The sequence below is a fragment of the Spermophilus citellus genome, assembly GCF_964194105.1.
Source record: "Spermophilus citellus genome assembly, chromosome: 9".
In the NCBI taxonomy this organism is placed as follows: domain Eukaryota; kingdom Metazoa; phylum Chordata; class Mammalia; order Rodentia; family Sciuridae; genus Spermophilus; species Spermophilus citellus.
The window spans coordinates 69604289-69676377 of record NC_138191.1 but is presented as its reverse complement, the minus strand read 5'-3'; positions in this window follow the sequence as shown (position 1 = coordinate 69676377).

The following is a 72089-nucleotide window of genomic DNA, read 5'->3' as shown; positions in this document are numbered from 1 at the left end:
GTCCAACATTAAAAAAATCAACCAACCAAAATCAAAACAACAGACTTAAGAAAATCCTTATGATTATTGCAATACAAGTAGGAAAAGCACTGACAGAATTTTGCACCCATTTTCAAGGAAACTTCTCACAAACAAACAAGAAATAGAAATAAATATTTTTAACTTGATGAAAAATCTACAAATAAAACTGAAGATAATATCTTAATGGGAAAGAAAAAGAAATACTTATTAGGGAAATGCTTTATCCCATGATCAGGAAGAAGCTAAGCAGGTCAGTTCTTACCACTTCTATTCAACACTGTATTAGAAGTCTCAGGCAATGCATTAAGGCAGGGAAATAAAATTAAAAGAGAAAGAAGCTGTGAATTTTTAAGAGAACATGACTGTGCCCACAGAAAATCTTGATAAATGTTCATGAAAAAAACTAATATTTAAAACTTTGTAGGACACAAAGTTATTAAACTATCATCTGTGTTTCTACATACTATCAGTAAACATTTGTAAAGTGAAATTTAAAAATATGATTTGCAATATCAAAAGTGTGAAATAATCTAGGAATAAATTTAATAAAAAGTGTACAGCACATATACTAAAATCTACAAAAGAAAAAGTAAAGAAGACTGTAATGTTCATGAAACAGAGCACAATGACAGTAAAATGTCCATTTCCCCCAAATTAATTTGGTCATTCAATGTTACTCAATCACACTCAAAACATAATCCCAACATTATAGATTTTTATAATCTAATTATGTAATTTATATAGAAGTTTAAAAGAGTTAAAAAAAACAAAACTTTTCAAAAGACAACAAAATTTTTGGCTTACACTATCTATATAAGGATAATAATTGTGATAACTTAGAATTGGCATAATGGCAGATATTTAGATAAATAGAGTAGAAGAGATAATCTACTAATAGGCCCACATATATACAATTTACAGTAAGCAAAAATTTTAAAGTAATTCAGTGGGGAAAAAATAAAATTATTATAATGATGGGTTGTAGAAACTTGAAATCAATATGGAAAATAAATTAATGTTAACATTGATCTTACAAAATATGCAAAATTGATTCAAATGGATTATAGCTATCAACTTAAATGCCAAAGCTAGAAACTTTCACACAAAAAATAAGAAAATTTACAAAATGAGGCTTGATATATATTTCTTAGGATACGAAAGGCATACAATGAAAAGAGCAAATTGGATTTCATCAAAATTAAAAATTTACTCTTCAAAATACACCAACAAGGAAATTAAAAATGAAGATACAAACTGAAAGAAAATTTTCTATGTACATAGTTTATACAAATTAGTAATAAGAAAAATTCAATTAAATTAAAAATAGGCAAATATGCAAGGTACTCCATGTCATCAACCATGAAGTCAATGCATGCTAGTCAATGTGTGCCCACCAGTACAGCTAAAATTTAAAAATGATTCAGCAATTCTGTCCCCACTTATGTACCCAAGAACCATGATAACATATGATCATATTTATTTTTGCTCTATACCTCATAGCCCCAACCTAGAAACAATCCAATTATTTAGTAATAAGTGAATTTAAAAAAGTAATTCACTTTTTGAAATAACATTCACTGTTAAAGATACACTATTTTCATAGGTGTGATGGTTAATTTTGAACATCAACTTGGCTGAATTGAGGATTGTCTAGATGACTGGTGAAAGCATGTTTTCTAGGTGTGTCAGTGAGGGTGTTTACAAGTAGGATTGGCATGTGGGTCAGGGAACTGAGTGAGGAAGAGCACCTCACTGTTGGTAGGCACCTTTCAATCAGCTGAATGAGGTCCTACAGGGAAAATAAAGAGGTAGAAGTAAGGGGACTTGCATTATTTCCCTTTCTCCACCTCTTTCTCCACCTACTTCTCTATTCCACAGTGGGTTGTATTTTTCCTCCTACTTTTGGATACCACAACTCCAGTTTCTTCAACCTTTTGACTCTGGATGTGTACCTTTGGACCTTTGGATATGCACTGGTGATCCCATGGGCTATCTATAGCCTTTAGCTTTGGACTTGGGGCTGTACTGTTGGCTTCTTTGTTTTGAGGTTTCTATATTTGGACTGAGACATGGTAAAGCTTCTCTGGTTCTTCAGCTTTTGGACCAATAGTAGTGGAAACTCTCAGTCTTCACAATCAAGTGAGCCAATTCCTCTAAAAATTGTTCTTTCATATATTCTATTGATTCTCTCTACAGGGAATTCAACTAATATAACAGGTGAATCAGCAAACTATTACACAGACATACAATGGTATATTAGGGATATTGCTCAGTAATTTAAAAAAGAGATGTTATGAAAAGGTACATATATTTATTCTCTGAAAAACACACACATACACACACACACACACACATATATTCTATGTATTCTGTCTCTGAAGAACCTTGATTAGCTTATTTAGCTTATTTCACTTAGCAATATGCACCTAAGATTCCTTTATGTCTTTTTATGGCATGATATCTATATAAATACTCCTTAATATAATATATGAGAGAGAGAGAAAGAGAGAGAGAGAGAGCCTGTCATGTGCCACATAACAACATTTCAGTTTATGACAGACCACATACATGATGATGGTCCCTTGAGATTATAATGCAGCTGAAGAGTTCCTGTCACATAGTGATGTTCATTGTCATAGCATCGTGAAGCAAAACATTACTTAAGTGTTTGTGGTAATGTTGGTGTAAAACAATCTACTGTTCTTCCAGTCATATGAATGTATAGAATATATAGCTATGTGTAGTAAATAATATGTGACGATAATAAACTTCCATGTTACTAATGTATATACTGTATAACACTTTTTGTAATATTCATTTTTAGTTGTAGTCAGACACAATACCTTTATTTTATTTATTTATTTTTATGTTGCGCTGAGGATTGAACCCAGGACCTCGCATGTGTTAGGCAAGAATTCTACCTCTGAGCCACAATTCTAGCCTTATGTGATATGTTTTATTGTTATTTTAGAGTATAGTTCACCTTATAAAAACTGTTTACTGTAAAAGAGTAAATGTTAGACTGTTAGCAGTCGCAGATAGCTTATGTTTACTGTATTTTCTTAATTGCATCAAGAGAGAATATTCAATGATTGACCTATACTAGTTTGTGTAAATATACACTACTGTGTTCAATGATGAAGTTGTTTAATGATGAATTTCTCAGAAGGTATCCTTGTCATTAAGCAATGCACAATTCTATAGATATATGAAAAGCAAGTTATTATGAGGGGTAAACTTACTCAATTATGGAAGCTAAGTTCTAAAATCTGTCATCTGCAAGGAGTTAACCAGAGCAGTCTCTGGTGCAAAGTCCAAAGCCAAGTCCAAAGACTAAAGGGCCAGGAGTGCCACTGTTCTAGGGCAAGAGAAGATGTTTGCCCCAACTCAAGAAGAAAGAACCAGTTCTCCATTTCTCCATCATTTTACTCTATAGACTCTCAACAGATAGGCTAATGCCCTGTCACACTGGGGATGGTGATACTTATTCAAGTTACTGATTCAAGGGCTTATTTCTTCTGTAAATACCCTCACAGATACACCCAGATATAGTGATCTACCAGCTGCCTGGGTATCCCTGAGTCCAATAAAGAGAATGCCCTATGATTTTAAGTATGTGACATTCTGGGAAAGGTGAAACTATGAAGATAGTAAAAGGTTCTGTGGTTGCTAGGGATATGAGAAGAGGTAGGGAGATATGATTTGATGGAACACAGGAGATTTTTAATCATTGGAATTTTTGTGTATAATACAACAATGGTGGATAACTGCCATACATTTTTCAACATATATAGAATGTACAACATTATGAGTAAACCTTAATATAGAATATGGAAATTGTAAAATAAAATATATCAAAATTTGTTAAGTATTCATAATGAACATATCACAATAACACAGATGATGCTAATAGAGAAAACTATCTACACATGGTAGGTGGATGTGGGGGAGGTATGTGAAATCCCTCTCTACTTTCCCTCAATTTTTAGTAAACTTAAAATTGCTCTAAAAATCTCTAATGCATAAACTCTTTATGTACACAGCAACATGTATAATTCTTAAAAAAAACAAAACACATTAGGTTGAACCAAATAAACCAGAGACAAGTGTTAATTCTATGATTCCATTTATAGAAAGTTTAGAACAAGCCAAAGTAAACCATAATAACAGAAATAAAATTACTAGCTTTCTAGACCTAATATACCTGGTATGTTGTGTGTGTGTGTGTGTGTGTGTGTGTGTGTGTGTGTGCGCGCGCGCGCGCACGCACACGTGTGCATGATTGCTTACAAGAGGGAGCTTTTCTTGAACAATTAAAATTGTTCTATATCTTCAGGGAGCGATGTTGACAGGAATGTCAGAATTCATCAAATTGGAAGTTGAAATGGGTGCATTTTTAATGTAAATTATGCCACTCAATTTTATTTACTAAGTAAACAAATGAATAAACAATCAAATCAACAAATAACAAATAAACAAAACATCATTTAAGTTCCTGAAAATCGGACTAGGCAACTAATTCATGATCTGTCATTTTAGGCTCATTTCATTGGAATGTTATGTAGAATTCTAAATCCACAGATGTTAAGTGAATATCATAAAAAATGCAGACACTTCAAAGAAAGGTTTCCCATTGGTCACAAGTCATACTTGATGAGATTTGACATACTATTGTAAATTTAACCCTGGGTAGAAACAAATTAAAGAGCCAATTATATTGATATTATGTCAGAACTATCAGTGCAATCATTCAAGTTACTTATTCAATATTTGTTAAGCATTTATCATTTGCCAGGCACAGATATGCATGTTTTTTGTCCTTAAGAACTCATAGTATAGTGGGCTAGGGTTGTGGCTCAGTGGTAGAGCACTTGCCTAGCATGTGTGAGGCACTGGTTTCAATTCTCAGCACTGCATATAAATAAATGAATAAAATAAAGTTCCATCAACATCTAGAAAATTTTTATTTTAAAACAAGAACTTCCAGTATAGAAAGGGAAAACCTATAATGCAAATTGATAAACAAGTCTTAAAATAAGAACATTTTAGTACATGACTTTCTTTTTACTATATCTATACTACTACTCAAAAAATATCTTCCAAGATAGAAGCATTGACTTCAGGAAAAAAAAAATTGTAAATTAACAAGGTATTGTGAATTGGGCATAGTGGTGCACAGCAACATAGGAAGCTGAGGTAGGAGGATTGCAAGTTCAAAGCCAGTCTCAGCAAAAGCAAGGCATTAAGCAATTCAGTGAGAATCTGTCTCTAAATAAAATAGAAAATAGCTCTTGGGATGTGGCACAATGGTCAAGTTCTCCTGAGTTCAATACCAAAAAAATAAAAAATAAAAATAAAATAAGGAATTGTTTTATGTGTGTTATGTGCAATATCATTTTTAATCATTTGAAAACCTCAAAGACTTAAATTGTCTCGATAAATTGTTTATGTGTTTTCTACATATCTATGTAACTTGCAATATTCATGATTTCATTTTAAGATTTTTTATCTCTATTGAACGTTGAATAAAACAAACATTTCTGTGAAGTTTGTTGAAAGATAAGTAGAAAAATTCTTGTTTGAACTTCTGATAAATTTATACATAACTATATAATTATAATGATAGACACAGATTATGTGGATATCTTAAATAGTTGGTAGATGTGTTTTTTTTCTCATTTCTTGTTAGTTATTAGTGTCTTGAAAAATGTTGAAGTTTCCACTTTCAATATTGTTATTCTTCTTACTGAAGAATCTCTATGCTAGATACTTCTCTCCACTCAGTCATTCTTACTGACTTGCATGCCAGTAAAATGCTTCCCACTGCATTTGGTGTATTTGAATAATACTAAAGATATGTGTATGTGTGTGTGTGTGTGTGTGTGTGTGTGTGTGTGCTTATGCATTATTACACCCATGCGTGTGGCCCGGTTTGATCCTCAGCACCACATACAAACAAAGATGTTGTGTCCACCAAAAACTAAAATAAATAAATAAATAAATACTAAAATTTTCTCTCTCCCCCTCTCACTCTCTCTTTTTTAAAAAAATAAAATAAAATAAAAATTATTTTGTGCTATCATGATTGAACTAAAAGATTCATCATGAGGGGAAACAGCTCACTGAATTAACCAAGATGTGAATCAACATTTTAAAAACTGATTCAAATTTACAATTGACCTCAATTTCCTCAGATTTCTTCTACACATTGAACTCAGAGAAGAGTATATACCACCCAAATGTACTATACATTATAAAAGCACCATCTTGCAAAAATTGTTCAAGCCTAGTGTCTAACACAAATCTTCTTTAGTGGTAGATGAAATATTTCAGGTTTCGAAGCTGAGTTACCAGGTGTGTGCACTTCAAAAGACTCGTGACAGTATTTAGAAGATATCCCCTTAGGTATGAACAACAACAACAAAAAAACATTTCTCAGGCATTAGCTAAAATCTAAAAATAAAAAAGAACAACTGTCATTTTAAGTGATGGGATCATTTATGGTAACATTCCCCCTGAGGTCACTCAGAAGCCACAAATCATGTATGGTGTACATCGTTCTAGTAAACTCCTCATGTTATAACTGAAATTCAGGGGCTGAAAAATTATTGTACTTGCCAGGTAGGTGTGTGGAAAATACATTATTCATAACTTGCCTTTCCTACAAGGCAATGGAATTTGGTTTCATGTTTTTGCTAAGGTTTCCTTTAGTTTTACAACACTAACATGCTTTGTGTTCTCAGTTCTATTTGTGTCTTTGTGTTCTAATAGGTATGACTCTTTTAAATGCTTAGTTGGTAGAGGAAATAACTCTAGTGTTGACCTGAGTATTAGTCTTCATAAGGGAATTAGCTATTTCTAAACTATCTGAATGTATGTTACATTTACACTACTGCCTTATTTATAATCCCTCATGGTTATTTCCTAAAAGACAAGGTCATCATGCTACAATATGATTAAAGTATCAAAATAAGGAAATTAAGATTAATGCAGTTCTAGTATTTAATCTAAAGCTTTTAGTCAAATTTTGTGAGTAGTAACAATGATGACCTTCATAGCAAAACAATTTTAATTCATCATCACATCCAGGGTCACATGATGCACTTGATTTTCATGTCTCTTCAATCTAAACCACATCCTCAACCTGTCTTTGTGATTCACGGTCTCAATGTTGATGAAGCCTACAGCCTATTATTCAATGCTTCTCAATTTGGCCTTGTCTGGTATTGCCTCATGATTGGATGCAGGATATGCATTTTTTTTTTTTTTTGGCAGAAGTACAATGGAAATGATCCCTTTGTATTTCCCAGAGTATAGTCTCAGACAGCATATGGCATCTAGTTGCCCTGTTGTTAGCGATGTTAACTTTAGTCACTTTGTTAAAATGGTGTTTGTTATGTGCCAAATAAAAAGAATACAGTAAATAGAATAGTCCTGTAGATGGCCTTAATGTTGAAATTATTAAACTGAGTTTTTAAAGTAACTGTACTAAGTAAGATAACTAAGCTAAATAAACTGCATGATGTGGAAATCATGTGTAAGAGGATGAAGAATCAGAATGAAACTCTGGAAGTATGTGGTAACAAAAATAAAGAAATCACTGGATGTTTTCAATAGCTGACTACATATGCTGCATAAGAACAGTGAACTTGAAGATAGATCAAGAGAAAATATCTACACTGAAACACAGACATGATAACAATGTCAATAAGAGAGTTATGAATGACGTAGGTGGGAAAATATAAAATAGTCAAACACACTTGAATTTGGAATTCTGGAAGGGGAAGATGGAGGATGGGGGATGAGGTAGAAGAAATATTTGAAAATGTAATGGCTTAGCACTTACTAAACGTGACAAAAACTTCAGCTTACAAACCCAAGAAAATCATCATCAAGCACCAAGAAGGGTGAATACAAAAAAAAACAAAAAACAGCATTAAGTAGAAAGCAATGGAGTGACCTTTCTAAAGTGCTGATGGAAAATTAAAAAAAAATTTAAGCCAGAGTTCTATATTCAGAGAAAATATTCTTCACATGTTCAAGGAAAGTAAAACTAACTGCAAACAGGAAAAACGAAAACTTGGAAAAATTGTTTCTACTTAGCAGGCACTTTAAGAAATATTAACTGCAATTCTTCTGGTGGAAGGAAAATATTACCATATGAAAACCTGAATCTGCAGGCATTAATGAAGAACATCAGCCAGAGTGAATATATGGAGAATATTAAAGATGCTTCATGGTACATCTGTTATATACATATTGATAGGCCCCTGACTTAGTTTCTCTTGTGTTTTATATATGAAAGACCCCAATTCACATCTCTCACTATGGTAATCCCCATATGCAATTGCCACCCACATTCAGTCCTGACAGGGTCATGTGTGAACAAGTGTGATAAGTGAAGCTTGAGAAGTGTTACACATAAGGGATGATGCACTTGGAGTTATGGAGTCTATCTCTGTGATGTAGAGAAGTTAGCATAAACTACTGAATAACAAGAGGTTATGTTGAGACAACCCTGAAGGAGGAGAAAGGTCTTCTGGAGCACACCAGCTCAACTCAGCTGAAGCCAGCCACTTGACCCAAAGAGACATCACAGGGAGTAAAACAGTTGTCCAGCTGAGCAGTGTCCAAATTTCTGACCAAGAGGATGTGGAAAATCAATATATCATGATTGTTTATAGCTGCTAGCCTTTATTTCTGAAGCAGAAACAAAATTATATGGTGAAAAATTTTACCTCCCTTATGACGTAGGACACATAATTTAAGGCAGACTGTTCTAATGTAAAAATAAACATTTTTATTTTCAGGTTGCTATTAAAACTACAAAGAATTTTAATCCATAAATACGGATAGAGGAGAAAAAAATGGAATCCTAAAAAAAAAATCACAATTTATTTTAAAAGCAGGAAAGAATATGTAAAGAATAATAGGAAAGGAGGAACAAGAAAATAAAAATGGAATACAATAAAAATAACCTAAACACTCATTTGAAGGATGAGAATGTCAAATCAGGCATCAGAGAAGAACCAACTAGATTCTGTTTGTAAGAAATAGATGGGAATGATATGAAGGAACACATCATTCTGACATGTCAGATCAAGGGTAATTCTTGATTCCTTGAAAATTTCTATTTTAGAGTGATAATTAGAAGAAAAATTGGCTAACAATGAGCTGAGCATCAAACTTTAAAAAGTTAGAGCAAGCGGAAAGAAGGAGAAGCAAGAAGTCCAGAGCATGCAGCAGAAAGGAAATAATAAAATAGAAAAAAAAATGTATATTAGAGTACAAAATGTGACTCTTGGAAGAGTTAAAAAAAAAACAACAAAGCTACAAATCTCTACAAGATTAAATAAAAAGAAAGAGATCAGGAAAATTTCAAGCAACAGTAGAAATGTCAAAAAGAAGAAATACTGTGAACAACCTTTGGGGATACTTTTGACATATCAGAATGAATAAAACTTTTCTAAAACACTATAAATTACTAAACTGACCCAAGAAGATATAGAAAGCCATAATGGACTTTATCCATTACATAAATAGAATCCTTGTTTAAATGCTAACTTCCAAGATAAAACAAAAATTTCTAAGTTATAGAAACCTATAATCAATTATAGCAGTTTGAATTTAGAATAAGGATAGAGAAGGAAATGACTGGAACATTTTTAATAGCAACATTGCCGATGATTGGAATAATCTATCAAGGTCCCAAGGCAGATTGGCTAGCATACGCAGTGGGAGACCAAGTTTCCAATCAGACAAGATGGTTTGGATTCCTGGATCAAGTAATTCCTGCACAAGCCCCAGTTTCATTTCCTTTAGTTTCTTCAGTTATCACAAGCAATACTAAGGGGTTGAGGATGTAACTGAGAGGGAGAGTGCTTGCATGGGTGAGGCCTTGAGTTCAACTCCAAGCATAGGAAAATAAATAAATAAATAAATAAATAAATAAATAAATAAATAAATAAATGTAAAGGAGAGATGTATAATAAAGCCAATGTGCAGCCTTCTTATACATGTTAAATGAAGGGATTTGAAAAAGAATAACAACTTAACATATTCTTAAATAAGAATTATTTATGAGACACCCATACATTACAGAGAACCATGCTAGATCCAAGAGAAGGTAGGTTAAAAAAAATACAATTTACATTTATTATTCTGTTCTTCTTGTATATGTCCATTTTCTTTCTTTTCTTTTAAAATATGTTATTGATAATCTCATTTATTTAAAAATAAGAGAAAATTGGCAAGCAAAATCTAGATCTGGTCAATAAGAATATAGTTAGTTTTCTCCCTGGGTCATTTTAAATTTTTTTATCCCATACTTTCATCACTTCTAGGACTTCCTTTCTTCCTTCAGAGAGATAGCTATAATTTTCATGAAAAACATGCATTGGCAAGTAGTGTTATGAAAGTATACACTCAGGCAGGGGATGGGGGACTTCGAGAAGTCTCATAGTCATAGTACAATCCACGAAGCTGTCTTATTGCCCACGCCTTTGTGTGTTAAAATATCCCCAGTGGAGGGTTGGGATAATAACTTGCAGTGACAATTTTAATTAATTAATTTTTGTTTGGATTTTTAAAACTTACATCTTTTTGTTTTAAAGCCCTACGGCACAAGCAGATTGTTAAAAAAAAGACATTAATTAAATATTCTAAACAACCAACAGTAACATTAGTAAAATAAAGAGGGGCAATTAAGCTTTCAGGAAAACACTGTACTCTGTAGACATACTATCTTGTGCATGGAGACCAAGATCAGAAACTGTCAGCTTGTTTAAAATTCTGTATTGGACACCTGCAAGTGTGCCAGAGAAGCCTATGCAATGCTGTTAGATTTCTGAGCTATTCAGCAATTCTTGAAGTCCTAAGAATGCCAAAAGCTCATGTGCCACACTTTTGACAGAGTTATAGAGACCCTGAATTAACCTTATAAAGATATTCCTGTTTCTTCATGACAGGGATAGATTTGACATCTTGTGGCTTACCATTATCTGCTTTGTGAGCTTTTCAGCTCTGTGAACTTTTTCTAACAAGCTGAAGCAGGGAGTTTTCAGAATACATCCAAATTATATGCAGTAATGTTTGCCTCTGTGAAGAGGAGGTATGACATTTCTGCCTGGCAATTTACTATGCCGTGATGAGTTTAATGAGCAAACATCTAATAGGTTTGTTATTTTTATGTTCCTCTTTGGGTTAACAAAATGGAACAATGGTTTAGCAATGAACTGACATATATATATATATTTTTCACATTAACTTACCTCAGTGTCATTCCTACTCAGTGTTCCCTTGTCCCTCCACTCCTACCCCATACACAGAGAACAAAGGGAAAATAAGAAAAAAGATATTTAGCATGTGCCAGGTACTTTGTTCCTCTCCCCTGTTACCTCATTCAATCCTTTAAACAGTCTTAGAAGACAGTTCACATGTTCTTTTTTATCAATGAAGAAAAGTATGGCTCAGAGAAGCTGTGCCACACAGCTAAAATATGCACAGTGGGAATTTGAGAACCAGATTGTGAGACCGAAAATCATAAGCAAGATATTTGTTTAAATCACACATTTTGCATTGTTTGATGTTTTATAGGATCTCAAACAATTAAATCATACAGATCCTGATTCTGACTTTAAACATGAAAAGACTTTAAGTGAAGAATAACAGTTCACACAGTCAATGTTATCCTCTAATACTAAACCTTTTAGATTGACAGCATGAATAGCATCTTCATGTTAAAGATAAGGAGAAAACTCAGAGAAAAATCTTACCCAGGGTTACACAGGTAGTAAATGTCAGAACCAGACTTGATCTTTTAATTATCATGTTATATACTGCCTCAACTGTGTAATATAGCACAGAAAGAGAGGGAGCTTAAAAAAAGTGGCCAACAATATAATTTTCATTTCTGTTCATATTATTTTAATTATAATTTTTGATAAGATATATAACATTTGGGCAGCTAAGCAGGGTATCTCAGAGTTTCTGCAGCTTAATCTTTCTACAGAGCATCAGAACGCATGGTATTTTCTTCTATAATTAAGATCATGTTTGAAGCTAGAAGGAAATTGAAAATTCAGGTAGGTCAGCTAAAGACAAAGAGATACATGAAAAATAATTCCAATTAAATGACCTGATGCCAGAAATAGAGTTTCATATTTTAGATTTTGAAATTGTTAACCAAATATTATTATCCAGCATATCACCAAGCAAATAAAAGCAGGTTCAATCTCTACAATAATGGAATAAATATTAAAAATTGTTTTAAATATTATTTTTATAAAATACTTCATAGATTATAAAAATGAAAAGGATTGTGGTCTAGCCAATATTTCTCTAATAGTTAATGATAAACATCAATAATAATTCGGTGGGAGATTTTTTTCCCTCTTTTTCTCTGTGTGTAATTTATAATAGTAAAACTATACTGAATATTGTCTTTTGTTCCATGCTTTTTTTCAATTAGTGTTTTAACATGGGGATCTGCTGTTTGTTTAGTTGTCTCTTGCAGTATAACAAAAGTATCTCAAAACTCAGCTACATGAATCAATAAAAATTGCTTTCTCAAAATCAGTGTGGGTCAGAAATCCTTAAATTTTCTGGGTGGTTCTGGTTCGGTGTCTCTCGTGAGGTTGTAATCAAGGTGTTAGGACAGCAGTCATTTGGCAACTTTACTAGGACCACAGGATCTGTTTCCAAGATGGCCCACTGACAGAGCTGTTGGCAGGAAGCCTTGCTCCTCACTGACTATTGGTGGGAGGCCTCAGTTCCCCCCTGTGTGGCTCTGCAGGGCAGTTCAAGTGTCCTCATGGCATGGCAGCTGGCTTTCCTTAGAGACAGTAATTGAAGAGTACAGAGATGCAAGCCACAGTGTCTTCTATGACCTACTCTCAGAAGTCAGACACCACCGTTTCATTCCTATCCATTCAGTTGTGTAAATTCATCCTTTTCAACATGGCAGTGTTGACATAAAAGTGCAAATGTTAGTCAGAGATCACGATGGCTGGCCCAATTGGACACTGGCTACTAGATTATTTTTAATAAATTTCTACGTAATGTGATTGAACTATGTTCTGTTTTTCTTTTCCAGGATGTGTCTGTGATTGAAAAAGGAAGTACACAAATGACATTCTTAGGCCAAGGAACACTCAGATCTTTCCAATAGATTCCTATATTCCAGTGCCCTCTGAGAATTATTTCACAGTACTGGCACCACTGCCTGTTACCCTTATTTTATTTTATTTTATTTTATTTTCTGGGACAACTGCACTATTCTCCAGAGTATGGCTTCCAAGGGCACTCCTTATCCTCAGGACCTTTTTGGTCTCAGCTCCTTCTTAGTGAGTGCTTAATAACAGCAAACAGAAAAAGAAACACCACCTCGTATCTCCTTCCTCCTAATCCTAACCCCTCGAAACAAGAGAAATAAATTTAAAAAGAGGAAAGATGTATGCGTAAAAGTAAACCTACATCTGTATCTGAGCATCCTTTGGATATGTCAGTGAAATTACAAACAATATCCAACCATCATGTGTTGACATGCATTGACGCTTATTCTGGGAAAGAAAAACATATTATCATCCTGTTGCTTAAAATCCTGGATTAGAACATCTTAGTGAAGATGTGGAAGGAAGACAAGAGAGAATTTATAAATATGGAAACATGGAAATATTTCCCTTCTTAAAATTCATTCCTCATCACTTTCTTTTCAGCACATTAAAGAAATGAACATTATGATGTCTGTTGCAGACATATTGTTAGCTTAGATGCATTTCATAAACTTGCATTGGTCAAAGACTCATAGACATTTGGGTTTACTTTTGCAGAGTGTTAAAGGAACATTGGATTCAAGATCAATTAGGAAATAACATGCATTACTAAGTATTTGCAGTCAAAACTGGGCTGGTTGAAGTTACTTACTTTGAGGAAAGTTGATAATAAGAGGTAGTATCAGCATGGAGACCAGAATCTTAGGGTCAGAGCCTCAAAAAGTAAATCTTTGAGTTTCTAAATCATAATGTCCATTGATAATTGATTTCCTCCTGTTTCAACACTGGATTTTTCAGGCTGTGGCTGAGGCTCAGTGGTAGAGCGCTTGCCTAGCACATGTGAGACATTGGGTTCAATCCTCAGCACAATTAAAAAAAAAAAAAAAAACCTCCAGAAATCAAAAGTTCAGTGGACACAAGGCATTTGAGAAACAAGAGATAATTTAATAGAACATGGATATCAGCATTTTTTATTTTATTAAATTTCTATCTCTGATTTTTTACTTTTTGTAGTTTTTCTACTTCAAACTGGTAAAATGACATTTTTCTGAAACAGACAATGAACAGATATTAATTGTAGTCACCAATGTAATCCTAACTATATGATAGGTACAGCTCTAGTTGTTTTGCATATATTATCTCATTTGATTTGCCAAAGCCCAATGATTTTTTTCACCTCCATATAGTGGATGAAGAAACTGAAGCTTAAAGGCATTAAATTGCCCTAGGCTTACACAGCCTGAAAGGAGTGCATCTGAGATTCAAAAGACTGGAGAATGAGTCCAGGGTCCAGGGTCTTGGGCATACTTGAATGCCGCCTCCCAATTATAGAAAAAGTGAAACCTATTAAACATGTAGTGTTTGTGGGACTTAATTCATGTGGCAACTGACAAACTGCTCATAGTGGCCAGATGTTAAATGCCTTACCTTTGTTTATTTAGAGCATTTAGGAACAACTTAGGAAAAGTTATGCATTTGGGGCAAATAATGATGCAGAGATACATAAAGCCTTTCTATTAGTCTGACATCTATAATGTGGGTGCCCTTTGCTGTGTTCCCCACTATCCTTTCTGCCTACAAGTTTAATAGCAACAGAGGTTTTACTCTAGAGTGAAAGAATTATTGAACCAAAAATAGTTCATTTTCTGTGCTGTATCCTTTTGCATGAAGTCACTAATTTAAGTATGAATGCTGTTTTGTTTTTGACACAGTAGTCTAAGAAAATTTCAGTACTAGACAGTACTTGGATTTGTCTTCCCCCAGACTCTGAACTTGCAAATGAGGGCAAATATACAAATCATTACATTTAAGAGAAGACAGATCTCTTATCAGTGTCAGAAAAAAAAATGGAAACTAAAGCTCATAAAAATGCTAATGATCATATCTTTCCCAAATGCTCCAGTTTAGCACAAAGTCTCTTTTTGATAACTCCATATGAAGCTCTCCTCCCTCTTGCCTGTTAATCTCCATTTCTCAATGTGAACTTGGAGCAAATATCATAAATCTATAAAAAGATATTCTGAATTCTCTTCCAAATATAATACTTAGATAGTAATGTGATTGTTGGGCAATGTCACATACTTTGCTCATTAGAGCAAACTGAGATGTGAGTGCTTCTCTGTACAAGCTCTTTGTGGGTCCCATTGCTGCTTTCCAGCAACATGCCTGAGAGCCTGCTGGCCATGTGCTACAGAGTGGAGATCACTCTCTGCATACTCTATGGGTTTCCATCCTTTGCTTTCAGTAGAGTTCTTTGCAGACATTCCTTAAACCAGTCAGGGAGAATTGTGCTAATTGTGAGGCTGTCCTCACTCCTGTAGCTAAAAACCTGGATTTGCTTAAGTGAATAAACAGGGCCTTGTGTACGGAGGCTACTTATCCATTGAGAAGAAATCTATGGCCTCATCGCTTACATACAGGCTAGTTCTATCTCTTGTTCAAGCTAAGTCCAATCACTAAAATTTAAAAAAAAGACATAATGCAAAGTAATCAAAGGTAGATAATTAACTCTGAAGCAATGAAAAGTCATGAGATAATTTTTATTGATTTTTGGTAACAAGCCTTTCCCCTGATAACAGGTATTGTCTTGTTTCATGAGATAGAGAAATTTACTAATCCACAATTAGCCTATATTTTAGCATAACCTCCCATAGGTGACATCTAAAGACAGGAATGTCTTGATCCATTCCTAAGCCATGTGATAAAATGAAGTACCTGCTCATAAATAATAAAAAGTTTCATTTAGAGATGTCTGACCTGCTTTTATCCAGGAATTATGATTTCTAAAATAATCACTTAGAATTTTAAGATCAAAATATAATGGCCTAAACATAAATGCACATAGCATATTATGTGATATTTCACTGCAAAATTGAATGTAGAGTTCTATTATATTTGAACTTCACAGTTTTTGCTTTTGTTAAACTTCTGGTTTAAAAAGGACTTAATGCAAAATAGCATAGCAATTAAAAATACTCTAGGTGGTTCTGTTATGGTTCTGAATGATCATTTTTGACCTTAATAAAAAAAGCAATTTTACACAAATGTGTAATTGTTATTTTATAGACTTTTCCCCTTACCCTGTTTCTAAAATCAGAAACAGCATGGATCAGAGAAGACTTGTCCTTGCTAGACTGTCCTAATTGAAATTTAGTTAGTGATTTTAAATTTGCAAATATTAGGACAAATTCCACAAATCTCTAAAATTAAATCTGGCAGGAATATGATATCTGTAACTAGAATTTGTTACTTGAAATGTTTCTTATTATTATATATAGTCAACTATTAGCATTCTTTTTTTTTTTTTGTACCAGTGATTGAACTCAGAGATACTCAACCACTGAGCCATATCCCCAGCCCTATTTTGTATTTTATTTAGAGACAGGTTCTCACTGAGTTGCTTAGTGCCTCGCCATTGCTGAGGCTGGCTTTGAACTTGCAATCCTGTCTCAGCCTCCAGAGCTGCTGGAATTACAGGCCTATTCTACTGCTCCCAGAAATTCTTAGCATTCTTTATGCTGTCATATTCCTCCAATTTGTTGACTATGTCTGTAACCTGTTTGTTTGGGGGCTGCTGGATCATATTTCTCCATTTCTCAGTTCTTTCCTAGTTTTCTGGACTTTCTTTGCTTCCATCCTGGAGCGACACAAAGCAGAGCTTGCTTACTTGCTCCGTCATTGACCCAATGTTATACATTGGACAGCCAACTGTAGACATTAAAAATACAGGTAGCACAGATTTCTTTCTATCTGAACATGATTATTCTGACCTACAGATGAGTCTGCAATAAATTTAGGTGGTCTCACTTGAGAAACTTACCTGCATATAGGGCTGACCAGCAGAAAAAAAAAAAAAACATAATGACAAGCTATAATTGCATTTAGCAGGAATCTTATGCTTGAAGAAGATAGAAGATTATCATGTGATGAGCAAGAAATAGTACACAGAGTAATGTTGGGCATGAGCTGGCATTCACCTGCTGGTTTTTAGTCTACTGGCTGGAGGATGGTGGTAATGAGGTTTCCTAAGAATGCCCAGTGATCTCTGACTCCTGGGACTCACACATTCCTTCCCACATTGTACCAGGGTTGGAATGCAGAATTGATGGTAAGCCACTGCTGGAATTAGGTTATAAAATTCTTTCAGCTTCCATTTTGATCACTCTATCTCTCTCTCATTTAAATCACTTTCTTTGGGGAAAACAAACTTCCATGAGATGAGCAGACTTCTGCAGAGCCCACGTGGAGAGGACCAGAGGCTGCGGGCTAAGAGCCACATGAAGGAGCATGGAGCAGAGTCTCCAGTCCAAGCAAATCTTCAGATGACTACAGCTCCTGCTGAGACCTTGAGCACAACTGCATGGGAGACCCTGTTTCATAACCACTCTACATGTATACTCCTGTGTTCTTAACCCTAAAAAACTGTGACATAATACATGTTTAATATTTGAAGTTGCTAACATTAGCAGCAATTTATTAAGGAATAATAAAGAATATATTGAATTAGCTATCTAATTCAGGGACTATTATTAAGAATATGGAAAAAGAGTTTAGTGCTTTGGATATAGGAGTTGGCAAGACAGTGTTTTAGGCCACCAACTTAGTGGGGTGTGTCCAGGGCAATGAGAGGTGCCAAGAGAGTCCTAGGTCTGACTTCATGCCCCACATGCAAGAACACCAAACAATTGCCAAATTATTTTCTGTAAACACACAAACTCATTTAGTGTAGCTCAAAAGATTTAATGAGGGAATTTGTTTTCTTTTTTAATACAAAAATGGAATCCTGTCTCTGGTCCTCAGTAACTTTCAGTTCATACAGATAATAAGTTGAAGATCTAAAAATTTAAACTTAGTTCTGTGTAAAGGCTACATTTTTAAGCTAGTATAGGTAACAACCTCTGAAAGTTGTTAGTATTTACTGCACCAATGTGTGACCACCTTTTGTCACCTTTCTTTCTCACAAACAACAACAAAAAACCCCTAAAACCTCCTGAAAGGTAGGTACTTCTTCTCTAAATAAATAAATGGAAAGGGATTTTTTTTTGAGTGAAATTATTAATGTGGAAAAGAGAATGATTTTTAGAATTCACCTCATTTTTCAAACTGTCCCCTAAGAATATCTCCCAGCTACATAGTTACTTTTATTTCTTCAAACAAAACACTCTTGTGCTGCTGTTAGTAGGTTTACCAGGAGGATTATTATCTTTTCTAAATCATCCACTCTGCTCCTCTTCTCCATTAGCTTGGATAATGAAACATTGCCTGTGTGTCCTCTTTGTAAAGATAATTTTGAAAAAAAAAGAAGAAAGCGAACTTTAGATGTATCTGAGAATATTTAGATGGGACATTATAAACAACAACAACAAAAACAACAAATAAACCATGCCCTAGTATCAAAATACTGGGGAGAGAGGTTCCTAACACTGGGAAATTGACTCTCAGCATTGAGAGACACAATGAGAACATGAGAAAGTCTTACACATGGCTGCGATTCATGATTGCCACTGACACTTTATTTTATAACATACTTGCTGTTCAGACCTGAATGTTCAGTGCTGGGACCTAGGAAAACACTTTGGCCATTTTATAAAGAAGGATGTCTTTAGGGACAAAAACTAGGCATTGCTTCTCAGACATCAACTTTTTTTTGAAAACTCCACCTCTATTGAAAACAGACATTTGGCAGGGACCTACAAATATCCAAGTTAAAAGAGATGTGAGATGGAAAAGATCTCCCTGTATTAATTTTATGAAAGACTGCTTCAGATTCCTCTCAAGTGGAGATATTACTTTGTGATGAAACACACACATGCACACGTGAACACACACGCCCTCTCACACACGATTATTCTCTTTTTCACTCTTAACTTTAGAAATGGTTGGCTCTATTCTCTCAAAGTTTACAAAGAAAAAAGACCCTCCTACATCATCAACACCTGGAAAAAGTATATTGTTTGAGAAAATATAACTAATATTTCCACATCCAAGCTTTAACATGGTCTGTGTTAACTCTGGTCTATGTTTCAACTTAATTTCCCAAGTTATTAAACATTCTTGGTTGTTATCAAATGAGTCTTGCAATCGAATTTTGATTCTGGTCCCAAACTCATGTGAAGATGTAGTTTTAAGGAGTTAACAGTTACTTATAGTTTGCTTAATGATTAGTGCCACTGAAGTCATCAAGATATAAAGTTGGTTGAGAACTTAAGCTTCCTGATATCTCAGGGTAGCATAAGTAAGCCATTTCAGGGAAGAAAACTTGCCCCACTTGAAGAAATACAAAAATAATTCAAGAATGATTAGAACTGTCAAAGAGCACATCAAATATAACCTCTTCTGATGATAGTTGGTGAGATAGAAACAGAAATGAAGATTAGAGCAGCCATGGATGTTGATGATAACAATGTCATAAAGTTACGCTTACTACTAGTAACTTAGCTACACGTTGATATCTGATCACCAAGCTGTCTTGCAAATTTTTCATGATATTGAATATACTTCTCTATGACTAGAATGTGAATTGCTCACATTCAGATGTAGCCCTGCCAATATACACTGATAAAACTGTAGAACCCAGAGGTTCCAATTTCCAATAAGTTCCAAGATTTGGCAGTGATCCTATAACTGACCTGCTCTCCCATTATGCAAACAGGATAAGTAACCTTGCGAATCATCCAAACCGCTATTGTAGAATTTAAGATTAGTATTAGTCATACGATTTTGAAATCTAAAATTTGTCTTATTCTGTTATCCACTGATATTTCATCACACTTTTAATTATTTTCATCATGCTGAAATATTATTTGTGCACAAGTTGAATCCACTTCAAAGTACATTTTAAGCTCCTTGATATGTTAACCATCTTTCTATCCTGTATTGTAAACATTAGAGACTTTAATGCTGAAAATATGATAAAGCACCAAGTATGGTAACAGATGTAGACATCTTTATCATTTTAAGGCAAAGTCATATTTCTATTTTCATTGATCAGTATAAATATCACAGGTTTTAAATCAGCGTAGAAAGCTTAAATTAAAAAATAAATAAATAAATCTAGGCGTACAAGAGAACTTTCCTGGAGGTACACTACCATTTTCTCTACCATTTTAGTTACATTAAACCTATTATTTAAAGGTACACTTATACATTGTTTGTGGAACTGCCAATTAGTACAACCTCAATGGAAAATGGTATGGAGATTTCTCAAAAGACCAGGCATGGAACCATCATATGACCCAGCTATCCCTCTCCTTGGTGTTTATCTAAGAGAATTAAAATAAACATATTACAGTGATACATACATACCAATGTTTATAGCAACATAATTCACAAGCTATGGAACCAGCCTTGGTGTCCCTCAGTAGATGATTGAATGAATAAAATGTAATATAAATGCACAATGGAGTTTTACTTAGTCATAAATAAGAATAAACTTATGTCATTTGCTGATGAATAGATGAAACTGGAGAACATTATGCTAAGTGAAGTAAGCCAGAATCAGAAACTCAAAAGGTGTGTTCTCTTATATGCAAAAGTTAGAGAGAAATATAATTTTTTTAAAAAATGAGGGATAGAGTCCTTGCAAATAGAAGCGTTATTAGTGAAGTGAAGAAAGAATGAGGAAGGGGGGGGGGGAAGAGGGTAATGAAAGAGGAGAAGCCACAAAATGAAATTAACGAAACCGTATCATGTGAATGAATAAACATAGTACAATGATTTCTACTTTTATGTAAAACTATAATGTACCAATTTAAATCAATTAAAAACCTATTATCTATAAATAATGATGATGATAGAGAAATACTAGGAAGATAGATAGGTTGTAATAATATAATAATCAATAAATTCCAAGTGCTGTTGCAAGTGCTTTGCAGATATCAATTCTCATGACAACTCTAAGTTAGGTTTTATGATTAGATCAACTTAAAAAGTGAATAATGGAGGCACAGAACAGTTGAATAACTTGTCAAGGTCACATAGGAGTAAAAGGAGAACACTGGATTTCATTCCAGAGTCTATAAATGGAATTACTATGCCTTAGTGATTGAAAACAAAATACATGGAATATTGATAATCATCTTATTACTTATTGGTTGTTAAGTGGCAGGTAATCATTGTCCTTCATCTGTAGGAACAACACCGGTAAGACAGACCAGAGACAGGAAAGAAAAAAATATCACTTACCACTTACCACTGGCGTTTTTCTTCTACATAAACATAAACAACAAATATCAAAATTTCCTTAATTCAGTTTTGTTATAGGGAAAAATTTGGAGTTGGGTCAGAAGTAAGGGCAGCTGGAAAAATATTTTCTCTTGGTTGAAGTTTAAAATACTTTGCCTTCCTGTGTTAAAAATATATATATATATATCTATATATAATCATATATAGATATATATATATGATTACTTCTCTACTTGCACTTTAAAATATACCTTTAACTATTCTTTTGAAACTATAAAATGTTGTGTTTAGAGTAGACAGATAAGGTTAAGGTAAGTAACAACTTTTTAAGAAATAGAGCCTGAACAGAGCAACAGTCCATTTGAATGAGTTAATGCTTCTCTAGATTCTCATATTTTTTTCTTGTGAGAAAAAAACAAGACAATTGTAAGCAAGCCAGTAAACAAATAAACAAACAAACTTTAAGGTATTTAACTTGGTCTAATCAAAACTGACCCTGGATAGATGCAGAGAATCTGGCTTTAGATTTGGGTAAACAGATTTGATTGTACTTTCAGTGTCCCCATTGTTTGGAAGGTGAGCAAAAGTTAATTAAGCATTTAGATCCATTTGTTTGGCTATAGGTGTGTTTATTATGCTCCAGCTGGATAGCACCTTGTTTAGTGAGTACTTTCTTTGCATCCCTAAATCAATGTGTCTGTTAGACAGAACCAATGATTTACCTGCTGTCGTTAATGCACTGAAAGGTCACATAAGCATTGCATGAAGTGTGCTCCCAGAGAAAGCTATCCTTTCTACAGGATGTCATATTAGGAGAGGTGCTTGTAAGAGCATACCTCCATTTCATACAGCATCTGGCATTCACCCCAAGTGGCCACAGGACGCCATAGTTACAGGAAGGATGCTGCCGTACTATCAAGTGATATATAAACTCCATCTAGAATTCAGGCAGGAAATATCATCTATTGCAGCAAAAACAAATGAGGACTATAAAAACCGATGATTTTAAAACCATAAAACCTGACCAACACCCATCATTTTACAAATAAAATTAATAATGTTTTCACGTATTTAATATTATTTTAGGCACTGGGGATACAATAGTGACCCATGGTTAATTAAATATAAATTTGTCTTTCAAAGACACTTTTAAAATCAATCTACAGGGTAGATTTTAAAAGCATGTCATATTATTTTCTGTTTTTCTAAAAATTTAATAGATGGAATGTACTTTAGTAGGCTAGATATTTTATAGGCATTATGTTAGGTCTACTATATACATTATTTTACTATTTCACATAGCCATTTGTTATAGGTATTGTTATCTTTATTTTACATGCAAAAGAAGTGGTACTCCATAATTTGTTAGGTGACGTTTTCATAAAATTTTGAGACTGGTACTTGAATTCTATGCACCTTGAATACTACATTTATGTTCATTTTATTTACACACAGCAGTTACATTTCTGCTTAAATGTTCCTTTGAATAAATGCCAAGGTAAAACTTGTTTATTTTGTTGTATTTTTTCAGAACCTTTTTCCTCAATAAACTTTCTCGTGAATTACCAAACAGTTATGCCTTAAAAATTTGCACTTGAATTTCTTGACCTTCTTTAGCAGCAAAAGTTTGGTTATCACATTTCATTTTCAAAAGGAGATTTCCATTCCTATGCAGAACCCCAAAGCACCAGAGAATAAATTCTGGGTTATAGTGAATAGGATTTTTGTTCATCAATATGTTGGCATTTAGAAGTCAGAGCCTTGTATCTTTCCTTTAATACTGTAAATGCAAATTGCACTATTTCCTGCCATGAGGCAGAGAGAATTGAAATGATTTCTTTGAATGTAACCCATTTTTCTTGGGTTTTCCAGTGCCACAGCTTAGCCTAATAAAACAGTAATTAAATTTAGATAAACCTCCTTTTTGTAGTCCAAAAGGAAGTCATCAAATTCTATTGATTTTTTTCCCATATCATTTTTCCAGGGCTTTATTTTCAATAAAACTTTTTGGATTCACAAAGGTGCCAGAACTCTCTTTCTTTTCTATCAGACCTTATTTTTTCCCCCAAATGATGTTCAGGAGAATGATAATAATAACTGGCCTCAGTTTCTGAGGAGTTGCCAACATTTTTTAGAAGGAATGTGATAGTCTAGGCCTACAATCATTTCCACATGTCGTTTCTCTGAAACGGAGGGGAATAAGTGCCAATCCCAGTTGCCTTATCTTAATATTCAGTGAGCCCGGGAGGCTGCAGACAAATTTGCTTTAGATGCAGGCACTATCATACATCACGGCAATTCCTCAGCCCCTTCATCACACTCACTCAGAGGTACTGTACTGATAGCCAGAACAGCTGTTTCATGTTGTATACTCAGCTGACCCAATGAAAACTCTGTCTTTGACATTAGAACAGCCAAAGTCCAATTTGGTATTTTTTGGCCCTCAGTGTGTTGCAAGTAATATATTTTTTTTTTTTTTTTGCTGTTATGACCATATCATTAATTCTTACAAAGTTTAATTTGCAAGATTCTGATCTAATCTTTAGAGAAATAAAATGAACAATGTTATCTATTTATTTCATCTACAGACGCACCTTCATACAGCCCCCCAGGGCCTAGCTGCTATAATAACAGTATGCTTGTTTACCTTGCATGTTCTGACAGCACAGAATATAGTCATCATTCAACTTTGTCTTTTGAGGATGCACATAAGAAAGAGTAAACAACACTGAATAAAATGACATACTTTACTAGGCAGATTTTGTATAGTGCATAATAAATTTTGTTGAGGTCACACACTGTACTTCTATTAATAATAAGATTTGTGATTCTAACTGAGCATTCATAATCTTTCATCTCAGTTCTTTAAAAATCTCAGTGTGTCAAAGTTGGCAAACTCTAGCTTTACTTAAAGTGTACCTTCATGTACTCCTTTGCTGTTCCCTGTCAGTAATGTTACATGAACTGCCAGAGCTTATTGCATTGCAAAATTTCTCCTCTTTCTATGCAGAAAGCAATAAAAAAGAATTTATTTTTTTTTCAGAATGAGTTTCAGAATAAACTCATTTTGTAGTTTCCATCTGATTTAAATTAGTACCTCTACATAATTATTAGAACCTAAGATGCATCATTTCTACTCTGCCATATGGAACAAATATATGTCTTTAATGTTATGTTAGACTTGATCAAGGCAGTGCTGCTTGAAATAAATACCCTTGAAAGTTGTTGTGAAGAAACTGAACATCCTTGAAAACAAAGCAATCACTTCTACTTCATCCCACCCTGAGCTACGTGTCTTTCAGTCTCAAAGGAGAAAAGGGATTCATTTATCCCGAACTGGAATTATTCCCAAAGGGATATTCTCTTCCTTGGGGAAAAGAATAAATTACAGTGGGAGGTGGGCAGGGAGTGTGATTGGGGATAATTTAGGAGGAGATTGCAGTTTTGATCCCATTATTGATTACTGTCATGAAGACCTTCTGTTCTAGGTGAAAGCTCTTTGAAAAGTTCTTGACCTGGAGAAATACAAGTGACAATATCATCTTTGTTTTGAATGCTGTTTGTGGCAAAGCAGAAGACAAACTAAACACAGTGAGAGATAGTGGATTACTTAAGCAGTATAGGGTGAAAACCATTGGGAGTATAGCAGTAGAAGTGGAAAAAGTGTAAAGGTGTGAAGGGAGAGGTAGAATTTGTGGAAACTGGGAAAATACAGAAAGTTGGAGCACCTTAGCAATCAAAGGGATATGTGTTTGCCAATTTCTGAGGAAGTTTTATAGGCTAATTTTTTGTTGTTGTTGTTGTTGTTGTGGTTGCTTGGCATTAATTCTGGTCTAGCCTTATGATTTGAAAATTCAGGAACATCACATTATCCAGTTCAAAAGACCAAAGACAAAACCATATTAAGAATGGCTTTCTGGGCTGGGGTTGTGGCTCAGCAGTAGAGCGCTCCACTAGCACATGCGAGGCCCTAGGTTCAATCCTCAGCACCACCACATAAAAATAAATAAATAAAATAAAGTATTGTGTCCAACTACAACTAAAAAATAAATATTAAAAAAGAATGAATTCCTTCCTTTTCTTCCATCTTCTCTCTCTCTCTCTCTCTCTCTCTCTCTCTCTCTCTCTCTCTCTCATAACAAATAATGATCATGACTTTTGTACTGGAAATCTATCTCTTCCATGAATTTTCTTCCAGGAAAGGCAAGTCTTCAGTGAAACTCAAATATTAAGCATAAGATTACCCATTGATATGGACTCAAAGAGATTTTTATCAAATTATTGAACCACCCATTAAATAAACTAACACATTTGTCTTACCCTAAAATAAGGAGCCAGGCTCTAAATATCTCTGGGGAAGCCCGTACGGGGTATATCCTGGGCACCAAAATTTGCCTTGGTGATTCATTTCTTTAGAGGCTTGGTTAGATGCCATCTAAATGGCACTAAGATGGTACTAGGTTACCAGGAAGTCTTCCCAAGATGTTTTCTCTCTTTAGGGTAACTGTATCTACTTCTGATATGATCCAACACATGTCTCAGAAATCACTTATTTACCCATTTTCTAAATTCTTAATCAAAGCCTCTTTGGAAGAGCCATGTACTTGCTTCACAGGAAGGCAACTATGTAAGCAAAGGAAAAGTAAAGGAACAGTAGGATTTAAAGTTGACTCCAAAGTTTACATTCTGGGAAAATTACCTGATTGAGACAAGGCATATTAGAAGGGAAAATATTTGTCAAGGAAAAATAATGCACTCAAGATTTTAATATGTTGAGTTTGAGATGCTTTTAGAATATCAATGGTGTAGATTTGCAGCAGAAAGTCAGAAAATATCTGTAAGGACAGTGTCTTTAGGGTGAAAGAATATTTTTCAAATTTTCTCCTGTTTTGTAGTTCATTGGTTCTTGTGTAATGTTAGAAAGATCAAAGTCAGTGATATTTATCTTCAAATTATCTGAACAAAGGTTATTGTTTAATTCAGCATAGAGGAGTGATAGCTAAGGGAAAATTTTGACACTGTGATCTTTCTCATGCACTTGTGATCTATGGATAAAGTCTGTCTTATTTACATGATGTTTTTGCATTGGCATTCCTTTAGAGAAAGCATATGCCTGACAGGTTGACACAGTTCCCCCAACTTTCAAAAATTTTTTATGTAAATTTTTTTTTTTTAATGTTTGGGATCAAACTCAGGACCTCGTGCTCCTCAGCAAACACTCTACCACTGGAGCTGCATCCCCATACCATATTTTACTAAATGTTGTCTCCTTCCAGGCTTACACAGGCATTAAAGTTCATGACTATGGAGATAGAAGGAAAAACACAATTCCTCAAGCACTTAGCATTTTAAGATCAACAACAACCACCAAACAAAGCGATCTGAAGAAAGTGATTGGGAGTCCTAAGAGGAAAACCAGATGGATATTTTCTATCAGATCCAAAGGAACAGAGAAAAATGATGAAAAGCATGTAATTCAGCAGTGAAGTAAATAAACCGAAAACCAAAAGTAAGACATTGAGAAACTGTTTGGGGGATATTGCTGAAACTCAAGGGAGAAATTTCAAAAGATGTTGAGGCAGAGTTTTGGAGCAAAGAATGCTGAATACAAACAAGGTAAATAGAAATCGTCTAGAAAATATGCCTATGAAATATTTCACAGTCAACTAAAACTTCATCTTTCTATTTGCACAAACCCAAATCCTTAGGTTTATGCTTGGCTCCTTCTCAAAGATTCACTATTTCTAAAGCATTCTGTTATCAGGATAATCTGTGGTTTATTCTTGCTTTGCATCTCCTGAACCTAACCACTTCTTAAAACTTATACCACTTCTAGCATGGTTGGAACAATCATCATCTTTCTTAATACTAAAAATGCTTCCTGAATTGTGTTCCTCCTTCTCCCTTTCCTTTGTACTCTTATTCAACAATAAATCCACCAGAGATTCTTTATAAAGTTTGATCATTTACTGTTCATAATTCTTCAATGATTCAAACTTCTCTCAAAGCAAAATGTAAAGTCTTCACAATAGATTATAAAGCCATGATCTACCCTCTTACCTGGTAATCACATCTCCCACTACTCTCCTGAAACTCATAATTCTTTTTTCTTAATCTACTTTTATCTTACTCTTAGTAGGGAGGAGAAACTGATCACGTGTGGTGGATTTTATCTTAGCATGGGTTCGTGGAAAACAGACTTCGACATGGATGTTTTTGTGCAAAGAGTTTAATGAAGTGTGTGTCAAAGAAAAGGAAGTCAGAAGAAATAAAATAACAATGTGCAGAAGTCACAACCAAAGTCTCCTATAGACCTACAAACCCAATTCATCAAGAAACTAATGCTGGGATAGTTCCTCAGAGTTCTTTCACCTTGAAAATACTGGACTGGGCTTTTAGGTCAACCTATTGACCAGTCACCACTGGCTGTGGAATGGGAGAAGACATAACTTTGGTCTTTCTTTGGATGCAGGCAATTTTCAGAGAGAACTTTAGTATCACATATCCAAGAAATGTCACACCTCTCTTAGCACCTGGGGAGATGATTCCTCTCTGAGATGTAAGTAGTGCATCCAACATCCATTACAATTTGTTTTAAAAGCTGAATATATATATATATATATATATATATATATATATATATATATATATATAAGAAAACAGAAAGAACAGAGAGTAGGAGTAGAAGAAGTCATGGAAAGGAGAAAGGACCTTTATTTCACTTATGAGGCCTGCATTAATGCTTTATGAGATTTAAACAACCACCACAACAAAACTCTCAAGTGCCCTGCATGGAAAGCAGTGTCCTCCAGATACAGCAAGGTATGGACCAAAAAAAAAAAAAAAAAAAAAAAGAAGAAGAAGAAGAAGAGGTGAACAGAACATTTGAAAAGAATTGGAGAATAAGTTTCACTTAAAAAAGTTAAACATTGATTTGTAGAAGGTAGAAAAGTAGATTCAAATTAAGATATTTTGAGTGAAGTATGTAGGTACATGTCTATACAATCATCTTATTATATTAGCTATGATCTGAGGCAATACAGTGAATCTATTTGAGCCTCTACAACCTAATTGTAAAATTGGGATAAAGAGAGAGCTAACTGATAGCTTTTTGTTTGGTTGCCCTAGGTGAGGCTCTAAGAGCAACAGCAGTAACATGAATATTAGTGGATTCTCAATAATGATAACTATGAGTTTCTTTGATACCTAAATAGTTATCATCACTTACATACTCATAAGATCTCACCTTTCCTCTCACTTTATCCATTGCTGATAATGTAGTACCTGCTTATTTTGCATTATGGCATTTCTTGGATATGTCACACTAGGCTCAAAATGTTGCAAGTTCTTAGGAAACAGGGACTTTACTTCTTCTTGCCTCTTTATTATCTAATTCTGGCTAATGCTTTCAATCAATTATTTTACTAATAGCAATTCTTTTACTACCCTTGGGGAAAACTTAAGAAAATTACCTTATAAATCCTCAATTTCCTCCATTAAATGATATCTACTTTTTAGTTTTCCATAAAATAATTTTCAATGCTTAGCACAGTTCCAGCTACATATTAAGTATTATATAGTGTTTGTTACAATATCTTCTATAGTACATCTAATAAATAACTGTTGAGAATGGTAATGACTATTACTTAAGGACTAACTGGCATGTGAGAGAGCAGAGACTATGGGAAAAGAGAAGATGGATATAATCAAAGGAGCCTGAAGGGAGTAGCTTCTATAACGTGTCCCCGTTTTAGTAAATTGAAAGAAGTAAATGGTTGTTTTAGGTGTGATGTGACATCTTTTGTTACTCAAAAAACATGATATTTACTATTTCCAAATGATGTTTTCCTGTGTCAAAAAGCTTTAAATTTCTCTTTTCCCTCTGTAAGTTTCAGCAATTCTACACTATAAAATAAACTTAAAATAGATTAACAGGGAGAAAACATACTCAAATCTGTTAATATGCAAAAACATGAAGCCATATGTAAAATAGGAGACACAAAGGTAGGTCACATAGTTGAAGCTTACATACTTCACAGAAAAAAAAAAAATCTGAGCCTCCTGGGGGGAGGTGGTGACATGGGATAGGAAGAGAAGGAAGGCAAATGTACAGAACAAAATCTTTTTATTCAGACAAAATCTGTCAAGTAACAGTCATGAGAAGGCCACCTGTGGTAATCTGTCTGGACCGGGTGTCAGACTCCCATCTCTTCTTCCTATAGAATGAACTTTGTAGGTAGATAGGAGGATGCTAAATAGAAGAGTTTCTGCCCATGTCTGCTATTTTCTAGGCATAAATTTCATTTTTTTTTTTTTTTACAAAAGGACAGCTTTTCAGAGGAATTCTTACATCTGCAGCACCTCTGAAGAACCATGTGGAAATAAGCTAAAGAGGTATATTTTGGGGTGGTCTATTTTGGTCTCCGTCATCCTGATAGAACAATAGTTTTATTTTACCTGTCCCCAAATCATGAAGTCCATGATTGGTCACTTTAGTTCAGAAGTTTTGTGTCTTTTCTTTCAAACCAAGAGGCAAGAGCAGTGCTGTCCTTAGTGGGAGCAGGGAACAGTGCCTGGTAGGGAGGTGGTTAGCAGCTCTAGTGCTCTGAAACACACCAAGTTCTCTCCAGGCAGCAGCTCAGGCCGACTAACGTGAGAAATCCATTATAATAACATGCTTTCTGAGGAAAGGGGATTACAGGTAATTTTCTTTTATTCCCTAGTAACAGGGTTTTAATACAGTGCTGAGACAGTCGTTGAAAATCAAATACCTCATTGAATTAAGGTGAAAAACAGATGAATTGTCTCTTTCCTTTCTCAAGGCTTTGGAAACATGGAAGTGAGAGGTTTTCTTTCTTTCTTTCTTTCTTTCTTTCTTTCTTTCTTTCTTTCTTTCTTAGTGAGTAGTTTTTGAACATTAGATATACTTGTATATCTAGAAAGAAAATTTCTCCTCCAGGCCTGATTCAACATGAACAATTGCTCATATTAACATGAAGTCATAAGATTCATGTTAATAGGGTTTTGATAACAGAACACTTGAAAATGTCCACATGCTCTTGGAAATACCCATGCCAATCAGCCTATGCTCTATGCTCTTTTTTTTTTTTTTTTTTTTTTGCAATCACAAACATACCATGTCCATCACTAATTTTCTTATCCTGACATGAGGCTAAAAACATTTAGGAAAATTGTAACAAGGACGTGATTTTTATGCCCCTTTGCCATGTCCATGTCCTCTTTGCTGGTTTGCTTATTGATTGGTGACTATGGCTGCTGTCAACAAACTCTTGTCTCAGTTAATACTGTGCTTGTTGGCCTGTGGTCATTATGGAGAAAGTTGGTTTCTAGAATGACAACTGGCACCCTGTCTATTGATTCCCACCGGTGAACAAATTGCATTTCTTAAAATCCCTTCTATATGCATATATGTAGAACTTTGGATACTCAAGTGCAGACTGTGTGATACACTGGAAGAAATGTTGGATGAGGAGCCATATTCAGCTTGTCCACTTTGAAAGAAAATCACATAATTTTTGTGAGCCTTAACATATTCATTTAAAAAATTGAAAAATCTGGTTCAGATAAACTTGATGGTCCAGACCAGTTATAAAATTCTATCACACACACATTTGTACTCCCACTCATCTTCATTATTAGACAGACATTCCTTTATAGTATGGTTTGCTAGTTCCCAGCACATAGAAGATGATCAATAATTACCTGTTGGATGACCGAAAGGAAGCTGGGCATGTGTATTTTGTTAAATAGCAGAGTTTGCTGGGTTAATAAAAACAATTCATTTTTCCAAGTCTTATTTGTAGGTTTCAATGCTGTATGAATAATTTCAGACCTAGTACAAGGTGGAATGTTGATCTATTAAACCCTGAAAATGGACTTCTAATGGAAAAACCAATTGGCCATTAAGTAGAGTGGTGTTAGCAGTATCTGTTCTAATGGTACTTTTATAATGAATAGCTGATTAGCATCATGCTGTGATTAAAGAGAGGTGAATAACCTTTTATTTTATCCCTTCTGAGGACTTGTACTTGATACTGAATTGTTTTGAAGCCCAGTTTTATATTATACCTGATTTTGCTGAGTGAGGAGAAAACTGAAATGGTACAGTTTTCATAGGGAATTTACTCAGCACATCTTTCACAATAATGTCAACACACAGGGGTTAACTTTAGGGATCCCAAAAGTAAATACACAATGTTATCAATTTTTAAAAACAAAACATCATAAACTCAAAGTTCAAAACAAAGGGCTTCTTGTTAACTGAAATTAATCAAGGCAAACAATATCATCTACCTACAGAGGACAGATAATAGTTGACAAAGTGTACAAGAAAATCCTGAAGGCACCACCGAATGAAAGAGGAGGAAATATTGATATGGTAGTTTGGTAAAAGAATAGGTGGAATTTCGCAGAAATGGTGATATATTTTTGCCATTGGTGAAATTTTTTTCTTTTTCCTTTATTTCTAATTATACACGACAACATAATGCATTTTGATTCATTGTACACAAATGGAGCACAACTTTTAATACTGGTGAAAACTTTACAAGTTTCCAAGGAACAGAAATGATGAGAAAAGGTTATCACAAATGCATGGGCAAACTTCCTCTATTTCTTCTTGTGAATTCCAGCATAAATCAAAAACCCAATAGAAGCTGATTGAAGTGGAACTAAAGCCAGATGGTGACACAGAGGAGGGAAGGGTCCTCAGCTGGCACTCACTGCTATCCAACCATGCCATGATGACAACACGGGGAGTAGTTGGAAAGAGAAATACTGTTTTTCTCCCTGTCAAATGCAATTTCAATCATGGCTGACTTAAGGCATATTACAGTTTAGTAGAAGTCCCAATGTGTTATTTATGTGGATTTGTAAATTACATTCATTTCCTTTTAATACATAAAAGCATGTATTAAAATTTCACTAACCTTGTCTCTCACATGAAATAATATGTATGATTACTAATATTTACCCTCCTTATTTCCTTTAGTCACCAGGGACAAAGCAACAGCTGGGGATTGTCTTTAATCTACCAGATATTATACCAAATACAAAGGCACAATCTTCAGAATCATCTCATCAGTTTCCAAAATAAGAACATGAACACAAGTTATCATCTGTCACAACATCTTTAAGTGATCAAGGCATTGCAGTTGATCAAAATTAAGCCATTAAGCAAAATTGTTATAAAGGAGAATATGTTTCATAAAAGGATCCCAAGGTGTCCTGAATATTCTGCAGCTATAATGAAATTTCCCCGAGAGAAGGAGAGTATATTTCCTGATGTCCCCCGGGCTTGCTATTATTAGATACCTCCACGCCTAGGGCTAGAAATTAGGCCTGATACCTGTAGAATTGTTGAGGTTTGAGTGACAGAAATTCATAAGCAACATATATGTGAAATCTATTGATACATTTATTTTCTTTGAAGCAGTTAATAGCATCCCATGTAAGTGCTCTTTAATATGCAAAGAGAAGTTTATGCACAAACTTAGTTTAATGCAAAAGAGAAGAAATATATGTGTACAGAGAAGCACAGAGTTAAGAGAAAGTCAAAGATCAAGAGGGTGGAACATTTTTCCTTTTACCAGTCGAATGTCTGTTCTTTATATTACTGAATTGTCAAACATAGTATGTAAACCAATTCTAAAGTTAAGGTCATGCTAGGAAAGAAAATACAGGCCACTGTGAAAGCAAGTAACAGGTGAGTTTTACTTTGTGTTTTCTATTTATTATGCTTCACTGGGGAGAGTGCAGTAAATAGTCTGAACACATCAATACCCCAAACACTAGCAACTCAAAGACTTCAAATCAGAATACAAATCTGAGCATTTCATAGGCCTTTGTAGATTGCAAGGAACAAAGCCAAGGGCTAAATTTCTTCCCTCAAATTGCAAAATGCTTAGGGAATAAGATTGTCATGAATCACCCACACTATCACACCTTATAGGAAATGAGCTAGGTACCATGGCGACTGAAATGCATATCAGGAGCTAGAACAAGAGTCAGTACACCAGGCAGAACTCAACAACACTACCTTGTTGGTAACCTCATACCAAATCTCAGCTGTTATTTTCTATACTTGTCCCATTGTGTATTTGAAGAATATTCTTGTTTTATGATTCTTGATTCAACTGCACTTCATTAACATTCAATCCTTCATCTGTTCAGCAAGTATATGTTGAATATCCATTCCTATGACAGACACAGGAGATTGATGAAAGCAAGACAGATAGTCATTACCCTTGTGAAGCTAAGAGTCCAGTGCAAAAGAAAGGTATGTAAACAAATTCTAAAGTTAAGGTCATGCTAGGAAAGAAAATGCAGGCCACCGTGAAAGCAAGTAACAGGTGAGTTTTACTTTGTGTTTTCTATTTATTATGCTTCATATTACCTCATGGTTCCTGCCTATACCATCTACTAGTGGGTCTTATTAGAAATTCCACCTATTAACTATGATTCATTATTCTGCCACAGAGAAACTGATTGATTGATTTATTTGGTCACAATTAACATAGAGCATCTGCTTTGGGAAGAGCAATCATTGCCAGGTTGTCTCAAAAGTCATTGAAAGTCTAAAAGATTGCTGGCTCTGCAAAAGCACTCATTCATTTGTGTTCAGGGTGAAGGGGACACATATTTAAAACATAGGGATTTATTTATCTTAAAAAAAAACTCTTCGGACAAAATATAGGTGCATCAGGAATTCTGAATGTTCCATTTGAAACACAGAGGGGTTGTGTATGGCTAATTAAACATTGTACTAAAAATATTTTTTTTCTCTGACAATGAAAAAATCACTCCTGTAATTTGAACAGAGAAAATGGAATATTAAGAAGTATTGAAGCTGGACATGGTGGCATACACCTATAATCCCAGTGACAACAGGTGGAGGCAGGAGCATCATGAATTCAAAGCCAACCTTAGCAAATTAGAAAAGCCTTAAGCAACTTAGTGAGACCTTTCCCCCCCCTCTCTATATATTTATATATATATTTTTTATAATGTTATGCATATTCACAAATGGTTTTATTAGATTTAAACACCTTAGGAAAAAATAGTTTAATTAAATAGTTTAATTAAAAAAATATATATATATATATATATATATATATATATATATATATATATATATATATATATATATCTCAAGATGTGGTTCAGTGGTTAAGCACCCCTGGGTTCAATGCCCCATACCAAAAGCGTTAAAAAAATAAAGAAGTATGAAATTGGTGGAAGAGACTTCCCTACAAGAAAGGACTACACTGCTGTAACAGATATCACCTAAGTAGAGTTAGGGAGCATGAGTAAATCTAGAGCTGAGGGAGAGAAATAGAGAAAAAAATTAACCTGGAAGCAGGTTCCCCTCTCTGTCCAGCACAAAGATGAGATTCAGACTATGTTGACAAATTTGGCTGAGATGCCACTGGATGACAGAGAAGTGCACTGAGGTGCCAGAGCAAACTCCCCATGGGTGTGAGCAAAACTCACTGGGAATCCAGTTAATAGGGTGGGGGTGAAGTCACTGAGAAGCTGCTTGCTGTGACATGAGGAAGCTACATACTGCTGTGCTGTGCTTCAGGTGCCACTCACAGGGAAGCCGCGTTGGTATATCCCACTATTACCCTTACTATCGTTGCCCATGTGGCAAAGTCATATTGACAGGATCTAGCTCCAACATCACAAAGCCTGGAAGGAAAGGAAGATTTGAAGTTGAAAGGTATTTAAATTGGTTATAGGCTTGCATTCATATTCAAAGCTGAGTTTTAGTGTCCGTGGTTTTCGATTAGCCCAGTGACTTTGGTGATCCTCTAAAGAAAATCAGCACTTACTTTATTTATATCTAGAAAATATCTTTTAATGTTATTTATCCAATATTATAATGTCTGAATACAACTTTATGTGACAATACATAATAATCAATTTAAGTATTTTATAATGTTATGCATGTTCACAAATGGATTTATTAGATTTAAACACCTTAGGAAAAATAGTTTAATTAAATGGTTACTGTGTACTATTGTGCAAATCTCTTATAATAGTGCCAATATTTAAAGATGACTCTGTCTTCCTGATTGTGTGAGATGAAGATTGTATAATATAAACTCTTACAAAAAATGCAAATATATATGTGTTATTGTATTCAAATATTTCACACATTGTTTAGCTGCCTACTTGAGTCATGTACCTTACTATAGTTAAAAACATGAAGACATTACTGAGTTCCCTTGTAGGTCTCAGTAATTCTTTGCAAAAGTTGGGGTTTGAGTCATACTTTGACATATGGAAATATTGTTCAGTAGTTGAATTTGGGGGATGAAAAGGCAAAGCAGAGATAACATCTTTCAGTAAAGAAATAGTGTAAAGTGTAGAAATTGTTTTGTTCATGATGTTCAACTCATATTGCTGACTCAACATCTTTACTGAAATAGATTCCCTGGTCTTTTCTTTCACCTGTATAGTTTTCCTTCAAACCACAGATAGATTACTGTTTGCACAAAGAAGTTTAGATTGTATCATTGTTGCTCAACAACTCCATGCTTTTAAGCCACACATGTGAATTATGAATAAATGTTTCCTCTGGTTTTCAAGTCCCTCCAACATAAAGCATCAAACTTAGTCTTCAATTTGTTATTTCACAACTCTCCAGTGCTTAGCCCAACTAAGTTGCCTCAGTTGCCATTATCCAAATACACTTCTTCACCTGGAAAAATTTTTGCAACTCTATAGGAAAAAAAAATGCTATTCATTTTTCCAAGCCCATCTTAAAAGTGAACTTTTTCATAAAAGTCATTTTCTCCCAGTGAATGAAGTTTCTTTTCTGAACCCTAATATGAAGGAAGGTAGAAAGAAGATTCTTAAAATCATTAAAGGAGCTGACTTGCTTTACATCTCAAAGAGACCTAAAAGGAAGCTACAAAAATGTTAAGAGGTCTGCAAAAGGTGGTCTGGTGTTCAAGTGTCTACCAGTGGAAAGCCTCAAATGTGATATCAGGAAAATAGCATTCCCCAATTCAGGAGAAAGATGGGACCCCAACTCCTAAATCAAGCAGATCAGAAATAAATAATAATTTTTTTCTCTTGGATAAAGAAATAGCATGTGCATTTTTTGTATTATTTTCAGATTTATTCTAAAAGTGAATGAATATCCCGTTCGAGTCAATGTCAAAGGTCAGGGATGTGCCCTGCGACATTTTGGGTTCCAGCTTGAAACTTCCATGAAAAGACAGAATGCGAGGAGTAGATTGATTATCTATCTAGAGTTGTCTGATTATTTATATCTCTATTCTTTCAGGGCTGTGATGAATAGTAAATTTGCAGTTGGCATATATGCTTGCACTTCAGGCACTATAAATCTAAGACCAAAAGATCCCATGTTTTAGTTTTCTTAATGATCAAATGTTGGCAGTCCTAGGGTCTTTAAGGAGGTTGTTTTTATTATTCAAGTGAAAAGTTTATTAAGCATATTGAAATTCAAAGTTGGATTCAAGATATATATGCAAGTAGGATTGGAATAGGAAAATAAAGTAGCATGGAAAACCATGATCCCAGTCTAATTTCACAATTTATTCCTTGGAGTTGCCTGTCTGTCTTGGCACATGATTGAAATGCAGCATCTAAGGAAGCCAGATTCCTTGTCCTGGAAACCACTTCTTTTGAAATAAAGACTGCTGTGGCACAGCAGAATTGTATGGCTCTGCAGTCTCTGATGACTTGTTGTGCATGAAGCACACTGAATACCTCTCACTTTCTTTTCTTTCTAGAGAGTTGGGCTTATTGAAGTGTAACTGATTTTTCTTTATAATATGTCAAACTGGCATTTTATTGATATAGGTAGTGGTGTTACACCATAATACTTTTGATGTAATTTTAGACTACAGCGGGATTTGGAGAGAGAGTTCCTAGCTTAACCTTCCCCTTCTCCTCCTCCTCCTCCTCCTCCTCTTCTTCTTCTTCTTCTTCTTCTTACTTTTTTCCTTCTTCTTTCTCTTTTTATTTTTTAATGTACAACTCAATATAGAACAACATATTTAAGTCACCGACAAAATAACCTTTCTGAACTGTGCTGATTAGCCTCTGTAACTTTTAAACTTAACTTGAAGAAAACCCTAGCCAGTCATTTAAAGCAAAATATAACCACCCTTAGAATCATAAGCAAAGGAAAAGAGAGCATTTTTATTTTGGTCTGTGGGATAATTATTCTCACTCTTAGCTTTACTTATTAGGACTTATTAAGAACTAGGAACATTATAAAATGTAAATTATACATTAATGTCAATTATAGTGAATAATCCCTTCCCTGATTATTGGAAATATCTATTTTTTTCAGCCTTGTGGAAGGTTAAACTTTTCTATGTTAAAAGGCCATAATTAAATTATTTAAGCTCAACTGAGAAAGGCTTTAGGTTGATAGTGGCATGGAAAGTTTTCAGCATCAACTCCACATTAACAAAGAATGAAACGTTTCAAAGGATTAACAGTTAACTGCTTAACAATCAACTTAAAAGATATGGCTTTAGAAGTACATGCACAGACATTTATTGTCTCCAAGACTGGAACCACACAAGTGCGATCGGCTTTTTATGCTTTTGCTTTTCACTCAGGGCACCTTTGACTATGAAGACCATTTATCACGGTCACCATTGTCTGGCACTTTAGAGATCTCACTACCAACAGGAGCAGCAGGAGACTCCGGTTTAGAAGAAGAAACGGTTCCAAAATCATTTTTAAAGAATTTGAACCATTTAAAATTCTTTGTATTTTGACTTGTTCTATATTAGTAACAATGTCAGTGGCACTATTGTGAATGTGCTCTGAATACATACTTATTAAGGGGCAGCCAAGACATTAGAAGCTGTAACTCTTAAGGTTGGCCTCCTTTTGATTTTTTTTTGCCAAAGGGCTGTGACTGAAAGGCGAGGGGGTGCCTTTAGTTGTGCTTGTCTCCCTAGCATCTAAAATTGGTGGTCTAGCTGAGTCCAGGGGACAAGCCGGAGAGAAGAAGAAGCTGGTACCAGTAAAGACACCTGGCCTTTCCATAATCCTGCAATTATCAAACTTTGAGTTCCAGCAGGGAATTTTAACAGCTGATAACTTTTTAAAAGCAATTTCAATTGCACAACTTATTTCTCAAGATGAGTCAATGCAGTTGTCAGGACAAAACTACTCTCCAGCTAGCATATCTGCAGGTCTTACTTGGTCTTATTATTTGATAGCTGTTTTTCTGATCTTCCTTCATCCTTCTGATAGATTACGCAGGGAATGGAGGATGAAGTTATTTCATCATAATGCTTTGTTGTCTGAGGTTAACAGGGGGATGATTTTTCCCTCCAATTTAGAAAACAGCAATGAGTATAAATGCAAAGATTTGTTCAAAATTTTGGATCATAAAATTAATCCTGAAGTGGTCTGTGGGCTAGGAAATACTAACTGGATTGCAGGCCAAAAGGCCTGTGTCCTGTTCCCAGTGTTTTCTGACCTGCTGCAAGAGCTGAGAAAGTTTCTCGGCCTATAGGGACAGGATTGGAAGTTTATGAAACCTATGTCTGCTTTTTCATCAGCTAATCCCCTGCATTATTTTGGCACTGAATAGATCTGACTTAACCTGGGGTGAATGAGATTGGGTGTAGATTTCATCTTTCTTTAGGAAATAACATCATTGAGCACAACTGCCCATGACATTTAACTCTATGGAGAAGGTTATCTTATGATAGCTCGATCCCTCTATTGTATATTTTTGATAGAAATGACTCATTTCAAAAAATTTATGACTTTAAATAAAAATATGTGCAATTGTCTATTTAGTGTCTGTCCCCCGACCCCCAGCTGTACTCTGCATACTAGAAAGAAAGGAATTGTATCAGTCTTATTCTTCACTGTAGGAAGGACAGTGTCTATCATATAATGTAAATACTGAGCAAGTATTGTTCTATTAATAAATAGAAAATTAAACTGAAAAACCTGAGTATATCACTAGGCTTTGGTGCCACAAAAAAAAAAGGATAAAGATATAAATGGAGAAGAAAAATGGAAATTCGGGTATTCTTTCCTTTAAATTCGCCAAAAGAACAGATTTTTTAAGTTATTTGTAGTAAGGTCATTTCATGACCTTTTGTTTATAACTAATCAAAATACTAACTTTGATGATGACTGTTTTAGTCAGCTATTTTGGTGCTGTGACTAAAAGATCTGAATTGACAAATTTTAGGGGAGGAAATATTTATTTGAGGGCTCACAGTTTCAGGGATCTTAGTCCACAGAAGGCTGGCTCCATTCCTCGGGGCTCCAGGTGAGGCAGAACATCATGGTAAAGAGTGTGGCAGAGGGAAGTGGCTCTTATGATGATGAGAAAGCAGACAGAGAGACACTCCACTCTCCAGGTACAAAGTATATACCCTGTCACCACACTCCCAATGAACCACTTCCTCCAGCCACAGCCCACCTGCCTCCAGTTACCACCCAGTTAATCCCATCAGGGATTAATTCACTGACTGACTATAACCCAATCATTTCTCCTCCAAACCTTCTGGCACTGTCTCACACATGAGCTTTTGGGGGACACCACATCTGAACCATAACAATGATACTAAATTTTATTTTAATATGGCCAATCTGTTGGTTAAATGCAATAACATTCTATAAAACAATCCTTTCACCAAAATCGAGAAAGGGGTGTGTGACTAGAGGATGATCATTGTAATGAAAAACGAGGTTCTTTCCAGAAACCCAGACATTTCAGTCAGATCCATCTGGATTTAAATTCTGGCTAAGTTATTATAGGCAGATTACTTTTTATATCCAAAACATGTGAATACTGGAGCCAGTCCATAGGATTGTTTGTTTTAAGGATAACTTTACATAAAATATTCAAAGCATCTATGGTGCCTGGTGCATAGTAAATGCCTTATACATATTAGTGTCTATTATCATAATTTTAATAGTACATTTTATAATAAATTGAACATTCCAAGTCTACAAAATGAGTTCATCTTCTAGACTTCATTTTCTGTGAATAATGAAGTTTCGTAACCTCACTTCCATCTTTGAAGATTGCTTCCATCTGTTATGGAAACCCAGCTGTCTGTGAAGACTATAGCTTCCCCTGTTGTCATTGGTGGGCACTTTATCTCCTGTACCTCAAGTATCATCAAGCCTGGAGGTGTTCTCCATGATCTTCAGTGCAGTTGTCATTAGATATCCATAACATAAAAGAAGTGCATGCCACTAAGTTATGCCACCCGATATTCTTCCTTGTGTCATCATCTACTACATCACTTTTACACCCCTCATTTATTGTTTTGGCTATTAACTCACTATTTCCACTACAAAGGATGTGTAGCATCACTTGGCAATCCTAAGAACCACATAAATGATTCACCTAGTGCTGGTTTCAGTTCTTTGACCATATCAAAAATCACTTTTTCTGTCTACCCTACATCTAAGTGTCCAAATGGAAGCATCCTATATTCTGACTGTCATCTCATGATTTTTTCCAGCTTGCTTTTTATGTAAACACAACTGTAATAATTCCTCAACCACACATAGAATCAAATCTATTGTTCCTACCACTTTATAATGCTCTTACCTTTGTCCATATCCTTACCTCCCTTATGCTTAGCTTAAATCCCCAGCTCACTGTGAAAATCAGTTGTCTCAGATATTTTTATAACTTTAAGACACTTTTATACACCCCTCACTCATATCCGATAAGCAAGTCTACTAAAACTTCTTAATTCAATGAGAACTTATGAATGAAAAGTGTCTCTTTTCTATCACTAAACCTGTTACCAACCTATAGCTTTATCTCTGATGCACTGTTTTCCCTCCCAATAAATCAAATTAATATGGACTTTATCCCCTTCTTTCTCAAAGTCTTTGTTGCTAAAATTATTTCTTCTCTTCCCTTTGCCATCAAGGCTATCCCCCACCATTAGATAATTTTCAAAAAAAATCTATAAAAAGCCTCATATTGATGGTTTTATCATTAAAAATTCCTCTCCCTCCAGCTCCTTCCCCTTCTCAGCAGCCTTTTGCAGCAAAACTATATGAGTTATTGGTTTATGCTTCCTGATTGTTCATCTCTTCTTTTTCCCAGTAATGTATTAGCATCAGGATTTTGTCACTACCACACCACTGGGGCTTCTCTTAACAATATCACCTGTAACTCCATACTGTGAAAAATCCAATGATCAATTTTATTTATGCATCATACAATGGTGCCCCTCAGCAGCAATGGACATAAGGGATTGTTCTTTTGTTCTTGGCAAGTCAATCCACATTCTTTTGACTCCTGACACCAACTTTCTTTGTTTTCCTCCTACTTCATTAAATGTGCCAAATTATTATATTCTACATTTCTTCTTCTTATTATTTTTTTCTCATTTGAAAAAAAAATGAAACCCAGCTGTCTGTGAAGACTATAGCTTCCCCTGCCAGGCCCAGAGATCTCCCCTCCTTTTTACCTATCAACACATCCAAAGGCAATCTCCCTTTGTGATTTGGTGCACAATATAATTTTATGCCAGCTCTCAAACCTTTATCACCATCCCTGAACTTTACATCTGAAAAAAGCATTTATTTGTAAGTGAATTTCTGATCACTCATTATCCTGCTCAAATATGACACTCCTAGCTCTTCCCTATCTAAATAGCACAACCACACATTCAGTTGCTCAGGCAAAAAATATTAAACATTTTCTTTGATTTCTCACATTTCTTAATACCCTTTATCCATTCAATCAGCAATTTTTGTGGGCTTTATCATCTAAATATATCGAAATTCAATCTTCTCAACATGTCTACTGCCAGGAGTCTAGCTCAAGCAATAATTATCTCTTGCCTAAGATAATTATTAGTTTGATGTATTAGATAATTGTTAGATAATATATTAGTCTTTTAATTGTTTTTCCTATTTCATTCACAACTCCTATAGTATATTTCCCACAAAGTAGTTACAGATATATTTAAAAAAAAAAGCTCCATGATGATATTATTCTCCAGTTTGCTACCTCGGGCACTCATCAAGACAAATCCTCCACAGGCTTTGATCACATGGTGATTAAGTGAGAATACAGGCATTGAGTGTAGCAGCCCTACGTTCAGTGATTCCTAATTCTTTTCCACTTACTCCTTCACCCCACCTCAATTGAACGAGTGTCATAGATGCTTCCTGATGGGTTGAATTCATTCCTACCTGAGAGCTTTTCCTCACTCTATTCAGACCTACTCGAAATGTTCTTTACCAAATTCTCAGGTGACATGCTATGTACCATCATCTCAGTTACTCTTCAAAGGTCTTCTCCTCAAGAAGGAACTTCCTGATGGCTCTACTTGAAGTATTTCCTCTATCCCCAGTCATGAACAATCCCCCTTATTCTGTGCTTTAATTTTTATAAGATTCAACATTTATAAGATTCCAGACTATGTATATGTGTGCGTGTGCACACACACGGTATACCATACATATTGATTAATTTCTTCCAATAGAATTCATTGATGGGGTTGATTGGTTTGGCCCAAGGCTGTAATTTCATGGCATATCATACTTTCTGACACATATTAGATTTGACAGATAACTGTTACCACTGTTTTGAATCAGTGATAAAAATGAATTAGATGGCTTTGGGGTTTTGTTTAGCTATGTAGTTGATTTAGACAAAAATGAGGAGGCAGAGCAAAAATTGTATTTGAGTGCACGAAGTTGCAACATTGACAGTTTTGTTTTATTTAGATAGGGTAAGGGATATAATTAGCATGCTGCATTTCCAGTGAAGGCAACCCTAGAAATATCTTGCACTTTGAGATGATCTTAAGGCTTTCATAATCAGGGACTTTCTTCATAACTACCAAAGCTAAGAATACATTGCCTAAGGGAGGCATCAATGAAGAAAATGATTATTTGGGTTAAATAAACAGTTGCCTTTTTAATTCTTCTCCTTTTGTCTGAGTCCTTGGTCAATGATATAGGATGCCATTGGAAGGTGAGTCACTGCCCCATTACCTTGAGCCCCAACTTTACTGAGAAGTTTCTTGACAATTGATAATAAATAAAGGTTAAGCATATATGTTAAATATTATGCTGAGTACTACTAAAGACTTTGAAAATAACTGCAGTGAACCCAATATATTCATGGATCCCAATATTTCCATCCTTCATTCAGTTTATAGTTGATTGAGGAAGACATTTATTGTAAAATTGCAGGCAGGACAGGCTTTACAAAAGGGAATTCCAAGGCACAATAAAACTCCAGAAACAATGCTCTTATGAACCAACGTCCTCCAACTGTAGACACTAGATTAGAAGGTTACTGTTTAATTGTATGAGAATCAATTTAATATTTCTCAAATTATAGAGCTTCCTGATGAATTTTACAAGGTGTATAGGTAATTATGGAAGGTAACTATTTCATTCAGTATTTTTACCTTATTTAGGTAAAATATTCCTTATTTCCATTCTCTGAGATTCTCAATAACATAAAAAATTGTTTTTGCTTATATTAAACTGATAAAAATATAAACATTATCAGAGGAAAAGATATTTAGGAATGATATAAAAATGAACTTGATAAGTTAAGTACATGAGGTTGTATTATACAACAGAATGGCAAATGAGGTAGAAACAATTTGCTTTTTCATTTGGACATTTTAAAGAATGCTGTTTTAGCATTTAATAGATACGGACTTCAGAGCTTAAAATAAAAGAGGAAATTATATTTGCTTCTTGCCTTTTATTTTTAGATATTTTCTCAAGGCCTCCATGACTTGTTATTTCTCAAGGTTAACATATTCAAACTAAGCTTCCCACCAAGTATTTGATTTATTGGAGCACATGTAGCCTCTTACTGAGTGGAATTGCTGTACCTCTTCTAGTGTACATTTTCAAAGTAAGTGTGCTGAAGCAAAGCAAAAATTGTGTCTCTTTTGTGAATGTGAGTGCCAGCTCTCCTGGCAGAACACTTAGTTTCCAAGATGAATGTGCAATTGATACTAGATGGAGCACATTTAAGCTTTTTACCCTCCTACAAAATAACTGAACCACACTGTGATTTTAACTTATTTCTGTATCTACTTTATCTGAAGGCATTTTCATCTATTGTCTTTAAATACTTTTCAGAATTTCATGTCTCAAATTGGGAAGATAATTATTGCTTTGTTATTAATGAGTTAGACTAATTTAAGACTATATGGTAAAAAGTCAGCTAAAAATGTAGAGTGTTATTAAAAAGCTTAGTTTACTACAGCTTACTGTATTATAATACACCTTTTAAAATAAGTATATTAAAATTAAGGAACCTTTCAAAAAGTATTTGATGCTGACAGAATGCATTTGTTCTATAGAAATTAACCAGATATCAAGACGTATTTAAAAGATGTGTTTGGCTGTTTTATTCCTCACCTCCTAATATCAGAATTTTTTTAAAATATGCATCTTTGTTATGATTTTGTGCACAAAAATATTGTTTCTACTCATCATTTTCAGAGTAATTAAACCTTGTCAAAACCTTTACCATTAAGTAATGAGACACTTAAGATATTGACTCTTTATTACTTGGATCTAAAATAATATTTTCCATTCTCTGAGATTTTCAATAACAAAAAAATTGTTTTTGCTTATATTATCTGATAAAAGTATAAACATCAGAAATATTAAATCTTAGAAAAGAAACCCATTAATTGTAATATATATTAAAATTCAGATGTTAGAAAAATTTCTCACCGTGTTATATTTGTGTACTTTATTTATTTTTTTTATACTGAGGATTGAACCTAGGGTGCTTCACCTCTGAGCCACATGCTCAGCCATTTTTTATTTTTGATTTTGAGATAGGGTCTTACTAAGTTGCTTAGGGCTTTGCTAAGTTTTTGAGTCTGGCTTTCAATTTGTAACCCTCCTACTTCAGCTTCCTGAGCCACTAGGATTATAGACATGTGCCATCATGCCTGGCTTTTACTTTGATTTTTAATGTATAATTGCTTCCAATTATAACTTTAACTGTTGAAAAGTCATCTCTTCTCAAAAGATCCTGCTATAAAACAATAGATTCTTTTTTATTTATTTTTTAAATATTTTATTTTATTTTTTTATTTTTAGGTGGACACAATATCTTTATTTTTTATTTTTATGTGGTGCTGAGAATCAAACAATTTTTCGATTGTTCGAACGCCAGGCAAGCATGCTACCACTTGAGCCACATCCCTAGTCCCTTTTTTTTTTTTATCTTTTTGATAACATTTTTGTTGTGGAGATTTCAGAAACTACTGTTTCAACATGAACAGTTTTGAAACTCCCTAATAAAGTGATTGGCTCACAGCCTTATTCATTCTCACAACTGAGGAGACTCATCTTTAACGCTTTGAGATCAACAAATTGGGTATATTTAACTACCCAGATATCTAGTAGAACACTCCTTGAAAAAAACTCTCTTGAACTTATTTTATCATTTGAATTGTTCTTTGTCCATTTAATTACCTTGACTGAATTTTTTCCAGTCTATCTCCCTCAATCCTACCATAAGTTGAGCTTTTTATAACTGTCCTTGGGTATTATTACTGAAGTTATTATTTTTTTTTATTTTTTAATTAATTTTTTATTATATATAATAGCAGAATGCATTACAATTCTTATTACACATATAGAGCACAATTTTTCATATCTCTGGTTGTATACAGAGTATACTCACACCATTTCGTGACTTCATTCATGTACTTTGGTTAATAATGTCCATCACATTCCACCATCATTTCTTTTTTTTTTATTGGTTGTTCAAAACATTACATAGTTCTTGATATAGCATATTTCACACTTTGATTCAAGTGGGTTATGAAATCCCATTTTTACCCCGTATACAGATTGCAGAGTCACATCACTTACACTTCCACTGATTTACATATTGACATACTCATGTCTGTTGTATTCTGCTGCCTTTCCTATCCTCTACTATCCCCCCTCCCCTCCCCTCCCCTCTTCTCTCTCTACCCCCTCTACTGTAATTCATTTCTCCCCCTTGTATTATTTTTCCCTTTCCCCTCACTTCCTCTTGTATGTAATTTTGTATAACCCTAAGGGTCTCCTTCCATTTCCAAGCAATTTCCCTTCTCTCTCCCTGTCCCTCCCACCTCTCATCCCTGTTTAATGTTAGTCATCTTCTCATGCTCTTCTTCCCTACTCTGTTCTTGGTTACTCTCCTTATATCAAAGAAGACATTTGGCATTTGTTTTTTAGGGATTGGCTAGCTTCACTTAGCATAATCTGCTCTAATGCCATCCATTTCCCTCCAAATTCTATAATTTTGTCATTTTTTAATGCAGTGTAATACTCCATTGTGTATAAATGCCACATTTTTTTTATCCATTCGTCTATTGAAGGGCATCTAGGTTGCTTCCACAGTCTTGCTATTGTGAATTGTACTGCTATGAACATCGATGTAGCAGTGTCCCTGTAGCATGCTGTTTTTAGGTCTTTAGGGAATAGACCCAGAAGGGGAATAGCTGGATCAAATGGTGGTTCCATTCCCAGCTTTCCAAGAAATCTCCATACTGCTTTCCAAATTGGTTGCACCAATTTGCAGTCCCACCAACAATGTACAAGTGTACCCTTTTCCCCACATCCTCGCCAGCACTTGTTGTTGTTTGACCTCATAATGGCTGCCAGTCTTACTGGAGTGAGATGATATCTTAGGGTGGTTTTGATTTGCATTTCTCTGACTGCTAGCAATGGTGAGCATTTTTTCATGTACTTGTTGATTGATTGTATGTCCTCCTCTGAGAAGTGTCTGTTTAGGTCCTGGGCCCATCTGTTGATTGGGTTATTTGTTATCTTATTGTCTAATTTTTTGAGTTCTTTGTATACTCTGGATATTAGGGCTCTATCTGAAGTGTGAGGAGTAAAGATTTGTTCCCATGATGTAGGCTCCCTATTTACCTCTCTTATTGTTTCTTTTGCTGAGAAAAAACTTTTCAGTTTGAGCAAGTCCCATTTGTTGATTCTAGATATTAATTCTTGTGCTATGGGTGTCCTATTGAGGAATTTGGAGCCTGACCCCACAGTATGTAGGTCGTAGCCAACTTTTTCTTCTATCAGATGCCTTGTCTCTGGTTTGATACCAAGCTCCTTGATCCATTTTGAGTTAACTTTTGTGCATGGCGAGAGAAAGGGATTCAGTTTCATTTTGTTGCATATGGATTTCCAGTTTTCCCAGCACCATTTGTTGAAGATGCTATCCTTCCTCCATTGCATGCTTTTAGCCCCTTTATCAAATATAAGAAAGTTGTAGTTTTGTGGGTTGGTTTCTGTGTCCTCTATTCTGTACCATTGGTCCACCCGCCTGTTTTGGTACCAATACCATGCTGTTTTTGTTACTATTGCTCTGTAGTATAGTTTGAAGTCTGGTATAGCTATACCACCTGATTCATACTTCCTGCTTAGCATTGTTTTTGCTATTCTGGGTCTTTTATTTTTCCATATGAATTTCATGATTGCTTTCTCTATTTCTACAAGAAATGCCATTGGGATTTTGATTGGCATTGCATTAAACCTATAGAGAACTTTTGGTAATATCGCCATTTTGATGATGTTAGTTCTGCCTATCCATGAACAGGGTATATTTTTCCATCTTCTAAGATCTTCTTCAATTTCTCTCTTTAGGGTTCTGTAGTTTTCATTGTATAAGTCTTTTACCTCTTTTGTTAGGTTGATTCCCAAGTATTCTATTATTTTGAGGATATTGTGAATGGAGTGGTTGACCTCATTTCCATTTCAGAGGGTTTGTCGCTGATATACAGGAATGCCTTTGATTTATGCGTGTTGATTTTATATCCTGCCACTTTGCTGAATTCATTTATTAGCTCTAATAGTTTCTTTGTAGACCCTTCTGGGTCTGCTAGGTATAGAATCATGTCATCTGCAAATAGTGATAATTTAAGTTCTTCTTTTCCTATTTTTATGCCTTTAATTTCTTTCGTCTGTCTAATTGCTCTGGCCAGTGTTTCGAGAACTATGTTGAACAGAAGTGGTGAGAGAGGGCATCCCTGTCTTGTTCCAGATTTTAGAGGGAATGCCTTCAATTTTTCTCCATTCAGAATGATGCTAGCCTGGGGCTTAGTGTAGATTTCTTTTACAATGTTGAGGTATGTTCCTGTTATCCCTATTTTTTCGAGAGTTTTGAACAAAAAGGGATGCTATACTTTGTTGAATGCTTTTTCTGCATCTATCAAGATGATCATATGGTTCTTATTTTTAAGTCTATTGATGTGGTGAATAACATTTATTGATTTCTGTATATTGAACCAGCCTTGCATCCCAGGGATGCATCCTACTTGATCATGGTGTACAATTTTTTTGATATGATTTTGTATCCGATTCGCCAGAATTTTATTGAGGATTTTTGCGTCTAGGTTCATTAGAGATATAGGTCTGTACTTTTCTTTCTTTGAAGTGTCTTTGTCTGGTTTAGGAATCAGGGTGCTGTTGGCCTCGTAGAATGAATTTGGAAGTTCTCCCTCTTTTTCTATTTCCTGAAATAGCTTGAAAAGTATTGGTATTATTTCCTCTTTAAAGGTTTTGTAAAATTCTGCCGAATACCCATCCGGTCCTGGGCTTTTCTTAGTTGGTAATCTTTTGATGGTTTCTTCTATTTCCTCAATTGATATTGGTCTGTTTAGGTTGTCTATATCCTCCTGTCTCAATCTGGGCAGATCATATGACTTAAGAAATTTATCGATGCCTTCACTATCTTCTATTTTATTGGAGTATAAGGATTCAAAATAATTTCTGATTGTCTTCTGTATTTCTGAAGTGTCTGTTGTGATATTGCCTTTTTCATCCTGTATGCTAGTAATTTGAGTTCTCTCTCTTCTTCTCTTCGTTAGCATGGCTAAGGGTCTGTCGATCTTATTTATTTTTTCAAAGAACCAACTTTTAGTTTTATCAATTTTTTCAATTGTTTCTTTTGATTCGATTTCATTAATTTCAGCTCTGATTTTAATTATTTCTTGCCTTCTACTTCTTTTGTTGTTATTTTGCTCTTCTTTTTCTAGGATTTTGAGATGAAGTATGAGATCATTTATTTGTTGGTTTTTTCTATTTTAAGGAATGAACTCCATGCAATGAATTTTCCTCTTAGAACTGCTTTCAATGTGTCCCATAGATTCCGATATGTTGTGTCTGTGTTTTCATTTATCTCTAAGAATTTTTTAATTTCCTCCTTAATGTCTTCTATAACCCATTGATCATTCAGTAACCTATTGTTCATTCTCCAAGTGATGCATGATTTTTCCTTACTTCTTTTATCGTTGATATTCAGTTTCATTCCATTATGATCAGATAAGATGCATGGTATTATCTCTACTCCTTTATATTGTCTAAGAGTTGCCCTGTGACATAATATATGATCTATTTTTGAGAAGGATCCATGTGCTGCTGAGAAAAAAGTGTAACTGCTTGATGTTGGGTGGTATATTCTATATATGTCAATTAAGTCTAGGCTGTTAATTGTGTTATTGAGTTCTATAGTTTCCTTATTCCACTTTTGTTTGGAAGATCTGTCCAGTGGTGAGAGAGGTGTGTTGAAGTCTCCCATGATTATTGTATGGTGGTCTATTGGACTCTTGAACTTGAGAAGAGTTTGTTTGATGAACATAGCTGCACCATTGTTTGGGGCATATATATTTATGATTGTTATGTCTTGTTGGTGTATGGTTCCCTTGAGCAGTATGTAGTGTCCCTCTTTATCCCTTTTGGTTAACTTTGGCTTGAAATCTATTTTATTTGATATGAGTATGGACACTCCTGCTTGTTTCCGCAGTCCATATAAGTGATATGATTTTTCCTAACCTTTCACCTTCAGTCTATGTATGTCTTTTCCTATCAAATGCATCTCCTGTAGGCAGCATATTGTTGGGTCATGTTTTGTGATCCATTCTACTAGCCTGTGTCTCTTAATTGGTGAGTTTAAGCCATTAACATTTAGGGTTATTATTGAGATATGGGTTATCCTTTCAGCCATATTTGTTTATTTATGTTACTGAATATGGTTTGTTTTCCTCTTTGATTATTTTGCCCACTTTACTGTCCTACCACCCACTGTTGGTTTTCATTGTTATTTTCCATTTCCTCTTCCTGTAATGTTTTGCTGAGGATTTTTTGGAGAGATGGTTTTCTAGCTGCAAATTCTTTTAACTTTTGTTTATCGTGGAAGGTTTTAATTTCATCTTCCATCGTGAAGCTTAATTTTGCTGGATACACAATTCTTGGTTGGAACCCATTTTCTTTCAGTGTTTGAAATATGTTATTCCAGGATCTTCTAGCTTTCAAAGTCTGTGTTGAGAGATCAGCTGTTATCCTGATTGGTTTACCCCTAAATGTAATCTGCTTCCTTTCTCTTGTAGCTTTTAAAGTTCACTCCTTATTCTGTATGTTGGGCATCTTCATTATAATGTGTCTAGGTGTGGATCTCTTATGATTATGCACATTCGGCGTCTTGTAGGCTTCTAGGATTTGGGATTCTGTCTCGTTCTTCAAGTCTGGGAAGTTTTCTCAAATTATTTCATTGAATAGATTGCTCATTCCTTTGGTTTGGAGCTCTGTGCCTTCCTGTATCCCAATGACTCTTAAGTTTGGTCTTTTAATGTTATCCCATATTTCTTGGATGTTCTGCTCATGGTTTCTTAACAGTCTTGCTGAGCTGTCTATGTTCTTTTCAAGTTGAAATACTTTGTCCTCATTGTCTGATGTTCTATCTTCTATGTGTTCTACTCTGCTGGTAGTATTCTCAATTGAGTTTTCAAGTTGGTTTATTGCTTCATGCATTTCTAGGATTTCTGTTTGTTTGTTTTTTATAACCTCTATCTCCCTGTATAGTTGATCTTTTGCTTCCTGGATTTGTTTATGTATTTCATTGTTGAAGAGATCTTTCATTGTCTGATTTTGCTGTCTAATGTCTTCCTTGAGACTCTAGATCATCTGAAGGATGTATCTCCTGAATTCTTTATCTGTCATTCCATCTGCTGCAGAAATTACCTCTTCTAACGTTGAGTTGACCTGCATTGCTTGTGGTCCTTTCTTTCCTTGTCTCTTCATACTGTTCGCGTTTCTTTCTGCTTACTGAGACTGTTGTGTTATTGAATCTTCCCCCTATATATTTGTATTACTCTTGTATAGTTGCAAAGTCTCCTGCGCAGGCACGGGAAGGGGCTCTGCTCCTCCTCCAATTGGGGCACTGTGCCTACCACATCGGCAGGCCGCTGGGCCTGTTCTGCTGGTTGGTAGCAGGTTCGCCTACCTTGCAGGCGCGTGGGGCGGCTCTGCCACTCCCAGGTTGCTGGGCCTGACCTGCTGGTGGGTTGCAGGTCCGGCTACCTTGCAGGCGCAGGGGGAGGGCACACACCTATTTGTATTTAGACAGTTACGCGAAATGGAGGACGTAATGCTTGGGATGAAAGTTGGGGGGAAGGGGAAGGTAGGTGCTCTTAAAAGAAAGGAGGAGAGGGAGATAGATAGCATAGAGGAGAATGGAAAGAGCAGTAAAACTTGGAAGGGGAGAGAGAGAGGGAAAAGGGAGAGAAAAAATTAAAATGAAATAGGAAATAAAATTAGGTCTTAGAGATCCATTTTCTTCTCTTCCCGTAGGCAAAGCTGTGCCCTCCGGGCTGAGTTTTGCCCTCAATGTGTCAACAGCAATCCCTGTAAGGCGGTTCCTGGGAGTCTCTCAATCCTGTTGGTCCAGAGCCGTTTCACTTCTACGGCCCCTCCTCTCCTTCCTCCTACCAGCCAGCCAGGTCCTGCTCACCGGAGGCAGTTCCCCAAGGATTTGGTTACACTTTCAGCCCCACCGAGTGCTCTATTTCCCTAACTACTGAGCACTCTCGCTGTCATTCATCTAAGCCCCAGTGCTGTGGAGCTGTGGTCTGGGAGTCAATTGTTTAATTTTTCCGGACCCCTTTGGTGGGCACACCTTCGGAATCTGGCAGCTAAGACCATTGGTGTCGCTGCTGGTGGTAATAGGAGTTGGGGGTCGAGGATCCCCTCTACTTCCCTCAGCCCCTACATTCACAACCACACTGCTGGCGGTAGGAGGAGTTGGAGTCTGCAGTGTCCTCTGTTTCCCTCGGCCCCTACCTTCACACCCTCTCAGTTCGCGGTTGGGGGATTTGGGGGTGGGGAGTCTTCTCTGCTTCCCTCTGCCCCTACAGTCACACCCTCGTCACTGGCAGTAGGGGGAGTTGGGGGTCGAGAGTCCTTTGGCCCTTACGGTCACGCCCACGTCACTGTCAGTAGGGGCAGTTGGGGGTCGAGAGTCCTTTGGCCCTTAGGGTCACGCCCATGGAGAGATTTTGAAGTTTCCCGGTTGTTTGTATCTGATGTGGGTGGGAGTCACACTCCTGCTAAAGTAGATTCCGCTGGGAAGGAATCTCTTTGGCTGAACTTTGGTGACTTCCCCTCTCTGCTATGGCGGGCCCCTGGCTCCTTGCCGGAGTGTCTGAAGGGAGGGGTGGAACTGGCTTGTCTCTGGTCTGACACAATCTCTGGTTTTAGTTCCCAGTTCGCTATTTCGTAAAGGGTTGGTTAGATTCCCTTCACGCTGTCTGGGGGGGGGGGAGCCGTTCCCTGGGTGGGCGGGGCTGTTAGTAGAGCCGGGAGGGCACGGGCTGTCTGCTGGGCCAGGTGGGGACACTTCTCGCTGTGCCGGGCCGCTGGGGGCTGCCTGTAGAGCCGGGCAGCTGCGGCCGCGTGGCTAAGATCCGGGCGGGCGGGGTGGCCGTTCGCTGAGTGAGAGCGGGGCCTCCCTGGACGGCGGAATGGCGGGTGCCGTCTGCGGGTTCGGGCGGGCCGCGCCGCTCGGGGCCGCTGGCCGCTTTCTGAAGCAGCTGGTGGCTGCGGGATTGTACCTCTGCACCCGCCAGGGGGCCGCCTGTAGAGCCGGGCAGCTGCGGCCACGTGGCTACGAGCCTGGCAGGCGTGGTGGCCGTTCGCAGAGCGAGAGCAGGGCCTCCCCGGGATGGCGGGATGGCGGGTGCCGTCTGCGGGTTCGGGCGGGCCGCGCCGCTCTGGGCCGCCGGCCGCTTGCAGAAGCGGCTGGTGGCTGCGGGTCTGGACCTCCACGCCCGCATGGCCGGCCAAGATCCACTTGTCTGGGACAAACTGACACTTCTAATAAACCTACCAATTCCCGGCAGGTCCCCTCTTAACGGAATTTTGCTAGAAGTTCCTCAGTAGGTAGACTGCCGCTGTTCCAATGGGTCTTTCTGATCCCGTTAATGTGGAGACATTGGAATCGCTGCTTCCTCGCCGGTGGCCATGTTGGATCCCCTGAAGTTATTATTACACATGCTTTACCAGGCAAAATGTCTATCTTCATATTCTATATTTTATATTATGGGAATATTATTATGTTTCATTTTCTAATACAAATACATTTCTATTACATTTTATATAACATTAAAAGTATTTTGAAAGGATCCTCAGTACCTATCCTTGATCCTAATACTTTCTCTTACCAAGAGACCAAAATTTTCTATATCAGGAATTGATATCAATGATAATTGATATCAGTTGACAATGAATCATAAGAAATATCCTACTTGAGGGCTGGGGTTGTGGCTCAGAGGTACAGCACTCACCTAGCATGCGTGAGGCGCTGGGTTCCATCCTCAGCACCACATAAAAATAAAATAAAGATATTATGTCCACCTCTAACTAAAAAATAAAATAAAATAAATAGAATATCCCACTTGATTGGATTTTTTCTTTCTTTACCATCAAAAATATTGTTCCTTTGACATAAATCTCTGTTAAAGTTTCTACATGTTTTCATAAACAATCGCCAGGGGTATATACAAGTTATTATGTCCCTCTCAATATTTACCTAGTAAGTTCCTTATAAAACTAGTGTTTACTTTGTTTTTGACATGTTCTTTAATTTGTAGAAAATAATTTTTACATAAATGATGCCAATACAGTTAAACTGAGTACAAATACCTGAAATCATCAACTGTAATTTTCTAGATAATCATTTTCAGTAGTTTAGGGAGTGTTAATTCTACCTTTATATCACAAATAAATAGCAATTCTTCAAAGCTGCTTTATGGACAGAACCAGGAGAAAATGATTTATATTTTATAAGAAAGATGAATACTCAACATGCTCCATTTTTCTGACAAACATTCATACTCAGTTTTATAGGTAATAATTTATTGAATATTTTCATAAACTAATGTTATTATTCACTTTACATTTTTCTATTGAGGCAACATTTATGAGAATCTCTTCCTAAGTTGAAACTTTGGACTTTTAGCATTCATTTTTCTTAATGTTGAAGAAAAACCAGAACTTTCTGTGAGGAGGTTTTGCAGCTGCTCACTTAGCTCCTCTGCCAACCACATGTGCAGGTGAGTTTATCACAAGAGCACAGGAATAAACTCATAAAAAAATGGCAACCCTGTCTTTTCCTGGGATATTCATTGTATGACAAACAGAGTGTATATGTAACTCAGACAAACAAAGTGTATATGGATTTCAGGTTTTTTGTCAAACTACACTTTGAATTCAATGCTGCCTTCTTCCAAAACTTGGCTGTGCAACCAATATTCTTGCTGGAGCTCAAAAAAATGTAAAGTTCATTCACTTGAGGAGTATAGAAAAATATGTATGCTCCTGTATCACCCATAGTTCTGGTTTCATAATTTTGGGACAGGAATAGGACACCTTCACATTTTTTTAAATCCAAAGTTGATTCTGAAAAAAATAAGGAGGATTTGAAACTTCTCTTTCTAAGAACTTTAAATTACATTTCTGAATCATGTCAAATAATCTGAAACTTCCCATTGCCAGAGGGAGCTGCAAATTTGATTTGAACTTTCTTGGTAACCAAAACTCTGAGGCTACACATATTAGAATAGTCCCAATCACATTTCTGGAAACCACTGAATTTACTTGTACCCTCTTGGCTCCTGAGCATCACAGTGGTACAGAAAGAGCTGCACATGGAGGTATTCTATCATATGTAAGAGTGTCTAGATAGGGTGGCAAAACCAAAAATCTCAAGACACTCTTCCTATTGGACTCAACTCTATTAACAGCCCTGTCAAATATAACTTCCTCAGGGAGTCATCTCTGCCCATTGTCCTTTCCTCATTTTGTTTGAACCTCTACTAATAGCTTTTATTACCCTGATGGGTATGTGTCATGTGTTTCTTGGCCTCTCCCTTGGTTATCCCCCTGATTGCATGGACAGTTTCTTTTTAGCACTTGTGTTTTCACCAGGAGCCAATATGGAGACTTTCAAAAAGGTATGCTCAGTGGAAATATCCCTAGGTCCAAATATGAGCTGATTTCTGAGAACAAAACTGATAGTGTTTAGTTTGCAAAGTAAATATTTAATCAGGTATAACAATGATAATCTTGTACTTGTTTTCTATTACTGTTTTAACAAATTGTCATAAGCTGAGTGGCCCAAAACAGCACAAGCTTCTTATCTCACAGTTCTGTAAGTCAGAAGTCCAAATAATGGACTTGGCTGGTTCATCTACTTAGGGTCTACAGGCCAAATTCAACTGTCACCTTGCTTTCATTTGGTGTTAGTGGGGGGAAATTCACTTCCAATCTCATTTAATTGTTGGAAGAACTCAGTTCCTTGCTATTGTAGGCCCCAAGTCCTATTTTCATGGGGCTAGTCAGCCAGGAGGCTCTCAGCTCCATAAAAGCCTGCTTTTAAATCTTGTTATCCCCTCCATTTTTAAATTGGCAATCAGAAATTCCTGTGATTCCAATCTTTCTGATTTCCCTTTCTGATGTACATCTTCTGAGCTAGGAGAGAATTCTCTGCTCTTAACAGCTCATACAGTTTCATCTATCCTCATAATCTAAAGTAACTGCCTTATTTAATTACTGCTGTAAAGTTCCTTTTGGTGTGAAATTTGAGGTACTCACATTTCAAGAGTTAGATCATGGACAAATTTGGGGATGGATGCCTATTAGACTTTTGTACATCGATTAATTAGCACTATACTTCTACTTTCTCCCAACCACTTGAAGTTTTCCTAGGTTTTGTTTCTATTTATTTTTCTTCTTCTGGTTCCTATATTTATCGACGCATAATAATTATACAAAAAATGGTTTTCATTTTGGCATATTTATACATGCACATAACATACTTTGATTAATTTACCACTTTAACTCATTAGATAATTCCTTCCATCCAGCACCGCTTGTTGGTAGAGCTTCTTAATTAGATTGTATTAGTTATAGCTCTCTAGAGATCCAGAAACAACAGGACCAACAGGACATACGTGATAGGTAGATAAAAAGATGATAGATACATGGTCATACACAGGAGAGGGATGTATTAAAAGCATTGGTTCATGTGATTATGGATACTGAGCCATTCTAACAGGCTGTCAGCAAGCTGAAGAACATGGGATAAAGGGCAGGATTTTTCCCAAGTCCAAAAGTCTCAGAGCCAGGAGAGTAAATGATGTAATTCTCAATCTGAGGCGGAATGCCTGAGAAGTTGGGTGCAGTTGGTGTAAGTCTCAGAGTACAAAGTCTGGACTGCCTGGAATTCTGATGCTCAAAGCATGAGAAGCATATCTCAATTCCAGGTGGAGAAAAAATTTTCCCCTTTTCTGCCATTTTGTTAAATCTGGGCCCCTGGCCAACTGTATAATGCCCACTCACATTGAGTTCAGATCTTTCCCATGCAGTCCACTGACACACATGCTAATCTTCTCTGCAAGCTTTCTCACTAATACACCCAGAATTAATTATTTATTAGCTCTCTAGGTATTCCTTCATCCAATAAACTTGACACCTAAAAATTATTATCACACTAGGTTGGATCAAAGTTTGGCAAAATGTGAACTCTTTAAGTAGATTTTATGTTCAGCTGGGAAATTTGGGTACCATAAGCTTTCTTCCTTCCCGAATACATACTAATCCTTTGGAATAAGTTTTCTTCCTTCTTATTCTTGTTCCATATGAACCTTATCACACTGTGATCCAGAATATATTCACTTCATATTTAATTAATTCTGAGATTATAGCATGTCTGCACCATAGAAGCTGCAGAGAATATTATTCTTAATTTATATAAATACTCTTTCCTATTAACTTCTAAGAATGAGTATGAGCAATTTGAAATGTGTGTGTCTCTCTGGGTTTAAGCTACATTTGTTTCCTTAAATGCAGAAAATAAATGGGGTATCAGGGATCTGTTTTCACAGAGCCTACCAAAAAGAAACAATGCACATTGAACCTGTTACTTCAAGATTTGTTTCACTTTTCAAATAGGTGACTATCTTAAAATACAGTAGCATTTTGTACTAAAGTCTGAGGTACTAAAACACATCCATTTAAAATAAAATTATCCTAGTCTCAAGAGCTACATCTTATCACACTCACTTCTCACCAAAAAATGGTGTTGTGTACAGATGGCAACAGTGATGTGATGTAAAGTATGTTGAGAATCTTTGTTAAGATACCATTGGGGGCCACAGCTTTATAGCAGCTGCCACCCTTTCTTGGTGAGCTTGGTTTTAAAATAATCTCTCATCTATTCAGACAGTTTTTATTTTTTCTTCTAAAAGACTATTTCATTATCCTACCTTTTCAATGACTTTCCATAAAGGAATACAAAATGTGATTCTGTCTTTTAATATGTACCATTTAAAGTAGTTATCAATGATACATTAGTCATTCCATCCAGTGCCCCTGTAAGTTGGGTGAGTGAATAATTACAGGTGACTTTCAGAAGAGTGAAGATCTAATGTAGCATTGAAGGGTTCTAAGTATGGGGTGTTTTTTTCTGATGGGTGAGTAAGCATGGAGTCATTAGCGTGACATTTGAGAGATCATCTGGAATTTGTAACTAAAATAAATCTATTTTTCTTTGCCAAGATAATAGACTACTGTTCTTACCTGTGATACTGGATCTTACAGTTTTCTCTTCTTATTTGAAGATTTATCACTTACCAGGCCTACTTTCTTTCAGGAAAGGGCATAGAGTGTAGCTATCAGAAGCAACAATGTTTAATAATAATTAAAAAAAATGTTTCAAAGGCAGGAAATGAGGAAAGAAAGAAAGAGAGAGAAAGAGAGGGAAGTGATTCCTATTTGTTTCCCATGGCTATCTTGAAAAAACATTATTTCTAAGGAATTCTAAATGTTTAAACCAAGTTTATAAAATTCTCCTGCACAATACCTTCAATGAATCAATTATCCTGTTGGTTACTATGTTAAATCTGTCCAACTCTTTTAGATCAACAACAGAATAAGAAAAGGTATTTGCTATCCATCTTTCTATCACCTGATTCTCTCCATATAGGATGTGATTAACATGTACACAATATACAAATTTTTTGTATTCTCTTTCATTCAATTACCTCTTTTTCTCTCTCTTCCTCAAAGCAGTGGAACAGATGATGTCTCTATAGTACATAGAAGGAATAAAATATTGTTCTCTGCCTTAGATCGTCTTTCTGTTTGAGCCATATTGAAGAAAGAAGTAATTTAGACAGTAAGGGATTGGATGCTCAGGATGAACATATTTGCCAAAATGTTTTTGTTGTTGGTTGTGCAATGCACAAAAGGAACTGAGACATAGTTGTTCCCTAGTTCAATGAATTTTCATGTTTTTTCCCATTATTATATTGATTCTAGCCTCTTAACTTTATTTCTTCTTCCTTTGGAATATCTCCCCCATTACCTCTTCTGTTGCATTTTCTCCAATTATCCAATTATCATGAGACCCCATAATAACAACTTCTCATCTTTACCAGACTAATTTTTTTTTCTTAGACTTGTAAAAACTAGATAGGCATAAAAATATACATCAGTTGGATGGGGAAAGTTACAACTATTTACTTTTCATTATTTTCCTCATGTTTCTAGAAATACTATTTGTTTTCAATGTCCTTCTTTAATTTTGTCTTCCAGTTCTCCAGAAATAATTATGACCATGTCCTTTTTTATGCTAAGTCTCCAAGGTCAAAATTTGTTTGATAATTAGTTTGTATAGTTCTGCTAACCTCAAGCCTCTACCGACCCTAAAATTATGAATACTAAGAGAGCATCTGAAACAAATGAATTTCCCCACTCTGAAGCCTCCTGTCTGATGTCCTATCAATGTATTTCTTAACTGTATTGATTCACGACTTTTTGTTGTTGTTGTTCTCTGGCTATAAACATTCATATAACCTGGTCCATGGCAGAACATGCCTTTCTGAATAGCTTAAATTTATGTTCCCAGGTCATGTATTTTGTCAGCTTTTTTCACTGCTGTGACCAAAAGACCTGACAAGAACAACATAGAGGAGGAAAAGTTTATTTGGGGGATCACTGTTTCAGAGAGCTCAGTCCATAGAGAGTCAGCTCCATTCTTAGGGGCGAGAGGGAAGGCTGAACATCATGGAGAAGGTGTGTTCTGGAGGAAAGTAGCTCAAGACATCACACAAGGAAGCAGAAAGAGACTAAGCTCAGCTCATCAAATATATACACCAAAGGCAGACCTCCAGTGGCCCACATCTTCCAGCCACATCCACCAGCTTACAGTTACCACTTGGTTAATCCCTGTCAGGAGATTAATTCATTGATTGGGATAAAACCCTCATAATCCAATCTCTAAAGGTTTTACCTCAAAACATTCTTGCATTGCCTCATACATGAGTTTTTGGTGGACACCCAGCATCTAAGCCATAACACCATGTAAACTTATATTTGGATCAGACTAACTTTTTTCTTATTTCCTTTAAAGCAGACTCCATACTTATGTTGAAACCTGAATGCAAGCTTCTATCCAAGGTGAGACATACAATTGGATGGTCAATATCACAACAGCTGAGGGAAACTGAATTATTTTACTCAGAAATGACATCATTTATTAATGAAGAGAGACCAATGTTACTAACTACCTTTTCAGAATTGCTCTGAACTATATTACACAGGACAAAAAAAAGAAAAGACTGAAAGGAAGAACTTTTGTCATTTCACCTGAAGGATACTCATAAGACTCTGTTCCTCAACCAACAAAAACTCTATACATAAAGTTTCATTTATTCACTAACTTATTTAACAAATATTTATTGAGGTGCTAGCAGGTACCATGACACTGTGATGGAGAATGAGACATTTTTCCCATGTGTATTCAAATGTGGGTCAAGAGGTGGATGTATAATCAAAGCCCAATATATAAAAACTGCTACAGAGTTGTGTGCAAGGAACACTCTGATACAAAGATGAAGCTGATTGTTAATGATTCAAGGAAAATATTTTAGGATAGCTGGAAGACTCCCCCATTCTTGAGGCTGCTGGGTATCCTTGAATAAGGTCCACTGCATCTTTGGCTCTAAGTTATCTCGTGTTTGAATATGATAAGGGGAATGACAGCTGAATCTATCAAGCACTTTTTATGTGGCAAATGATCTTCTAAGAAACTTGCATGGCAAATGATCTTCTAAGAAACTTGCATGCATTGTTTTTTTTTTCCCAACCAACTCATCAGATACATACCAATAACATGGTACTTTCATCTAGAACAAAAGTGAGGCTCAGAGAAGTTAAGTAATTTGGGGACAGTCACTTATTAATAAGTGCTACGGATGAGATAATGCTACTCTCTCTTCTATGAGACCTCAGTGAAAACTCTTGCAGTGAAAAATTCCAAATCTATTCACTGATAAAACAGCTATAGAAAATTGTCTAATATAAAATAAAATAGTTTTTTACAGTGAATTTATTGTTTATGTATTTTTAAAATCTCCTTTTAATGCACTTGTGTTTCGTTTCCATGGCACCCATGAACTTGTGGGGAATATAGTGTACTGTTCTAAAAGCAATGCTTAAATCCTTTCAGACTTCTGACATAGGAGTGAGAGCATGGGGCAGGGTGATTAAATGAAGAGTGGGTGGCATAGCTTTACAGATGGAGGCTCAAAGAAGAAAATTTGTGGTCTTAAATTTTTAGTTGGTGATTGCTTCTAAAGCCATAAACTTACCACCCAATGTGGAGTTCCTTTTAAAGATACCCATAGCACTAGTATCTTCTCTCCCCTGGACTTTGCTGGCCAGGACATGCACAGAGAATAACGACTAAACTCAGAATTTATTCCCTGACTTCCTCACCTACAATAATTCTTCTCATTTCCTCTTTCTGAAAAAGGAATATATTCCACGTACTTCATGATATTTCTAATGAAACAATTAGTCTTTTTAAATTTCTATTCAAATAAATGGCTTCACTTAATTATCCTGACCCTCCATTGAGAGGATCGAGCTCTGTAGATGAGAATTGTCCACCACTAAGCTAATGGTCCTGCTGTGGCTGCACTGACATGACTTTCAAAAGAGTCAGTTTTAATATTTGTGTTACATTCATTTGTACTTCTTCCAAAAAATGTTTAAAGGATTCATAAGTGAGAGATTTGTAGATATATTAATAAATGTCTGTATTCTTAGAACAAATTATATACATTTCTGAGGAAAGACTCCCTCTCAGTATGCAAGCTTCGAAGTACTAACAGCTGAAATTCAAAAGAAAATCATTAAGGAACAAGCATTTTAATGATACTATCATTGAGCCAGTTGCCTGATGATATTATTCTTTATGAAAACAATTAAGGCATATGACCTGTCGAACATTAATCATGATTAAAATAAGAGAGAAGTTTCAGAGCACCAGTAAACACATCAAAACTTATATTTGAATTTGAACATGTATTTAATACTTTGTGACTACTGAAATAATATTTGAGTAATAAAGAGTATTTTAATTTAACATAATGAGAACTTTTAAAATAAATAATATTTGTTCAACACAAATAAGGTCATTATACAGTGGTTTTTGGTGAGAATGATTAGCAATTGTAGTACTTAATATTTCAAAGCTTATCAAGTAAATGTAATAATGTATATTTGTAATGTACATTGGAGCCTCAAAATTTATAAGGTATTTTATATGAATTGTCTTTCTGTTCCTTGAAAAAATACTTAATATAGGTAAGACACAAATTCTGACTTCTCTATCAAAGATGAGGGCTTTGATATTAGAATTGTGGTGTGCTATTCTCAAGCTCACACAGACAACGTGGCCAAGAGCTAGAATGAGCTAGTTCTTTCTTCTGATTCCAGAATTCTGCTCTCTTGACTGAGGGAATGCTCATTCCCCAATAGGGTAATGAAACCATTATTTATCAAATGAAAACCAAAAGAACATTTTCTTGACTTTCGATTGCTGAGTAGTTTTGGTTTTTATTCCATGAATCTTTCAGATCTAGTTTTCATTTTACTTTACAGTCTAAACTCATCCCCTGATACTCCAAAGAAAAGCAAGTCACCTGAAGGAAGAATTGTAGATTCTGAAAGGACACTTGGAGAATTGAACTCAGTCAGTTCAGTCTCTTACAGCTAAATATGCAGTATGCAGAAACCTAGCAGCTGAGTTCATCAGAACCACAATAAATTGTGACAAATACATTGTTAGTGGAATTAGGTTGCTTAACTTCCTTGCCTTAAAATTTTTCTCAACTCTAAAATCAGGGCTATTATGATACCTACCTCATCATATGAGAACTAAATAATTCATTATATAGAAAGACCTTATTTATGTTTCCACAAGCACCATGCTTGTTAGCAATCATTAACTATTATTATCAAATGTTATGATAATAACATTTATTAACTGGTCCTTTGATTAGCCCAAGTATTTTGAAAATCACAAACATCTAAATATACTTCTACTTTTTTTTTCTTTCAATGGTCTTCCAAGTATCATTTTAAAGGCTGAGATTTTCAAAAGCAAAGATAAATTTTATTAAGATTAAATAACCTTCAGGTTTGGAGTTCAGAAAAGAGGGTCAGTGTTACAAATCCTGAGTGTGTTTTGGACTTCACGATTCTCAGACATTTTGACCCAGGAGCATCCTAGAAGTTTCAGACTAAGCACAGAGTGCTCTTTTGCTTCAGTAATTGGCACTTAGAGTAATAATTACATCAATCATGCTGTCAAGAAACATAGTATTTAGACCTAATGGGAAGAAAACAACTTATTAAGAAAAAGAATTCTGTTAATAATGTTAATCTTCCGTATTAAACGCCTGTGTGTATATCAACAGAAATATAATCATATTTGAGAGACCAAAACTTTTCAATACATTATTCTGTTCATTGCTTTTCCTTAATATTGAATCCCAGTTTTTCCAGAATTGACAACTTATTGTTAGTCATTCATTTTGAAATGAAACCTGTTCTTATGGATATGCAGTTTAAAAAGACAAATAGATGAATTAGTGGGTAATTTTAAAAGGAGGAAAGGAGAGAAGAAAGGAAGGGGAATGGAAGGAGAAGAGAAGGAGGCAGAATTTACTTATGACTAGGATTCTGCTAGTCATAAGTAACAGATTAAAAAAAAAACAATAAGTTTTGAGCTAATTTAAGGTGATTAAAGAATTCATTTTGCAACTACTCAAGTACCAACAACTGAAGGCCATAAGTGAATTTACCACTTGAGGACAGTTAGGACCAGGGTGAAATACCATCAAGAATCTTTATCCATGTCTCATTAGTGTGGAAAACAAGACTGACAATTTCCTACAATTTATACCTCAGAATCAATCATCCAAGGTGATTCAACTGACTGTTTTGCCTTTCAAAGACCACAGTCCCCAAGGAAGGAATTAACCAGTCCAAGTTTAGTTCAACTGGAGCCTCATTGACTGGGATGAGAGAGGAAGGAGTGGGTGTGAGGACCAGCCCAGTTTGGATGAATTATCTGTTCTTGAGCCAGTCAGCTGTGGGCAGGGATCAGAGTCACTGCCAAGTTAATTGCTGCTCATCCCATTGTGCTAAAGTCAGGGAGAATTGTGCCACTTCTAGAAAAGGTGCCAGACATCTTTACCGCAGTCTACTCAAATCCACTTGTTTATTACAGTCATACAACTAAGATTTACTGAACAACATTTGTGTGCCTCACAGTTTTAGGCAGTATGGGACCAATTAGAATCACCATCATCATCATCATCATCACACTGAACCCACAGAGAGCTTGCATTATTTTTACTAGAAAATGATTTGGAAACCTCATGGTAAGAACTCCCACTCTTTTACACCCACATTCAGATAATTTAAACTTATCCAAAAATTTTTTGAAAGGAAATTAAAGCTAAAATTACTTTTTTACACTATTGAAACTGAGCAGAGCAGGAGATTTGGCTTTACCGCTATTAATGTCTTAGTCCTGTTTATTCCCTTTTTCCCTTAGCCTCCTTCCTTCCTTCATTCCTTCTCCCCCCTCATTTCCCTCCCTCCCTCCTTCCTTCCTTCCTTCCTTCCTTCCTTCCTTCCTTCCTTCCTTCCTTCCTTCCTTCCTTCCTTTTCTTGTCTCTAGTTGTTCCTCAAAGAAGCAGTCTATTTTTGACTTGGTAATAGTGGCATTGGCACTCAATTTGAGCCTGTGAACCTGATCTTGTATTGTGGGAGGTCTTTTATGCCATGCCAGAGCCAATACATGATGGATTTTAGCTAAGCTTCCCTTGGGAAGTGAAGAGAGGCCTTGGGAACATTCAACAGGCTGGTAGAGTGGAATGTGAGATATGAGGGTCAGATGACTGGTTTTAATCCGTGAGAAAGGAAGATAAAACCCTTGGCCATAGTGAAGGGAGAGCAGCTGGCCTGCCAGGCCTGGACAGATATGAGGATGGCTGGCACTGTGCAGTGCACTGGAATGCAAAAGATATAAAGAGAGTGGAACAGTTTGGAAATAGCACTCAGTCAGTAAAAAGAAATGATATCAAGTACTGGTTCCATCAGGAGGAGGAGAGAATATAATCCTCTGTAACAAGATTTTGATTCCTTACACAGGAACACATGGACACCAAATGCCTAAATTGTCATCTACAAAAAACTGAAGTCCTAGAAAAAGGAAGACTAAACAATGTGATTTGCTAACCTCATTTTATTAACAATTTATTTACATTAAAGATATTTGTCCTTATAAGCAAAATTTTCTTAAAGGAATTTTTAAAAATTGCACTCAGCAAGTCATTGATAGGCTTGTTAAATTAATGGTTTTCAAAGTGCCTGAGAATGATATAAGCTTGGGAATAATTTTTAAATCAAATATAGGGTGAAAATAAAATATGTGTGTGTGTGTGTGTGTGTGTGTATAGAAGATACAAACACTGCCATTGACCAGTTTGAACTAATCTCAAGTTCATAATGGATGCTAATAAATATGTTTAAGTGGATTATGTCTTATATTTTGGTCTATTATCTTTATTCCTGGTTTATATCTTATATTTTGGTCAATGATACTCTTTGGTGGTTTAAGAAAAACATAGTGTGCACAGAACACTCATAAGCTTTTAAAAAGAAGCTGATAAAAAGTACTATACTGGACACATTAGGTTTAGATTTGAAAGACAACGTTTTTCATCTATGAATTTAAAGTACTTCAACCCTACTTCTTATTATGTTTAATGAGAGAAAAAGAGAAACCTTTTGATTGTCTGCTACTTTGCACATAGAAGATATTCAGTACATTGACTTAATGGATTGCACTGAGTTCTATAACAAGAAGCTTAGATACTCTGGGTTCTTCTTGGCCCAAACATCTCTGAAAGTGAAAGTATTTTGCATGTTGTTCAGTATTTCTGCATTACGCATGAAGCCAAAAGACTGATTGTTTCTTCAAAGTAATCAGCAGCAGGACTCACTGAGTATATGTACCTCTCTATGGTATTGCTGTGTATTGCTATAAGCAAAACTCTGTAAAATAAACACAATTCTCATTGCATTAGAGATGAGGTTGTCACCGTCATTCTAGTTCATATACAGTTGATATTAAAAATAGGGTTTTTCACAAGGTAAGCAACAGGGAAATTACATTTTCTAGATTCAGGTCCCTTGCACAATTTCCAAGTGATGTAGCATCAAGAAGTTTGATTTTATGACAATGTGTTTACAAATATATTAAGGGTGGAATTTTCAGCACCCTGAATGGGAATTGAGTTTCAGTTCTTGCTTATCATAACAGTGGATTTTGTCTACAGTTGTGTCTCTTGGCAATATGATGAAAATGAGCCCAGTGTTTAGTTTGTTCCTCTTTGGTTTAAACTATAGGGCCCCCAACAAAAACCTGTTTAGATGATATTTTAAGTGCCAAAAGGACACATTAATTAAACGTTACACAAAGAGTGTTCCAGAAAGAATGTCATTCAAACAAAAGGCTTCAATAAAGAGTCATTTTTGAATACTGAGAAGCCCCAAATGCAATGCAATATAAATTACAGCAGCTTGTCAAAACTAACATATACCTCACAAACCATTCAACATTTCTCCATCTCACAGTCTGAAATTAAAATCCATATGATTTTCTCTGAGGTCTAGTCCCAGTTGTCTTATATTTTTGATGGGTAAACATTACTGTGATATTACTGTATGTAATTTTCTGTTCCTATATTTTATACAATTCTGCTTTATTGTAACTTTTTTTCTTTTCATTTGGCAATGCATAATATGTGGGAATAAGTTCAAAGACTAGAGTTTTCTTAAAAGGTAAAAATAAAGGTCAATGTGGGCAAAGTGGTATACACCTACAATCCCAGAAACTCAGGAGGCTGAGGCCAGAGCTTCATAAATTCCAGACATACCTGGGGAATTTAGGGAGCTCTTGTCTCAAAAAAATAAAAATAAAAGGGTAGGGGATGTAGCTCTGTCGTAGAGAGCCACTACCACTGCCTTAGCCACTAATTCCCAGCATGTAAATGAATCAATCAATCAATAAATAATAAAAAATTAAGTTCAAGTACAGGTAATCTTCTATTGCAAAGTTTCCTGAAATGCTTATAGAATAAAAAAACAAGACAAACGAAAATAACAACAACAAAAACAGAGGCAGGTTTAAGAACATTTGCTAAAGATTATAATACTTCCAGAACCAGCCAATACCTTCTGAGTAGACAATTTTTCTTGAGCTAAAGCAGATTTTAGAGAGAATAATGATGTCTTCTCTTGTTTCAACTTTATCTTAGATTTGGTTTTAATGATACTGTTTGTGCTTTCTCTTTCACATAGTCCTTTTCCTAATTTGCTCTGACTTGAGTCTACATCAGTAGTCAGGAAAAAGAGAATCAAAGTAAAATGTGTTTCTTCTACCTTAAAATTACAACTAGTTTTTTTTTTCTTCTCATTTTTTGCTACCCTTGCAGGAAAATAAAACAAAACAAAACAAAAAACAGAAATGTAAAAAAAAAAAAACTACCAGGGAAATGTGTCAGCAAAAGGCAGGTCCTATACAATTTAGAATTAGAACTTTGATTTAAAGCCCTGGCAGTTTATTTTGTTCAACTGTTGTGTGTTCCGGGCCAACTTGTCATGCTGAGCAGGAGAGAGAAAAGAGCTTAAAAAAAATTCAGAAGGAGCTGCAAGTCTTTGAAATGGGTGGAGAAAGGGCATTAATCCATAAACAGGTAGAGAAGAGTAATAAATGTGTCTCATGTCATGAGGGATAGTGCTCTTTGGGGTACTCTTTATTTAACTTGGTATTCATAGCCCCGAGTTATGGTTTTTCTTCCTTTATAACTAGAAGCAAAATAATTAGCATTTCTTGTTGTTATTTTTCTCTTGAACTAGAGAGACTCGGGTTTATATCTTTGTACTTGTACTGATTGTATAACTTTGGGCAAGTGAGCAAATCTCCTTAATCCTCATATTTTACATTGGGAAATAAGCTAAGAATACTAACCTTGCAGGGATATTGGAAAGAAGAGAAGTAAAATATATTAAGTGCTGAGAACATCTAAAAGTCTAATAAAAAGTAATTGTACAGCGGATACAGCTGCTATGGAGGATGAAGACTGGAGTTCTGAGACCAGCCTCAGGGTGGAATCTTTATCACAGTCTCTAACACACAGCCAAAGCAGAAAGAGTTGATTGTTGGTGAGGACCTGTTTCTGGTTGAGAGAATAGATGGGCAAAAGTTCTAGCCTGGGGTCATGGGTCATGTGCAATGGTGTCACTAACCTATGCCTGGAGAGCAACAAGGAGAGATCTTAGAGGCCTAGGAAAGCTGAGTTACAGCGGAGGGCACCAGCAGCCAAGGAGAAAGGCCAGCCTTTAGAGCAGATTGAGTACATATCAACAGGGGGCCAAAGGCTAATGGCGAACACAAATTGACCAGTGTCAGCAAAGGCAGTGCATTGCAGAATTAGCAGTAAACCTTTCCTTGCTAGGAAAACAAACTTCCATAAAGAAATAAAGATGATCTAACCCGGCCTGAAAGCATCTCCATCATCTTGCTTCATCATTCCTTTACAGTCCCTGTCATAAGCTATTCTTTCTTTCCTTTCTGAGCTCCAATCATAGAGCCTTTCCCTCCCCCTCTTTAAGCTTCATGTATTTTATATTTAAGGCTTTTTGGTCCACGCAAAACTCTCCAGGCATGTGCCTCCTCACCTTTAGATCCCAATTTAATGCTATTTGTTAGGCAATTCTCTGCTCAGATCCCTAGTCCCTGTAAGACAATACTTAAAACCCTGTTACTTCTCCATATTGTCAATAATGGCAACTTAAATGACTGTATAATTGGTCATTGGAAATTTCTTACTATTTTTTTGAAAAGAGGAAATTTTGTCTATCTTATTCAGTCAGAGGTTATATCATCAGTGCTTAGCATGGCATCTTATAGTAACAAGAGAAATTAAACAGTATTTTTGTTAAGTGATTAAATAATAATCAGACAGACTTAAGACTTAAGTGTAAGACTCAGAGCCTTAGCAGCAACAATAGCTGAAGATCAGAGAATCCATGACTAGGGACAGGAGGAAAGAGAAAGCAGAGCCTAAATGAGAAACAGAACAGAACCAGTCTACCTAGTACTAGGAATTTATCACTCTGCTGGCGATATACTTTGAAGCTTAAAATCCTACACTAGAATTTAGGTCTAAATTAAATTCAATGTGCATGTTTTGTTCTAATTTTGTCTTGCTTCCTTTCAACTAGTATAGCTTGGTGATTGCCAAATTCTCATTCAATTAACTTTAGTTTTTATAAAAACAGTCATATCTTTGGTAATAATGATGCTTAATATCAACACAGGTATTAAGAAATTTTATACATTTTCTCACTTAATCTTATTAATTCTCTGAAGTTAATATCCAAATTTTGCAGACAAGAACATTGACATTCAAAGAGGTTAAGTAATTTGTCTGAAGCTATACAGTTGTTAAGGAGCTAAACTTGAACCCAATCAACTGTTAGGGCAAATTTGTATTCTTAATCCTTATGCTGTAGTAGACATAGTATAGCTGGCACAGGACTGGTTTTGTTACTTACAGCTTACTCAAGATTTTATAAAATACTATCAAATGTGAACTTTTTCTATGTCCCCAAAAGCTTGTGTCTTATAACAAAAGTCTATTTAGCAGACAAGGATTTAGCAGATACGTGATTTCTTTGTTTCTATTATATTTTTAGGTAAGTAAAGTAAAACAAAACATATCAATAGTTTAAATGAGCCACTGTACATGAACACAAGAAAATAGCATCAATAGATTTGGAATCAAACTGAGAAATTTTTTCCAAAGATATTAACAAACTGCAATAAAATTTGCACAATAGAGAGACTCTCTCTCTAGAAAGAAAAAATGCCCCCCAAATCTGAAACATGTTACTTGTATTTCAATTTGCTTCTTTTTCTTATGTTTGCTTGCCTGCCCTTCTGGTCTGAATTCTTTCACAATAATTACATTTCACTTTAATTTCATTCAGATACTTTTCAGATATCCTCCTATGCCATTTCCTAGAATAATAATTCTCCAGGCATGCTTTCATGTTTATAGGGTTAGCTCCTGTCTAAGGCCCATTTACTTTTCTGTTAGCTTCCATGAATTGGAGCTATATGAAATTCTCACCAAAAAAGGAGATGTCAGTGTCATGTTCTTGGCCCTTCAGAATAATGAGCTAAATAAATCTCTTTCCTTTACAATTTATTAAGTTGCAGGTATTCTGTTATAGTAACAGAAAATGGACTAAGATAGGAAATAATTATTTTTTCTTACAATTACTTGGCTTCCAATGACACTGTATTTTCCATTTATTTCTAATTAATGACAAGTTATAAATAAAACTTATAACTTCGAAATAAAGAGAGGTGAAAGAGTTCATTGCTAGAATATACAATTATTTTATACTCATCAATATGTAATAGTCATTTTAATGGGAAAGTTTACTAAGTAATATGCACAAATACTAAGTAAACTTTAAGACTTCCAACAAATGTATGTAGCCATGAAAATTTACCTGATTAAGATAAATCCATCACCCTCAAATTTCCTTTCTCTGCAATTTTCCATAAATATTCCCACACTTCAAACACTTTGCTGAATTTTTGCTATCATTTGCTCATTGTAGAGATTATATAAGTGCTGTCCCACAGCAAGTACTCTTCTCTGTCAAACTTGCTTCATGCAGCATATCTAAAATTAACTGGTATTGTTGATTATAGCAATAGTTCTTTAATTTTTATTGTTGAATAACATTTCATTTTATTTGCATTACAATAATTAATTTTGATTCTCCTAGTGTTAAGATATGGATTGTTTCCAGTTGGTACTATTAAAAGATTAAGGCTTATATAAATATCTTGTGTAAGATTTTGAAAGTATCATCTATCTATCTATCTATTTATCTTCATTCCTTTTGGCTCAATGGTTAGGTATGAAATCATTAGATCTTGGGATACACAAACATGAAAATTTATAAGAAACTATCAAAACATTTTATATTCCCATCAGCACTGTATGAGTATTATGGTGCTACACATCCTTGGCAACACTTGGTATTGTCTGTCCTTTAATTTTAGCCTAGATTCTAGGAGGAGTTTGGTGGTATTTATTGTGTCTTTTATGTCCATTTCCCTCATCATTGTGATGTGGAGACCTTTTTGTATGTTCACTTCCTTTCAAAGAGTCTACTCTGGTATTTTTCCCCCTTTTTTTCTTTTGCCTGTTATATTGTCATTTTATTATGGACTTTCAGAAGGTATTTATGTATCCTAAATGCAAATACATTGTTAGATATATGTATTTGAAAATATTTTTCTCCCAGTGTATGGCTTGCTTATTCATTTTACTAATGCATTTTATGAGTATCCTTTCACAAGTTGAGAAAGGATGAGTTACTTTTTCTTTATTATTTATTTTTTGTACTATTTTTGAAATCTTTGCTTACTTGCAGTTTGGAAAGTTACTCTACGATTTTTCTAACATCTTTATAAATTTAGCTTTCTCTCTCTCTCTCTCTCTCTCTCTCTCTCTCTCTCTCTCTCTCTCTCTTTTAGCATGAATAAAACTTTGCACTTAGCAGCAGGCTACATGGATACGTAGTGGATGCTCTTTTTATGCCAGTATTTTCAATGAACCACAGTGGCCCTGAGTCCTGCAGCCACTTGACTCCATTTTTGCCTTTCACCATTATAGTCTAGAGGGAAGGTTTTCAATAAATACTAAGTGTGACTTAGAAGTTATTCATCAAAGAAAACCACCCTCGGTATTTCAGACAGAAAGGGTTTAACTCAGAATTGCTTATGAGGATGTTGGAGGAGCTAGAAGC